This window comes from Elephas maximus, chromosome 11 (assembly GCF_024166365.1).
Source record: "Elephas maximus indicus isolate mEleMax1 chromosome 11, mEleMax1 primary haplotype, whole genome shotgun sequence".
Classification (NCBI taxonomy): Eukaryota; Metazoa; Chordata; class Mammalia; order Proboscidea; family Elephantidae; genus Elephas; species Elephas maximus.
The window spans coordinates 14935345-15007433 of NC_064829.1; the positions used below are offsets into that span (position 1 = coordinate 14935345).

The 72089-nt window shown below is 41.5% G+C and overlaps 1 protein-coding gene and 1 non-coding gene across 2 annotated transcripts; one reads left to right on the forward strand and one right to left on the reverse strand.

Moving 5' to 3' along the window:
• Nucleotides 1-15348: 15348 nt before the first annotated feature.
• Nucleotides 15349-50324, reverse strand: RAB12 (RAB12, member RAS oncogene family). Its single transcript, XM_049900172.1, has 6 exons — nt 49943-50324; nt 27864-27924; nt 20451-20589; nt 18434-18523; nt 17530-17634; nt 15349-16515 (listed from the first exon to the last, which is right to left on the reverse strand). Exons 1-6 carry the CDS (start codon nt 50307-50309, stop codon nt 16402-16404), a joined length of 876 nt encoding a protein of 291 aa, XP_049756129.1. The 5' UTR covers nt 50310-50324; the 3' UTR covers nt 15349-16401.
• Nucleotides 50325-54886: 4562 nt separating this feature from the next.
• On the forward strand, nt 54887-54993 carry LOC126086400 (U6 spliceosomal RNA). The gene has a single exon (XR_007519491.1). It is a non-coding gene; the product is annotated as a U6 spliceosomal RNA (small nuclear RNA).
• The last annotated feature ends 17096 nt before the right edge of the window (nt 54994-72089 follow it).

Sequence of the window (72089 nt, forward strand, 5' to 3'; positions counted from 1 at the left end):
GCCAGTGTAGCAGGGGTCGGGGTTTGAGGACCATGGTTTCAGGGGACATCTAAGTCAATTGGCATAATAAAATCTATTAAGAAAACATTCTGCATCCCACTTTGGAGAGTGGCTTCTGGGGTCTAAACGCTAGCAAGCGGCCATCTAAGATGCATCAATTGGTCTCAACTCACCTGGAGCAAGGAAGACTGAAGAACACCAAAGACACAAGGTAATTATGAGGCTAAGAGACAGAAAGGAGCACATAAACCAGAGACTACATCAGCCTGAGACCAGAAGAGCTAGATGGTGCCTGGCCACAACTGGTGACTGCCCTGTCAGGGAACTCAACAGAGAAACCCTGAAGGAGCAGGAGAGCAGGGGGATGCAGATCCCAAATCATCATGAAATGACCAGATTTAATGGTCAGATTGGGACTGGAGGGACCCTGGAGGCCATGGTCCCCAGACCTTCTGTTAGCCCTAGACAGGAACCATCCCCAAAGCTAACTCTTCAGACAAGGAATGGACTGGAAGAGGCGATGGAAAATGATACTGGTGAAGAACGAGCTTCTTGGATCAAGCGGACACATGAGACTATGTTGGCATCTCCTGTCTGGAGGGGAGATGAGAGGGCAGAGGGGGCCAGAAGCTACCCAAATGGACACAAGGAGAGACAATGGACGGAAGAGCTGTGCTATCTCATTAGAGGGAGAGCAATTAGGAGCATTATAAGGTAATAAGATGTATGTAAATTTTTGTATGAGAAACTGACCTGATCTGTAAACTTTCACTTAAAGTACAATAAAAATTAATTTTAAAAAGAAACGAACCAAAGACCAAAATGGATGTCAGAAGAGACCCTGAAAGTTGCTCTTGAATGTAGAGTAGCTAAAATGAATGGAAGAAATGATGCAGTGAAAGAGCTGAACAAAAGATTTCAAAGGGCGGCTCGAGAAGACAAAGTCAAATATTATAATGACATGTGCAAAGACTTAGAGTTAGAAAATCAAAAAGGATGAACACATTTGGCATTTCTCAAGCTGAAAGAACTGAATTAAAAATTCAAGCCTTGAGTTGGAATTCTGAAGGATTCTATGGGGAAAATACTGAACGATGCAGGAGGCATCAAAAGCAGACGGAAGGAATACACAGAGTCAGTGTACCAAAAAGAATTGGTCGATGTTCAACCATTTCAGGAAGCAGCACTTGATCAAGAACTGATGGCATTGAAAGAAGTCCAAGGTGCACTGAAGGCATTGGTGAAAAACAAGGCTCCAGGAACTGATGGAATACCAACTGAGTTGTTTCAACAATGGGATGCAGTGCTGGAAGTGCTCACTCATCCATGCCAGGAAATTTGGAAAACAGGTACATGGCCAACTGACTGGAAGAGATCCATATTTGTGCCCATTCCAAAGAAAGATGACCCAACAGAATGCAGAAATTATCGAACAGTATCATTAATATAACATACAAGTAAAATTTTGCTGAAGATAATTCAAAATTGGTTGCAGTAGTACATGGCCAGAAATTGAAGCCAGATTCAGAAGAGAATTTGAAATGAGGGATATCATTACCGATGTCAGATGGAGCTTGGCTGAAAGTAGACAATACCAGGAAGATGTTTACCTGTGTTTTATTGACTATGCAAAGGCATTTGACTGTGTGGATCATAACAAATTATGGATGACATTGTGAAGAATGGGAATTTCAGAACACTTAATTGTGCTCATGAGGAACCTGTACACAGACCAAGAGGTAGTTGAACAGAGCAAGGGGATACTGCATGGTTTAAAATCAAGAAAGGTTTGTGCATCATGGATGCACCCTTTTACCATACTTATTCAATGTGTATGCTGAGGCAATAATCCGAGAAGCTGGTCTGTATGAAGAAGAATGTGGCATCAGCATTGGTAGAAGACTCATTAACAACCTGTGACATGCAGATGACCCAAACTTGCTTGCTGAAAGCGAAGAGGACTTGAAACACTTACTGATGAAGATCAATGAGAAAACAAAAATCTTAGCAAGTAGACCAATAAGCAACGTCATGATAAACAGAAAAGACTGAAGTTTTTGTCAAGGGTTTAACTTTACTTGGGTCCACAGTCAATGCCCGTGGAAGCAGCAGTCAGGAAATCAAAGGATTACTGCATTGGGCAAATGTGCTGCAAAAGACTTCTTTAAAGTGTTAAAAAGCAAAGATGTCACTTTGAGGACTAAGGTGGGCCTGACCCAAGCCATGGATATTTGCAGTTACCTCATATGCATGCGAAAGGTGGGCAATGAATAAAGAAGACTGAAGAATTGATGCCTTTGAATTACGGTGCTGGTAAATGATGTTGAATATACCACAGGCTGTAAGAAGAACGAACATGCCTGTCTTGGAAGAAATACAGAGTGCACCTTGGAAGTGAGGATGCAAGACTTGTCTTATGTACTTTGGACATGTTATCAGGAGGGATCAGTCCTTGGAGGGGGACATCATGCTTGGTAGATGGTTAGTGAAAAAGAGGAAGACCTTCAATGAGATAGACTGACGCAGTGGCTGCAGCAATGGGCTCAAACATAGCAGGATTGTGAGGAGGCGCAGGACCGGGCGCTGTTTCCTCCTGTTGTACATGGGGTCGCGATGAGTTAGAAATGACTAATGGCACCTAACAACATCTTCTTTGGTGAATTGGCTGTTCATATATTTTGCCTATATATATATGTGATTTGCAAATATTTTCTTCCAGTCTGTGTGGGTTTTTTTTGTTTGTTTTTTCATTCTTTTGCCAGTGCCTTTTGAAAAATAGAAGTTCTTAATTTGATGAAGTTCAATTTATCATTTTTTTTTCTTTTATGAATCCTGCTTTTGGTGTTATTTGTAAGACATTTTTATCCAATCTGAGGTCACAGAGATTATCTCATATGTTTTCTTCTAGAAGATTTATAGTTTTAGGTATCACGTTTAGGTCTGTGATATGGCTGTATAGGGTGAGAAATATGGATTGAAGTTCATCTTTTTGTTAAATTTATTGTAATTCTCTTATTATTCTTTTACTGTCTTTAGGGTTGGTCTGTAGAGATGTCCCCTCCTTCATTCCAGATATTGGTTAATTCCTGTCTTCTATTGTTATTTTTTAATAACATTTTATTGTGTTTCCAGTGGAAGTTTACACAGCAAATTAAGTTCCCACTTAACAATTTCTAGACGAATTGTTCAGGGACATTGTTAAATTTTTCGCAATGTGTCACCATTCTCTTTAATTGCATTCTGGTTGTTCTGTTTCCAGCGCTCTAGTTTCCCTGGCCACCCCCCCCCAACTTATCTTCTAATCTTTACTGTAGAGTAATTGTTGACCTGTTGGTCTCATATAGATGGTTTTTTGATGGAGAATCATACTCATAGGTAATATCTTTTATTTTGTGTGCTTATTATCTGTTATTTTGCTAAAAGTAGACTTCAGGGGATAGTTTTGTCTCAAGGTTTTAAGAGTATCTCAGGGTGATGTGTCTTTTGTTTTTCCTGATGAATTTGGCTAGAGGTTTATCAACTATGTTGCTCTTTTCCAAGATTCAGTTTTGGTTTATTGATTTTTTTCTATTATTTTTATGTTCTTAGTTTCATTGACGTATGCTTTAATATTTTCTTCCTTTTGCTTGTACTGTGTTTACTCTGCTTTTCCTAGTGTTATAGGGTGGAAACTTAGGTCAGTTGCCCAAGACCTTCTTTCTTTTCTAATATAAGCAGTTAAAGCTATAGATTTCCCTCTGTGCACTATTTTAGCTATATTGCATAAATGTTGATATGTTGTAGATACATTTTCATTCAATTCAAAGTATTCTCTAATACTGATCGACTTCTTAAAAAAATAATATCTTATTGTGTTTTCAGGATTCACAGTAGTTTAGGTTCCCATTCAACAATTTCTACAAGCTGTTCAGTGACATTTGTTACATTCTTCACAATGTGTGAACATTCTCATATTTGTTCTGGTTGTTCCATTTCCGTTAGTTGTTTGATTTTGACTTTTTTTGTCACATGGGTTATTTAAAAATCTATTGTTTAATATCCAAATACTTGGAGATTTTCCAGGTCTTTCTTTTTTTTATAATTTAATTATTATTTTTTACTGTACTTTAGATGAAGGTGTACAGAAGAAACTAGTTTCTCATTAAACAGTTACTACACATATTGTTTTATGACATTGGTTAACAACCCCATGACATGTCAACACCCTCTCTTCTCAACCTTGGGTTCCCTATTACCAGGTTTCCTGTGCCCTGGGGCTGGTGTGCCCTTTTAATCTCGTTTTGTTTTATGAGTCTGTCCAATCTTTGGCTGAAGGGTGAACCCCAGGAGTGACTTCATTACTGAGCTGTAAGGGTGTCTGGGGTCCATACTCTCATGGTTTCTCCAGTCTCCATCAGGTCAGCAAGTCTGGTTTTTCTTTTTGAGTTAGAATTTTGCTCTACATTTTTCTCCTGCTCTTTCTGGGACCATGTACTTTGATCCCTGTCAGAGCAGTGATAGCCGGGCCCCATCTCGTTGTTCTGGACTCAGTCTGGTAGAGGCTGTGGTAGATGTGATCCACTCATCCTTTGGACTAATCTTTCCCTTATATCTTTAGTTTTCTTCATTCTTCCTTGGTCCTAAAGGGGTGAGAGCAGTAGAGTATCCTAGATGGCTGCTCACAGGCTTTTAAGACCCCAGATGCTACTCACCAAAGTAGAATGTAGATCATATTCTTTATAAACTATGTTATGCAGATTGAGCTAGATGTTCCCCGAGACCATGGTCCCCACAGCCCTCTGCCCAGCAATTCAGTCTCTCACGGAGTTTGGATGTGTCTATAGAGCTTCCATGGCCTTGCCTTGTACAAGTTGTGCTGGCTTCCCAGTATTGTGTACTGTCTTACCCTTTACCAAAGTTACCACTTATTTTTTGTCTATTTAGTGTTTTTTCATCCCCACTGCTCCCCTCCTTTGTAACCATCAAAGATTGTTTCTTTTGCTGTGCAAATCTTTTCATGAGTTTTTATGGTAGTTGTCTCATACAATATTTGTCCTTTTGATTTATTGATTGACTTATTTCACTCAGCATAATGTCCTCCAGATTCACCCACGTTATGAGACTCTTCACAGATTCATTGTTGTTCTTTATCATTGGGAAATATTCCAATTGTGTGTGTGTACCACAGTTGGTTTATCCATTCATCTGTTGATGGACTTCTAGGTTGTTTCCATCCTTCTGCTATTGTGAACACTGCCACAATGAACATAGGTGTGCATATGTCTATTTGTGTGACTACTCCTATTTCTCTAGGATATAGTCCTAGGAATGAGATTGCTGGATCATACGGCACTTCTATTTCTAGCCTTCTAAAGAAACACCATATTGTTTTCCAAAATGATTGTATCATTTTGCATTCCCACCAGTAGTGCATAAGAGTTCTGATCTCCCCGCGGCCTCTTCAACATTTGCTATATCCTGTTTTTTTTGATTTGTGCCCATAATGCCAGGGTGAGATTGTATCTCATTATGGTTTTGAGTTGCATTTGTCTAACGGCTAGTAATTGCGAGCATTTCCTCATGTGTGTGTTGGCCACTCGAATGTCCTCTTTGGTGAAGTGTTTGTTCATTTCCTTTGCCTATTTTTTAATTGGATTGTCTTTTTGTTGTAGAGGTGTTGGATTTTCTTGTAGATTTCAGAGATTAGACCTTTGTCTGATTTGTAATAGCCAAAATTTTTCCCCCAGTGTGTAGGTTCTCTTTTTATTCTTTTGAAGAAGTCTTTTGACAAGCATAAGTGTTTAATTTTTAGAAGATCCCAGTTATCTAGCTTATCTTCTGCAGTTTATGTGTTGTTGGTTGTGGTTTGTATTCTGCTAATGCCATGTATTAGGGCCTCTAACATTGATTATATTTTTTTCTTATATGAACTTAATAGTTTTTGCCTTTATATTTAGGTCTTTGATCCATTTTGAATTAGTTTTTGTGTATGGTGTGAGGTATGGGTCTTGTTTCATTTTTTTGCAGATGGACATCCAGTTTTGCCAGCACCATTCGTTCAAAAGACTGTCCTTTCCCCATTTGATGGATTTGGCCCTTGTCGAAGATCAGGTGACCATAGGTGGATGGATTTACATCTGGGTTCTCAATTCTATTCCATTGGTCAATGTATCTGTCATTACCAGGCTGTTTTGACTACCGTAGGTGTATAGTAGCTTCTGAGGTCAGGTAGTGCAAGTCCTCCTACTTACATAAAAACCAAAAAAACCAAACCCAGTGCCGTCAAGTCAATTCCGACTCACAGAGACCCTATAGCAACCCTATGTTATAACCCTATATAGATGCCCTTTATTATGTTGAGAAATTTTAGGCTATACCTATTTTATTGAGAGTTTTCTTTAGGGATGGGTGTTGGACTTTGTGGAATGCCTTTTCTGTGTCAGTTGAGATGATCATGTGGTTCTTTTCTTTCCTTTTATTTATGTGGTGGATTACGTTAATTGATTTTCTAATGTTGAACCGTCCTTGCATACCTAGTATGAATCCTACTTGGTCGTGGTGTATTATTTTTTTTTATATGATGCTGGATTCTATTGGCTAGATTTTTGTTGAGAATTCTTGCATCTATAGTCATTAGAGATATTATCTGTAATTTTCTTATTTTGTGGTGTCTTTGCCTGGTTTTGGTGTGAGGGATATGATGGTTTCATAGAATGAATTCAGAAGTATCACTTCCTTTTCAATGTTCTGAAATAATTTGAGTAGTACTGGCATAAGCTCTTCTCTGTATGTTTGGTAGAATTCTCCAGTGTAGCCACCTGGGCCAGGGCTTTTTTTTGGGGGGGGTGGCGGGAATTTTGTTTTTTAATTACCTTTTCAATCTCTTCTCTTGTTATTGGTCTGTTCAGATTTTCAACATCATTTGGTGTTAGTTTGCATAGGTAGTGTGTTTCTAGAAATTTTTCCATTTCCTCTGGGTTTTCAAATTTGTGGGAGTATAGTTTTTCATAACACTCTGTTATGGCCTTTTTTATTCCAGTTGGGACTGTTGTAATGTTCCCCATTTCATTTCTTATTTGGGTTATTTGCATCCTCTCCTGTTTTTCTTTTGTCAATTTTGCCAGTGGTTTGTCGATTTTCTTGATTGTTTCAAAGAACCAACTTTGGTTTTGTTGATTCTTTCTATTGTTTTTCTATTCTCTATTTCATTTATTTCCTCTCTGATCTTAATTATTTCCTTTCTTCTGGTGGCTGTGGGCTTCTTTTACTGTTCTCTTTCTGTTCATTCAAGATGTGTAGCTATTTTGATTTTGTCCCTTTCCTCTTTTTTGATGTGTGCCTCTCTATTGCTATGAATTGACCTCTAAGCACTGCCTTTGCTGTGTCCCAAAGGTTTTGGTATGTTTCGTTTTCATTCTCATTTGATTCTAGGAAGTTTTTGATCCCATCTCTGATTTCTTCTATTACCCAGTGGTTTTTCAGCAGGGTGTCATTCAGTTTCCAGGTAATTGATTTTTTTCTTTGTTCTCCCTGTTGTTAACTCCTACTTTGATGGCATTGTGGTCAGAGATATTACTTTGTATTATCTCAATATTTTGGATTTTGGTGAGGGTTGTTCTGTGTCTTAAGATGTGGTCTATTCTGGAGAATGAACATTCCATGTGCATTGGAAAAGAATGTGTACTTTGCAGCTGTTGGGTGGAGTGTTCTATATATGTCTATGAGCGCAAGTTGGCTGATTGTGCTCTTTAGCTCTTCTGTGTCTTTGTTAGTTTCTTTCTAAATGTTCTGTCCTTTACTGAGAGTGGTGTGTTGAAGTCTCCTACTGTTATTGTGAAACTGTCAATTTCTCTTTTCAGTGCTGTTACAGTTTGTTTTATGTATTTTGGAGCCCTATCATTGGGTGCGTAGATGTTTATTATGGTTAAGCCTTCATTATAGTGCCCTTCTTTGTTTTTTGTGGTGGATTTTGTTTTAAAGTCTATTTTATCTGAGATTAGTATTGCCATGCCTGCTCTTTTTTGGTAGTTATTTGCTTGATATATTTTTTCTATCCTTTGACTTTTAATAAATTTACATCTTTGTTTCTATGGTGTGTCTTTTGTAGACTGTGTATTCATGGATCCTGTTTTTTTTTTTTTAATCCATTCTGTCATTCTGTGTCTCTTTATGGGTGCGTGTAGGCCATTTACATTCAGTGTAATTATTGATAGGTGTGAGTTTATTACTGTCATTTTGTAGTGATTTTTTTCGTGGTGCTGACATTTTCTTTGTTCCTCTTACTCTCCTATGCTGAATTACTTTTGTTTGTGGATTACTTTTTTGTTTCTTTTGTTATTGTAGATTTTGTTTTTATTGAGACTTTGTTTTTCTTCTTTATTTTGATGAGTAGGTTTGTTAACTTTCTTTGTGGTTACCTTGAAATTTAACCTTATCTTCCTATATTACTTGGTATTGCCTTGCCTTTCTCTCCATTTGAAAGTTCTATACTTACACCATTTATTCCATTTTATTGTTCTGACTTCGTTGTCATTTACAGATTAATCTCTCTGGTTCCTGGTTGTAACTCTTTTGGTTTTGGGTAGTCCTTGAGAGTTCATTTCCTAGGCTGGTATCTGGCTGGTACAATCTTGCATCCTAGATTCAGGCTGTGGTCTGATGTTTTTTCTCAGACTTAAGGACTCCCTTTAATTATTCTTGTAGGTTTGGTTTTTACATGTTTCCTTAATTTCCATTTATCTGGAAACGTCCTAATTTCACCAACGTATGTTGGTAAGAGTTTTCCATGATACATTATCCTTGGTTGGCAATTTTTTTTCTTTCAAGATTTTATATATGACATCCCATTGCCTTCTTGCCTGCATGGTTTCTGCCAAATAATCAGAGCTTAGCCTTATTGTTTCTCCGTGGTATGTGACTTTCTGTTTTTCTTGAGATGCTCTCAGGATTTTTTCTTTGGTTTAAGCAAGTGTGATTATGTGTTATGCCTTGGTGTTTTTCTTTTGGGTTCTATACTATACGGGGTTTCGTTGAGCTTTTTGGATGGTCAGCTTTTCATCATTCATGATATTAGGGGAGTTTTCTGTCAGCAATTATTCAATGATGCTTGCTGTGTTTTCTGTTTTCACCCCTGTTCTAGAACTCTGATCACTCACAAGTTTTTGCTTTTGATTGTATCCCACATAATTCTCGGTGTTTCTTCATTTTTCTTTATTCTCTTTTTTCTGATTTTTCCAACAGAGGTGTATCTAAGTGTTTGTCTTTAGTTTCCTTGGCCCTGTCTTCCATCATTTCAATCCTGCTCCGCAACCCTTCTATGACACTGACAATTTCTGAAATCTTGTTTATCTTTTGGATTTCTAATTGTTGTTTTTGTATGATTTCTAATTGTGAATTTATTTTGGCATTTTTTTCTTATTATTTTCCCAAATTCTTCCATTTTTTGGTCTGTACTTTCCATGAATTCGTCTGCCTTTTCCATAAATTTGTCTATTTTTTCCTCATTTTTGTCTGCTTTTTGCTTCAACCCTTGGAGAGCTCTGATATTGGAGATTTGAATTTCCTGTCAGGTAGTTCTAGTGCCGTTTCTTCTACTGGAAAGAAATCTGGTGTTTATTTTGGATGCCTACTGGAACCATTCTGTCCATTTTTAAAATATGTTTTGGTATTCTCTGCTGTCTTCCAGACATTCAGTAGTTATTTTCTTCATTTATTGATTGTAGATCCCCTTGTTTCGTCCTGCTTTTTTATTTGGTTATATCTGAGCAGGTGGGCTGTGTGTTCTTTGTTGTTTACTCATCTATGGTCACTATACTTTTCACCTCCTTGTCCAATTGACAGGGCCTGTCACTCAGCTATGGTGCAGCAGGGCTGGTCCAGCTCAAGGGGAGGGGCTTGGATGGGTTATTTGTGGTATGTACTAGGGCTAACAGGGTGGGTTGGGAATCACTGCTGAGCAGGTTCTGGTTGGCCATGCCTGTACTGCTCTGGGGCATGATGTTCAGGACACAGTGCAGGTAGGCAGGAACAACAGGGGAGGTTGTGATGTGTGGAGCTATTATGGGTGTGGGAAAGAGGAGAGGGAGGAGAGAGAAACAGGAGCCACAAACAAACAATAAAGAGTGCTAAGGGAGCTTGCCTTTAGAGTGGAGAGATGAGAAATCAAGAAGTGGAGAAAGATAAAAAGGAGAAAAAAGGGAAAAAGAAAAAAAACTAGATAAAAATTTGGGAAAAAGAAAGAAAAGCCCCCAGGGGTCCCAGTGGTGCAGCTTTGAAGACTGAGAAAGTGTTCCCTGGCTGGGCAGTATAGCTTGGCTAGAGGGGGTACAGTTGTCACACAGTGCCAGGTATTTAGGAGACAACAAAAGAAGGTAAGTATAGAGAAATGAGAACTGAGACATGGAGAAAGCAGAAAGGAAAAAAGAAAGAAAAATGAAATGAGAAAAAAGAAATGCCCCCAGGGATCCCGCCAATGTGGCTGTGCAGATGCGGGGAGTGAGTCCTAAGCTGTTCAGTGCAGCCTCGTTAGAAGGGGTTCCCAAGCTGTGAAAAGAAAAACAAGCAAATGAACAACAAAAATACAACAAAGGAAAAAAAAAAAAAAAAAAAAAACGGTCCCAGGGATCCCACCAGTGTGGTGTTACAGGCCAGGCAAGTGGTTCTCCAGTCATGCGGTACTTCACAGCCTTTGAAGAGGAAGCAAAGATGGCACACAGAGCCAGGTGACTGAGAGTAAGGAGGGGGAGGTTGTGGGAGACATGGAAGAAACCAAAAGAAACGGAAAAAAGCGACATCAGCAACAGACAAGTGGCACTCAGTGAGCCAGCCAGTGTGGCAGGGTGAATCCAAGTGGCCCAGAGCCAAAGCAGTTGCCTCCTGGCCAAGAAACTGTGGCCAGCAGGAAGTAGAGGAGGCCAAGGCAGGGTGGGGAGAAGGGTGGGGGTTAGGAAAATGTATATGCTGGTTACTGGGCGCTCTCTCTCCTTCGTGAAGCTGCTTTCCTGTACTACCTGTCCACCGATCTCTGATGTGAGTGGGGGGAATCTAAGCAGCACAGAGGCTGCATTTCCTGGTCTGCAGAGCCACAGCTGCGAGTCAGGAAGCACGGAGTTAGAGCGGTAGGGAGAGGATGGGGGGTGGGAAATTGTGTATCATTGGTTAGTGGGTGCTCTGTCTCCTGCTGGGAGCACTGTGAAGCTACTTTCCCATGCTCCCTGCCTGCTGATCTCTGACAGGAGTCCAAATTGGTGAATCCGTGCTGTGTTAGCTGATGGGGGACCTTGGCAGGTATCTCTCCGCGCTCTCTGTTCTGCATCAGTTTCTTGATCCATTTGGTGCTTGGCTGAGTTCTTTATCTCTTCATTTGACACTTTGGGTTCCAGGACTGATGTTTGTTTTACTTAGTTTTTCGGGTCTTTGCTGTGGAGGGATGGTGTGGTTCTTCTGTCTATGGCACCATGTTGGCCGGAAGTCTCTCCAGGTATCTGTTATTGATTTCTAAGTTTAACTCAGTTGTGGTCTTCAAAGGTACTTTCTTTAAATTTCTTGGGGCTTGTTTTATCACCCAGAATCTAGTCTATCTTAGTTAATATTTCTTGTGTGTTTGAAAAGGATGTATATTCTGTTGTTGGATGGAATCCGATAAGGTCAAGTTCTTGTTTAAGTCTTCCATGTCCTTACTGATTTTCTACTTGTTCTATTTATTACTGAGAAAGGAGTGTTGAAATCTCTAACTGTGGATCTGTGTATTTCTTTCAGTTTTACCAGTTTTTGCTTCATGTATTTTGAATGTCTGTAGTTAGGTGCATACACATTTAAGGATGGTATGTCTTCTTGGTGAACTGACCCCTTCATTATACGACAAAAGGGTCTCCTCTTTATTCCTGGTAATATTTCAGAGGTCTACTTTGTCACAGTGAAGACTGTGAGAGCCAGAACTTGATGGGACTTCCTTGTTTTTCCAGGTCTTGCAAGTTTTCTGCCTCTGACAGGGTGCAGTCTTATCACTTTTTTATTGCTATTAATGGAAAATATTTGAGTTTTCCTTCTCTGATAGGTTTCCACCTTAACAGGTTCTGGCTTTTGCAGGTTTTACTATATAACTACTCTAGCTTTTTAATTGTGCTTTAGGTAAACATTTACAGTGCAAATTAGTCTCTCAAAAACTTATACACAAATTGTTTTGTGACATTGGTAGCAATTTCCACAATGTGTCAGCATTCTCCCTCTTTCCACTGCGGGTTCCGTGTGTCCATTTGCCCAGTTTTCCTGTCCCTTCCTGCTTTGGGGCAGTTGTTGCCCATTTGATCTGTACACTTGATTGAACTGAGAAGCACATTCCTCATGTGTGTTATTGCTTTATAAACCTGTCTAACCTCTGGCTGAAAGGTAGACTCTGGGAGTGGCTCCAGTTCTGGGTTAGCAGGGTGTCTGGGGGGCCATAGCCTTGGGCGCCTCTGTAATCTCTTACAGACCAGTAAGCCTGGTCTTTTTTTGTGAACTTGAATTTCGTTCCACATTTTTCACCTGCTGTTTGGGACCCTCTATTGTGATCCCTGTCAGAGCTGCTGATGGCAGTAGCCAGGCACCATCTAGGTCTTCTGGGCTTAGGCTGGTGAAGGCTGTGGTTCATCTGGTCCATTAGACCTTTGAACTAAAATTTTCCATGTCTTTTTTTTTTTCCTTCTCCTTTGCTCCAGATGGGATGGAAGCAATAGGTGTATCTTAGATGGCTGCTCAGAAGCTTTTAAGAACCCAGATGCTACTCACCAAAGTAGGATGTAGAACACTTTATGAACTATGGTATGCCGATTGACCTAGATGTCCCCCAAGATCATGGTCCCCAGCCCGCAGCCCCAGTAACTTGGTCCCTCAAGGTGTTTGGATGTCTAGGAAGCTCCTATGACTTTGCCTTGGTCAAGTTGTGCTGACTTCCCCTATATTGTGTGTTCTTTCCCTTCACTGAAGTTAACACTTGTCTACTTGTCTAGTTAGTGGCTTCCCCTCCCCTCCCTTGTAACCACCAGTTTTTTTGTGTGTGTGTAAACCTTGAGTTTTTATGTAAGTCACTCATGAAAAAAGCTAGTTTTAGTTTGTTTTACAGCTGGACAGCAACTGGACTCCTTTTGTTATCAGCTAATATCCACCCTTCACAGTCCAAAAACTTTAAACCATTAGTTAATAAAACTACCCTGTTGTCATTGTTGGTAGGCACCATCAAGCCAGTTCTGACTCATAGTAACCCTACGTACAAAAGACTAAACACTACTCAATTCCGTGCCACCCTCACAATCGTTGCTATGTTTGAGTCCACTGTTGCAGCCACTGTCTCAACCCAACTTGTTGAGGGTCTTTTTTGCTGACCCTCTACTTTCCCAAGCATGGTGTCTTTCTCCAGGGACCGGTCCCTCTGATAACATGTCCGAAGTAAGATGTAGTCTTGCCATCCTCACTTCTAAGGAGCATTCAGGTGTAACACCACCTGCCAACTTGAAAAAGGACTTCAAAGATCCAGAAGGGAAAAAAGAAGTGGAGATTCGTGCATGCAGAATGACCCCACTGTTTCCTACTGTGGTCGAAGCACCTTAATTCACTAATTGTGAAGAAGCCGTGACTCCAAGTTTAATAACTAGTTCACAGACTGAAGTATGATTTTGTGGCCATAACAAAATCTGAAGACTTTGTGGTCTTAGGTGATTTTTATTTGTATTTTCTTGGATTGTATTCCTCTCCATCTGCATAAATAAGTGAAAATTAATTTTATACTTGGCTCTATTTATCTTAAAAGTTTCTGTGAGCATCAAATGAGATACTAATCTGGGCCAATGAGCTATAAAAATGTAAAGTATTATTTACCATTATTTTTGAAAAGGAGCATTCCCTTTAGATATCAAGAGAGACTAGATGGAGTTTCACCTTATCACACCATGGTGGAGGCTCCCATTGGTCCAACATGTGGGCAAGAGAAGCCACTAATCAGTCATGAGAATTACTCTTGAAAGGGATACTGAATAACCAGTCTCCCCCATCCCCCCCCCCAAAAAAAACTTGTGGGGGATAATACTAAACTAAGAGTCCTAGTCCTACTGTCACAAAACCCTAGTCACTGGAGAAAAACTCCCAGAAGTATCTTGGAAAACCAAACAAAAATTTAATCAAATTCAGAGCTATAATACACACTAAGACTCCTCGCACAGTCCTACCTTTAACTCCAAACTACCCCACTAAGAAAGAATGGTACTTTTGTTAAACTACATCTAACAGACACATGTGTAGGAACTAAGAATGGTGGAAAATATAAAGCACACCACAGATTAGTGGGTTAGCCACAAATGCCCATGGCAAACAAAGTTTTTCAGAAACTCATCTTTGAAGATGTATTTTCTGAGACCACTCTTGACACCAGGTACTCGCCATCAGTCAGAAAACCAGACCAAATGAGGTATTTTTAAACAGAATGGATTTAACCCAGGGAACTAGCTGCACGGTTAAGATGCTAAACAAACAAAAGGGGTCCCTGGGTAATGCAAATGGTTAACATACTCAGCTGTTAATGAAGTCTATTCAGAGGTACCTCGGAAAAAAGGCCTTGGCAATCTACTTCTGAAAAATCAGCCACTGAAAACCCTATGGAGCATGGTTGTACTCTGACACACATGGGGTCACCATGAGTTGGGGTTAGCTGGACACGAACTGTTTTTTTTTTTTCCTTTTAAGTTAACTCAGCAATAAATTACCAAAGGAAGCAACTACTATTGCTAGGGCTGGGGGAACCAAAAGGAAGACGGTGTTGCCACACTTTGGAGCACAGAGGAAGGGTGCTTGCAAGACTGAGCTTGAATTTCTGAGGAGGGTATGGCCTGGCAGAAGGGGCAGGATCCGGTGGATGTATGGACTTGTGAGGAGGGCACAGCCTAGCAGGGGCTTGGATGGCCCAGGGGCTGTGGCCCCTTAGGCAGCAGTCCAAATGCCACTGGGGCCTCTAACTGGGTGCAGGGAGACAGGAGCTGGAGATCCCAAAGGAAGCTGGAGATTGGAGCTGACTAACAGGAATGGGAAAATGGGAAGCAAGGCCCTTCTCTCTGCCTGAGTTCAAGTTCCTCCCATCACAGATTTTAACAGGAAGAACAAGAGTTTGGCAAACATACAGTCTCAGCCCCAGCATCAAAGAGCAGAGAATAAAAGGGTGGGTTTGATGTGAGAGACAACAGGCTAATAACTGGCACAATCCATGATCAAGTGTTGATGATAAAAGTTATGTGCATATTTTTTCTACCTACGACATTCAAAAGACGTGTTTATGAAGAACAGTCAGATATATACAATCTGTAATTGCACAAATAAAGGGGCCAACTCACCTGTCATTCATAAATACAAAATTTTATTTGCACTTCATTAGTGTAGAAAGACCACAATGCTTTTCAATACCACAACATTCAAGACACGCCAAGTTATTCAAATACGTAATTGCTTATTTACTTTGACTAAACAAAACAGTGAAGTTTAAAAGATATATCAAAGATAGAGTTCACAAATTCATTATCAGACCAAAAAAAAAAAAAAAAAAAAAAAACTGAACACATCCAGGCTTAATAGGCATAAGCTCCACCATACGGAGAAAAGCTTTATCATTACAAAGGTACAGAATGTTTAGGCAAATACATGTATGTTCTTTGATATAGTAAAATGTATCTCTTTAAAATTCCTTTAAACAGGATTTGTTTAGGACAGCAGCGTTATTTTAAAATCTTCTATAGTTTCAAAAACATTTCTTTCTTTATTGAATCTTTAGAGTTCTTATAAGTACAGGGCATGTCGTTAGGAAACCAAGATGGCGGCTCTGTGGCCTGGGGACCTCTAACTATAATAGCCTACCACACAGAACACTAATAAATAACCAATGGCTGCTATACGGGAGCTTTGCTTTGTGCAGAAATACTCCAATACTTCAAAGATGCTACAGCTGTGGGGAAAATCTCTTCTAAATAAAGAAAAAGCACTTAAGATAGCTTTTTTCAAAAAGTCTTTAGTTTTACAAATTTTCTTTAAAACAGTAAGCAAAGCACCACATTTTCTCTTATCAGAATATCTTCTGTCCTCAGAATATAATCAACAAGGACAACTGTAATATTTATCTCAAGAAACATGATACCTTTCAACTTTCCCATTCTTCATATTAGAAGTACTACGTTTCCCAGGCCATGTAACTAGACACTGGGACAATGAATATAATAATTTGGAGGGAAATATGTAATTATAACCAAACTTTACCCAGGATTGCATATTTGCATATTTACAAGTTACTGTATAGCTCTGACTTGGATTACAAAGTGCGAAAGGAAACTGTCAAAATGATTGTAGTGCAGAATAGAACATTCTTCCCCTTCCCAGGAATCATTTCCACCACGTCTCCAGAGTAGCAAATCAACAGCATCGGACATGTGGTCTCGGAGGAGGCAGTTCTGGCGGAACCTCGGGTTCTGGTTGTAACGAGAGGATACTGTTGGACAATTCATTCCTTAAAATATCCAGAGGCATCTTAAGGACAAAGGAAAAAGACCAATAAACCTGGGCAGACAGACAACAGTTTACTATACAATGTACATGTAAATGCTTTGCAAATCACACAATAACACAAAAGTATCGTTACAGAAACTCCTCCAATCATCGAAGTTTAACCAGACGTCAAAATATTAAGCCAAAAATAAAAAAACCAGGTGCACAGAGCTTCCTGTCAAAACCCTAACACTGCCCAGCCTATTTAAAACCCTTTGTTAAAAAAGAGTAGACCAGCGTCATAAATACTTGCTGTCTGTGGACATTTACTTCCAGAGAGCCCAGTACAATGAAAGTTTAACACATTAATACATAAATAAATGGTTCTGCATTCTCAGGGCTTAGTTTTATCATTCCTAAAGAAAGAAATAACCTCCTCCGGCAATTATATAAACCACTATTTTAGTAAAAGCTTCTGAGTTATATTTGAACTGAGCACATTATACTTAATAATACTGTAAATAAACTTCCTACTAAAAATCTTTGAAGGTAAGCTTAAAGACGCCCAAAGAAGCTACTGCTGCTCACTGAAGTTGTCTACAAATCTCTTGCAATACTGAGGCCCCAGTACTGGCATGAGGCACCCACTGGGGAAGCAGATGCCAAGGTGGGCAGTATCAAGGGGCTCTTTCCTCAGCTCAGAGACCTGCGGACTTTGCTAGTCTCCACTGTCTGTATTTAAATTAATTCTCATGGGAAACAGGAAAAAGGAAAAGCAAATAAATGCCCAAGGAACATGGCACGCTGTCACAGGGCTCAAGTCACCCACCCACTGTATTTCCACGCTAAGCATGTGTATTATAACATCAATGCTAAGTGACACTGAAAACCCACGGGCAGAGCTTGAAGCCACGACAGCAAACTGGGTACCCTGGGCCTAGTTAACTTCACCTGGTTCTTGAGCCCCAGAGTAACTACCATACTTTCTTTTCTAAACAAAAAAATAATAAAACAACAGATTTCACGTTAAATACTTCGAGATCCTTCCCTTTTTACCTTTTTCAGAATGTCATCAACAAGTTTCAGAAATATTTCATCCACATTGAAATTATCCTTGGCACTTGCTTCACAGAACCGCATCCCAGTTATCTGCTGTGCAAACTGAAAAAAAAAAAAAAAAAATCCTGTGGGTGGGGTACAACGCAGTCTGCTGTCAGAGCATGAGGCCTGGCTCTTGACCCACCAGGAACTGTGTCTAGAGAAGCCATGGCCTTTGGGCTTCAGCCTCAAAGTGAAGGGGTGGGACCAGGAGGTCTGCAGAGCCCCACCCATGCACAGGCATACATTTCACAAAGTACAGCGACTTCTTACATGGTAAGTAAATCACACACATACACACACAACCAAAACCCCTAAGATGATACCAGGCTCTTTAAGTCAAATGACTTGTCAAAGTTTCTATAACTGCAATGCGTCTGACATTCAAATATGAGTATCACTGATTCTCCATGATTGAGTCCATAGCAAAAACCAGGGGAGGTTAAAATATGTTAGAGTAAGGGAAAACCATGAAAGCAATTTTACAGTTTAAAAGAATGTTTTCTTATATAAAATGAGGTTAGATAACAACGCAGAACGTGCTGACATTTTTTCTCTGATCCCAAAACAAATGTAAACAAATGAGAAGGGCGTGATTATAGGACAACTGTATCCATAATTCTTTCTCTTAAAAACTGTTAGTGATGGCTCTATCTAGTATAGACATAAATATGCAATATCATAATATTTTTCATACCACAGATATAAAATACGGTATGTTATTCTTTGTACTTTTTTATGCTTGAAATATTTCCTAATTTTAAAAAATAAGTAACTTGCTAAAAGAGAAGGTATTATTGACAACTAAACAGAGAGCAGGACAACAGTGATTTCTTTCTTATGCGCCACATATTTCTCTTACCTTTTCGCCTTGCTGTCTGGTGATTTCTCTGTCAGTTTCACAGTCCAGCTTATTTCCGACTAAGAGCAGTTCTGCATCTTCGGAAGCATACTGTGGAACGGTAACAGAAGCTGCATTTCCAAGATGGGCACTGTCATCTACTAACAGCGTGAACCAAGCTCGCATCGCACTCGCTAACGCATTTGTTCATTCATTCCACAAGTCTTTGAGAGTCTACACGTCCCAGGCAGGACTGACCACAATGATGTACTCACAGGCGCACCACATTTCACAATGCAATTTGGTAAAAGGCATTAAGAGCCACAATGTTTGTAGCCTTTGATCCAATAATCCCTAAGGATTTAGCCTAAAAAAAGATTCAAAATACAGGCAGAGCTCCAAACTCAAAATGGTTATCTGTCAAAAAAAAACCCCAAATGTCAAACAACACAGATGAGAATTAAGTAAGTTGAGGTAAATCCAAAATTCAGCTATAAAAAACACATGCTTTGGAAAAACATTTAATGAGACAGGAAGAACTTCATGATAGAATATCTGCAAAATAAGAAGGATTTAAAACTAAATGGAGTATGAGTCCCATTTAGTCTTTCAGGGTGGCAGAACGATAGATTTTCCATTTACGTCTTTGTGCTTTTCTTGATTTTCCAAATTTTCTTTAATGAAGTTATCATTGATTTTATAATTAAGAAAACAAAGTAACTTGAGTAACTCATTTAATTTTATGTATAACAACAAAAGCCACCTGAACTGTGTGAACTCAGCCAAGTTACTCTGCCAAGCAAGGCATCTCAGCCTCCCTCTGGGTGACATGTGGGTGGCTGCCTGCTAGGGCTGCGGTGAGGACTAAGAACAGGGCCTGGTATGCAACAAGCACCCAACAAACGGTGGACAGAACTTACTCAAGTAAAAATCAAGAGTAAGTATCAAAGTATCACATGGAGCATCAGACCTTAAGACTTCAGCATTTAACAAGTGAAACAATTACCAATTAATTGGAAACTCAACTAAAAGAGGAAAACACAGAGACTGAAGCACCTAATGGGGCCCTTAGGACTTAGGCCATTTCTTTAAATTTTAGACTGCGGTGAGGCCTGCCCCTTGCTAAGTTCCCTGGCAGCACAGCCTGCGGCTCCCGCTACAGAGCAGGAAGTGTGGCGCCCAGGTCTGACTGAAAGCAGGGAGAGCAGCGCCCCTCTGAGGGCCGATGCATCTTTGTAAAGTTAGCAGCCCTGGTCCCTGACTCACTGACAACATGCTTGGTAAAACTGGCAAACATTCTCCAACATTATTTAACAACTGGTTTAAATACAATTTTTAAACAAAATCCTATCCACATTAGGTGTGCTAATATATGCAAAGTGACTGAACATTAAATTATCCCATAAGAGGCAGAAAACTCTCAGAATTTGGTCGCCTGTGTACCACTACTTCTCCCCCAGCTGCTCCGCCTTCTCACTGTGTATTCTGAGTACACAGTCTTCAGAGGGGAACCCACGGTTTACACTGCTCATATAGATACAGGCTATCTGAATATATTTAATCATAGCCAAAGAATAGCATCTTCCTTTGTTCAAAACAGTTAACTAAGGGACGCTGGTGACCGTGAGTGTCCAGTGATGCCGGAAGCCTGTCTGCAGAGCTACAGGGATGGTGATCCCTGGAGGGCACATGTACTCTGAGGACACTGACAGGTGGGCAGGCGCTCAGCTGGACCACCCACAGTAACAAAAGTGCCCTCTGGCTAATTCCCTGGAAGCAGCAAATATAACTGAATGAGCATGTCTAGGCTTTGAAGTTAAGACGGTCCACGGTGCTAGAATAAAACTCCCGGCTGAATTTAATCCTTCCCTGCCTCATATAACACAGGAATACATATCTACTCTGAAAGGTGTAATATGGAGTAAACGATGCTTAGTATATAAAAGCACGCTCATAAAGGTTTCCACCTCCTGTCTTTTATCATGATTAACACCCATAAGCAAAAAGCTCACATCTAAGAGAAAAATCCAACACCTACCTTATCAATCATCTTCATCCATTTTGGCAAATCATCAAATGTCTCTTTCTTGGTGATGTCATAGACTAATATGATCCCCTTGGCACTTCTGTAATAAGCTGAGGTAATGCTGTTGAATCTCTCCTGACCTGCTGTGTCCCTAAGAAACAGCAGCAGAAATCAGTTTCTGAGCAATGAACAAAGGAAGGAGCACCACATTCCAATGCAAACATGTATCACACTTGTTTTTCTACTAGGAGGGAACAAGAGCACCATGTCTATGTCTTTCTTCCCCTGAAAGAGAGCAGTAAGAATTCACCTGGCTAGGACTACCTGAAACACAAGGCACAATTGTACGTGGTTAACAGTTACAGTGGGTGAATGGAGACGGGTTATGAACCAAGATTAACTAAGTATCTGGAATAACTCTTCCCTTAAAAGGCAATCAGCAGTGGGTATCACACACCGTCAAAATACACGTTTCTAAGATAAAAAAGGAAAAGAAAGTTTGAACAATACAGTCCTTAAAAAGCAGCCCACTTTTGGGGATTTACAGAACAATTACAAACAAAGCTGAGAGCGATGACGACACACAAGGAATATACATTTCACATGTATGCACACATGCATGCCCACACGTGCGCTCACACCCCCAGGCAGGAAGCGGGGGGAACCCTAAGATTACACGGAATGCATGCCCTCCACGTCCCCAGAGGGCTCACGTCTCCCCAGCCCCCAGCGCTAGTGCTGAGGTGGGGCTGGGGTGTGGGTGGCAGTTTACCCCTTACTTTCAGGTGAGGAGAGAGGAGAGCTTCTCTGCTATGCTCTGAGAAGGCAGTCTCGATCAGCAGCACGGGGCCATCCTGTGGTGACAAGCAGCAGCGCCTGACCCCCCCGCCCCCCGGAGGCAGAGCGGCACCCTCCTACAAGCGTGTCCCTCTTCCCATCAGCTAACTCCTGACTCTGCGCCACACCTGTACACAGGTTATGACTACTGGCAGCGGGGCTTTTGGAGCTCTTAAAGTGAAACTAAAACATAAAGACTTCCCAATTTCGTTCAAACCAAGGTTTTGAAATTAAAAAAAAAAAGAAAAAGGAATTTTTATGACAAAAAGACAATCATAACAAAAGGGGGAAGGGAGAAAGTAGATCCATAATAATTTAACTTTTGTTGTTAGGTGCTGTCAACTCGGTTCCAACTCACAGCGACCCTGTGTACAAGAGAACGAAACACTGCCTGGGCCTGCACCATCCTTACAACTGTTGTTTTGCTTGAGCCCACTGTTGTAGCCACTATGTCAATCCATCTCAGTGAGGGTTTTCTTCTTTTGTTGCTGACCCTCTACTTTATCAAGCATAATGTCCTTCTCCAGGGACTGGTCCCTCCTCATAACATGTCCAAAGTACGTGAGACGAAGTCTCGCCATCCTCACTTCTAATAATTTAACTAAAGATGTTAAAATCCAGCACATAGCAAAATCTTAATTTTTTCCAATGAACTGTCTTTCCAAAGCGAAAATTCACAAAGAAAAGCATAAAAGCAATATTTTATTTCTTAACTCATCTCTTAAGAGTTAATTAAGCTAACAGTATCTTTGGAAGGAGTTTTTTGATATTCTGTAATACAATTATGAGTATAAGGTAATTTAGTACTATAAATCATGTAAGTGCACCTGAACACACCTTGTCCCCCACAAAACCAGACCTTTGTTCTGGAAGGATCTAAATCCCTGATCTACTAGACTCTGAAGGAAATTGATATGGAAGGAATCAGAGGAATAACAAAGATGTACAAGGAAGTGGGCTGATATTAAACTGTTTTATTTTCTGTCATAAAGCATTATACTTAAGTTTTTCTAGGTATTTTGCTTCCCTAAATTGGTATTTTGTGCTCATGTGTGTCACTGAGAAAAAGGGAAGAGAGATACTGAATAGGTTTGCAAAAACTTGTAAAAGTCTGTATTCTCCTACCACTTAGCTGAAATATTAAGAACTATTCCCCAGGCTTAAGACGAACATTTCAACATGAAGAGTGACACAAGCAAGCATGTTAACAGTCTACCCAAGTAGAATTTTTTTCTCCATCTAATAAGCCAAAAAAAAAAAAACTGTTTGAGAACCATCATATATATCTAATTACAAATGAGACTCTTCGACAAATAAATATAATAGGCTTCTGATCTATAATTTAGCTTTTCCCAAAGCGAGTCCCAAGGAATCCTAATTCTGAGGCACATTAGCAGGAGGTGTGTGAAACCAGTCAAGTATCAAATAAGTCAAGGTCATGGTAAAGTACTTGGGTGCGGGGGAGAGTGGCAACAGATTAAACAAGAAATAAGCAAGATGCTTCGCTGCAAGGTTTTTCAAATGTATTTGATGAAAAAAGACTCCTGAGGTGCACCTGTGGGCCTGTGTCCGCAAAAACACTCTTTGAAAATGTTGCTAAGACTCATGACTTTGTTCAGGCTAGACTTCCTGCCAAATTAGTTCCATTAATGTTACATTACAGTGTTAAACAAACAAACACACAAACAAGCTCATTGGAAATTCTTTCCACATACAGCAAAGCCAGGTGCTTTGTTCAAGAGGCGGTGAGACCACACTGGTGCCCTTGGCTGGACACTACAGTGCCTGGTCCACAGCAGGCAGGCAACCAACACGCACTGAACAGGAGACACGTATGGAATGTGGAGAGCTGACACCTCCTCAAGGCAAAATAAACATTATTTTTTGACCCAGAACTGCCAAGATATTGGAAAACTAAAGAATATGATAGATGGAGGCTGAGTTCTTCAGGATTTCTAAAAACAACGTAAAAACCACACTGACAGGCAGCTTCCCAGGCTGAGAAGGAAGGGATTCAGACACCATTTCAATTACACGTGCAACCAACGGGGAACGCTGTTTCTCTGCTCCTAGGCATTGGGGGCAGACATTCTACTCCCCAAACCAGTAAGGCTCCAACCTTTCAGAGCGTGCTTCCCTGTTCTATCAAAAGTTATGGCTTATTCAGCTTAGAATCTGACAAAATATTTTCAACGTTGTAAAAAACGTTCTGTGCTGTTTGAATACTGTTACGAAACAGCATCTCCCATTTCTTTAAAAAGTCAAATAACACACATTTTTCTACTCTGAAATTTGTGCTTGGCACAATATAGGCACATCACTAACTTAAATAGCAATTAGATGTAAGATCTTCATTGAGCATTCTCAGAACTACAATTTTAATATGTCTATTCTAAGTAATTTTAAGCTGCCTTTTAGTGTAAATCAACTCACATTCATTTCTATACACAAAGTATTTATAATTCAGAAATTGGGAGATCAACAGAGAAAATAAAGATAATAGACACTTTAATAAAAATCCAACAAAAAATATGACAGTAAAAGGCATTTGTGATATAGTAAAGAAAGCTGTGTGAATAGCAGACTCAGGCATCTTAGAACCAACCAGCTGCCTTTGAGTCAACACTGACTCGGGGCAACCCCATATGTATCAGAGTAGAACCGTGCTCCCCAGGGTTCACAACGGCTGGTTTTTTGCAAGCAGGTTGCCTGGCCTTTCTTCTGAGGTGCCTGTGTGGACTTGAACCCCCAACCTTTGGTTAGCAGACCAGCACGTTAACCATCTGGACCATCCAGGACGCCTAAGAATCTTAGAAACATGAAATTAGCTCTGTCTGTCCGCTTTAAGCCAGACATACAAAAACAGGACACAGTGACTCCAAAACACAAAATCTGAGGCAATCATTCTAACAGATAAATGAGTAAGTAATTTCATTTTACAAAAAACTACTAAGAAGTTCACATTTCCCCATTTAAAGTCGCTCCTTAAATTCCATCTTTTTATGCCTGGCTCTGAATGCAAGAGGTAAAAAAGCACCTTCCTCTGAGAGAATATGCCAAATTCCCAAATATTTTGGTTGAGAAAGCTTTTATTTTCTATTCCTCCCAAAAGTCCCTCTCCTTGATCTATTCCCTACATATTAAACCCTACGCTCTCTCATGTATGATCAAAGAACAGGGTGGGTGAAAGATCGATTAATTCAACGAAGATTTACTAAATACCAACTAGGAGCCAGTACCCTAAAAACCCCACACAGGCCTCTATTTTTCAAAACTCTAGGTGATGGTAACGTACTGCACCCCAGCCACGCTTCTGCCTGTTCCTAATGATGTGCAATCCTGCTGTCTCCCATCTTCACCTCTGTCAGCCTGAATTTCCACCTCCACGACAGAAAACTGATTCCTGGAGGCTCACAGTTTACTCATGCCGGCTAACTCATCATTTATTACAGCTGGCACGTGATCTCTTCTTCTTTCTCTGCTTCTGGTACAAATTGAAAAATTCCTGCAATTCTGTTTCCCCAGCTAGGTAATAAAATGATGCTTAAGCAATTCAAAGATCCTTATTGGTTGTACTTAATATACCCATTTAAATGATGAAACTACTAATATGCAGGAAATAATTTCAAATACCTGAAACAGTCCATCTCTTCTAAGCAGAGAAGTAAAGGAAATGAGCACGATACCAACATAAAGAATAGCTGGTTAAAACTAAATTTCCCAAACAGTGAAGACCAGAATGATTTACAGAACAAGGGAATCCTAATATGTATCACTGTAATTTCATGCTTGCCTAAAAAAAAAAAAAAAAATTTTTTTTTTTCTCTAAAGGTAGGAGGCAAATTCATGGTTTCAAGTCCATTTCAAACAATGACTGTAAACTCATCTTGTATAATTTCCAGTACAGCGTTTGAAGTATATCCAAAGCACCATTAGTCCACACATTTTATTTCAGCTAGACTTACATAACATTTTTGCATACATACTTTAAGTATGGCGATGAGAGAAACGGTCCCTTTTCTGACCACAGATAATCAAGGAACCAAAAATGTGACAATGACATAAAAGGTCAGGTGGAAATGGGACGATGGCGTTGTAGCTTTTAGTACTTTAAACTTCTAAGACTCTACAGTAAATAATACCTTGTTAGCTCGGCTGTGTCCAGAAACCAACACTCTCAGGGGGTTATCGCTTAGAAAATCTGAGCTCAGCTATCACTGGCACAGCACTGTCTACTGAGTCCCAACTGACAACCACATGCTACGACAAAGCAGATACAACACCATCAGACAGCGGACTGCTCATAAGCCCAATAGAGCCACCCATTACTTCCAATAAGTAATAAGAATTAAAGAGCCCTGGTGGCAATAGTTATGTGCTAGCCAAATCGTTAAGTGCTAACCAAAACGCTGGTGGTACGAACCTACCAGCAGTTCTGCCAGAGAAAGACCTGGCTATCTGCTCCTGTAAAGATTACAGCCCACGGGGCAGTTCTACCCTGTTGAATGGGGTTTCTATGAGTCAGAATTGACTACAGGGCACACAATAGCAGCAACAACAATTAGAACCATGACTCCAAGATCTACTTTTTACCAAATGGATAGCAATAATGAAGAAAAAGTTTTTTTCATCTTTTAAAATACTTCAGAAGATAAAAATCATATCCTTAATATTATGTGATTAACAAAGTAGCTGGTATATTATAAATATATTACTCACTGCTGAAAATCCCTTCAGGAAAAGACAAATCCCACTTCCTAACTGAATCACTGTAATATTCTATGTAGAAACCCTGCTACCAACCATTGGATAAGTTAGAGGACTCTCATCCTTCGTCTCTGAGTTATATTCTTCACCAGTGCTGAGAAGAGTTTAAAACATTCAGAGGCCAAAGGCACGGAGTGAAGAGTCAAGGAAGAAGCAGAGAAGGTCTTTTTTTGAGAATGCTCTTATACCTACGAGAAATGTGTTTCAGAGTAGAATCTGATAAGGCAGGGCCCTCCTGGATCCGCATTAAAGGCACTGTAGTTAGACTCCAGAGGTACTAAATATCCCCAGCATCAGGAAGTTCTAGCAGGCAGAATGTCCAGGAGGCCCCAGAACATGTGGACATCCTTTCCCAAGCCAGGTTACCCCGGCAGAGACGAATACATTTGACTACATTACATAAGATTTTTCTCTGCAGACACGCTGAGGTCATCAGACACCAGCAAGCTTCACAAACAGCTGAATGTTAGCCATACGGCCCTTTGTGACCAATCTCATCGAAAAGTACTTCACCCACAGGTGCTAGGCACAGAGATGGACATACCCCAAATCTTTTAAAGATGCTGTCTTTATTTTAAAGAGCTTACAATTAGAAACAGCAACATCTGTGCAAGATGCTTTGTTGCCATTTCCAGACTTCAAAAATGGGCAACAAAGTACAAAGTTTGCTGCCTTTTCAATCATGGAGTAATATAAGAAATATCTATATTTAGTTATTCAAGTAGTATTTTAGGCAAGACTGTTAATGTTTCATAATTAAGCCAAAAACAACAAACAAAAATCCTTAAGGTGAGTTATGAGCGTGACATGATGAAATGAAGGTATTACCTCAGGCAAGCAGGCTGGTTCGGCTGCAGGACGCCCAGACAGGGACACAGATGAGGAATGGAGACAGGGGACTAACACTCACGGATGCCACAGATGAGCAGCCAGTGGCGCAGATGAAAGCACACACACACACGCCGGACAAACACTCAGAGCCGAGCGACCTGCGCGCGGAGTTAGTAAGCGGAGCGCATCTGTGTCACGAGAAACAAAACGGCATTCTCAGAAAACGGCAGGGTGCCAGCCTTCCACCGCCACCAGCCCCGGCTCCTTCCTTCTGGAGAGCACTGCTGGCGGCACAGTGCACGGCCTCAGGCCTGAGGAGCCGGCTGAGGGCTCTCAGTGCTGGCACAGCTGTGGTGTGGCTGGCTTACTCACTCGCTAAGGTTAGGCTCTGAGGAAGCTGACTCTGAGAAGTGGCTTTCCTTCAGAGAAGGGGCCCTGGCTTCATTTTCTAGCTGCACTAATAGAGGGATCACCTCACGGGGCCCCAGTGCCACACCGGCAGGATCAGGCTCAGCCCACAGCAAGCACACTCACACTGGGCCATGAAGGAGCCTCTGCATTCTCCTATGGGCAGCTTGCCTTTAATCGGGCAAGCCTGGGTATGAACCTACTGGACTTTCTTTGAACGCCATCATACAAAATAACTTTACAGACATGGAGACAAGCAACTGAGCAGTCTCATTTTAGTGATGACAGTTTTGATATGCATGCCAAATGACTGGAAATATAGGCATGAAGGCTCCAAATGAGTTACCACTGAAATAACACTGCTGTTTCCACAATTCCCCGTGTGCAAATGGGGTATGAAAGAAGTAAACTCTCTTATAAAGTCTCTCTTGAAGGAAGCACTGTCCATTTAATTTTAAAATTAGCAAAAGAGAAGAAAAGTGGGAGAGGCAAACCAGCTCTAAGAGTTAATTTTATTAGACAAGTGCATCGACTGAGGTGAGACATACACAGCACATTACGGGCGCACACGCTTCCACTTACCAGATCTGTAATCTAATTTTCTTCCCTCTTAGCTCTACGGTTTTGATTTTAAAGTCAACACCTATAAATAAAACAAAATAAAAGAAATGAGAAGCAATCTGCTACAAAAGTAATCCTATTTTGTAATTTTATATCAGTACCAGAAAAATGGAAAAACAAAAAACCGTTACCCCTAAATCCCAAAAGGTACAGACAGAAGTATCCCAATATCTGTGCCTACCGAGACACTCTCTCACTTCGGGACTCAGATGTGAATGTCAGTCTCTGTTAGGCTTTCTAATGAACCATCTATCTAGCATTTGCTGTTCATAATATAATTTATTACCATTATAAGTTTAGCATGGAACCCATTTTAAAAATGACATTTAAAAATTACATGGAAAAGTGAATAGCTTTAAAAGAATGTTATCTTGAGGAAAATTCTTAAATGGAACACTGGGAGAGTTTTCATCTTGATTTCAAACAGCCATAGTCTGAGTTTAGAAATTAATGTATTAATTTTTAGCATTCACAAAAAAGTAGTGATGAAAATTAAAGTATAAACGTGGCGAAAATTATCTTTACAAATTTACTTTTATAAAAATTAACTTACCCAATTTTAATTTTTATTCACTTTGATATTACTAAGCAAACCATCATGTATCATCTTCCTTTTCCAATTCAGCCCTTAAAACTTCAGATGAATACATATTTTTTTCCCCACTGTGGTAAAATATGTATCACAAAGTGTTGCTGTTTCAGTCAGTCTTAAATGTGTAATTCAGTGACATCACATTTACCGTGCTGTGCAACCATGGCCATTATCCATTTCCAAAAAAAATATTATCACCTCAAACAGAAAACCAGCACCCCTGCAGAGCCATGGGTTTCTCTCTTTATATGGTCTTTCTGGCCCTGGGTTTGTAGTTCTGCTAAGACGATTTGCCAGGCCACAATCTTGCAAAGAGACTGGACAGTTTCCTATGCAAATAAGGTACGTAAAACCCTTGCGGCAAGTGGTTGATTATCAGCAAACTGGGCGACTGTGGCCTACCAAGGAGACTGATCTGTTTTGCCATCCGGCTAGGCTTATAAGGGCTAATCCCACAGAGGCTGCGAGGGACCTCATTACCATCAAGAAGAGCCCGGAGTGGAAGAGTGTATCCTCTGGATCTGAGGTTCCTAAGCTGAAAACCTCCTAGACCCAGGAGACATAGAAGGCTGTAACACTGAACATGGCATGAGCCGCAATGGCATGAGAGCGTGAGAACCAGGAGACTGGTGTGAGACGGCTGCAGCAGGCTTGCCGACCCATGCAGCAAGAGAGAGCTGAGAGCCTTCAGGCAGGTGGCTTGCTGGTGTAGCTGGGTGCCTTTGGGCACTTGTCAGCAGAGCTAAAGAGCTGTAACACTTGCCCAGGCAGAGGCCTGGCCAAGTGGGACCCAGCAGCAGAGACCCAAGAAGCATGGCCTGCCTGTGGGCACGGCTAAGCAGCAGCTGGGAATTGTTCTGGTTAGAAGCGTCCTGACTGATGAACTGTATCCTGAGTTGTAGCCTGTTACTTCCCTAATAAACCACAAAATCCTAAGTATGGTCTGTTAGTTCTGTGTGGCTACTGCGACAAATTACTGACCCCAGCAGAGAAAGGAGAGTGCAATGGGGAGAACGGCCAGGGCCGGAAATCGTGAACAAGTTGGAAAGCGGCGGTACACCTGACCTCCACTTCACAGTGATCAGTTTTGGGCTGATGGTGATTCTCTCCTCCTGAAGTCAGATGAGGTCTGACATCAACACATTACAGCTCCTCCGGTAACAACAGACAAAATTGTACCTCTATGCGTTTCTTGTTCGAGATAGTTCATCTAAGCGGAATCATTCAGTATTTGTCCTTCAGAGTCTGACTTACTTCATTCAGCATCATGTTTTCAAGGTTCATACATTTCATAGATGTATCAGAACTTCATGGCTGAGTAATATTCCATTTATGGAATGACCACATTTTGTTTATCCATTCGTCTGTTTATGGACATTCAGGTTGTTTCTACTTTTTGGCTATTGTAAATAATGCAGCAATGGGCACTGGTATACAAGTCTACCGTCCTTGCTTTCAGGTCTTCTAGGAGCGGAATTGCTGGGTCATAAGGTAGTTCTGTTTAACTGTTTGAGGAAACACCAAAACTGTTTTCCACAGCAGCTGCATCATATTATGCTCCCAGCAGCAGATGAAGGTTCCAATTTCTCCATATATCCAAGCCAACACTTGCTGTTTTCTTTCAGCTATAATTTTTAATACCAAATTTTCATTTGTATATGTTACCTTGTATGCATCTCAGTTATAGAAAACTTAAATATTTCAACAATGTTTTTTACACAATTTTCACAGCTAAGAAAAAGAAACGAAGGGGAAGCTAGCTAGCTGTGAGAATCGTGGAAGAGCTGCTTCCTGCCTGCTCCCAGAGCCCGTCAGCCACTGGGTGCTTGGTGCAGCATGGCTGTGGGGCACGGTACACTGCGCCCTCGGTTCTCAACTCTGGGAATAGATGTGACACTTCCACATCAGGTGACGGGTCTGAGGTGAAGTGAAAGACATGCGACTGACCTTTATACTTAGTCACATCCCGCAGATGCCAAGGCAATACCAAAAGGCATGTTTACAATCTTGGTGGGCTGTGTGCAGCAGCAAGCCAGCCCTCCTTCTGCACAATAAAGAGAAGCTGCATGAACAGAAAAGCCACAAGACAATAAAGCTAATCTCTCACACCAGATATATTTTCAAAGGTCACTGAAGGAGAGCCGGTTAATTCAATTTCACTTTCAGTTCTGGAATGGACTTGCTTTTCAAAGTCAAATGACACCCTGGCGGGGGCCTTAAAACATCAGGCATGTCTATCTATGTACAGCCAGTATCAGTGGACACAGCGCCTTCATAACTTGCAAGTAACAGTGTAACTCCAAGTGACAGTATAGAAAACAAAAACTGCCCAGATCTATTTGCTACGTCCTATTAAAAAGGCACAGCTTAATGACAAATCATTGTCTTCGTGACAGTAAATAGTCAGAATTTCACTGTCACATCAGCACTCTATGGTGGCAATTAGGAACCAAATTCGTATTTTGTCATGTGACCACTGTTCTAGTTAACTTTTGTTTCCAATTACTTTAAATGAGGTTCTTTCTTTTTTAATTTTTAGCTAAGGGAGCTGTAACTTTTAAAACCTTGTCACAGCGGCTGCCACTTTACTGAGAAGAACTAGCAGGTGAGGCCTCTTCTGGAGCTCTGCTTCAAATCAAAAGAATCCCTCAGAACAGCCAACGCGAATAATCTTTGTTGACATCAATCCCTCTGCTAAGAGTTGCTCAGGGTCTGAACGTGTCAGATGCTTCTTTTCAACCAACTTTAGCAGTCCTACACTGGGACTGTTTTGTAATCATGAAGTTTAATAAAAATGAAACAAAAGGGCATTCATATTCACAATCAGGAAACTGGTAATAATATCACCTTGTGATTATAAATAATTTACTAATTTTAATATGAAAACAAAACAAAGATTAACTGACAGTGATTAGGATGAAGAATCTGTTCAGCCAGAATGAAGATCATCTCATTAGCAGATTAACTACGATAACATCACAAACAGAAAAAGCACCCAGTGGCTATTTCTAAAACTTCATAAAGAAAAACGGTCCTCTCTCGTAAATGAAATACCTTTACCATATCAAACAGCCACTACCTAAATAGCTTAATGACTGGATACTTAATCCAATTTATGGCTTGGAAACATATATTGTACTTGTATCAAAGCATACAACTAACTAAACATTTCTAAAAACCTTCTTAATGTTAGGAGTTAGAAGACTTTCCTAATGTTGTCTATCTTTAACATCTGGAGCAGATGGGCTACTGCATGTCAGAGAAATCACAACGGTCCTCAGTAAAAGGTAAGGGGTCATGGCTGGGCCTCAAATATTCAGCAGCACAGAGATGCCTCCTCACCGAGGAGGGACTCTCAGAACCGATGTTTGAGAACAATTAAGGGTAAGGAAGGCTGGAGACTTCATTCCATCACTGCTGAAAACCCACTTTCCTATAAGCATCTGGAGTAAAGGGGAAGGACCAGCCCTTAACACTATCGGTTATAGAGACAGTCCTCCTTCAGAGCTCAGTCACACTGACCTAGGTCAGCCTACCATGTGCTGGGCAACAGGGAGACTTTCTTGGCTGTTCTCTCTTCTTGGAGACAGGGAACGTCCTTGTCTCCCCAGAAAGCTCCCCTAAGTGCTAAGTGATTTCCCGTGTGAAGCGCTCTGGGGCTGCATCCCCTCACCCTCAGAACTCATCTGTGTTCACTACCCTTCTTGGACCTGGCCTTTCCCACAGCCTTATCACACTGTTTCTCATTTATCTGTCGGTCTCCCCAAGACGCCATGTGCCCCCAGGGCTTAGTTATCTTTGGTTCCGCCCTTCCTCCCATCCAACACTGCACATGCAGGAGGAGATGCTGACCATTTTGGGAAAAGTAGGGAAATACAGGACTGATGAGTGAGGAGGAAAAGCACATGTAAGCAGCAGAAAGGAGGCCGGATATCTTCGAGCCCTGCCAGGGCAGAGCAGGGAAGGTGGGCCTCAGCACCCACAGCACCCTAGAAACCCAGCACTGTTTCTCCCCTAGTTCACTGTATTGATTATAAATCCCTAAGGATGCGGCAGTCTTCAACACGTCCAGCACAAGCGCAGCACATCCTAACCACCCTGCAACGCTGAGTGGGTGCAAGATGAGATTTCCTTTACTGGTTAGGTTTATGGTGCATGGCAGTCTTCCATTTACAGACTGACAGCTGGTTTTGTCACTATTTACCTCTGTAATAAAAACTTACAATGCAAATTACATGCCAGTTACCATACCTTGAGGAAGTCCCTGAGTAGCGCCAACAGTCTGCACTCGCCTTCTAACCTAGACTGGCGGTTTGAACCTACCCAGCAGTGCCACAGAAGAAAGGTCTGGCGATCTCCTTCTGTAAAGACTACAGCCCAGAAAACCCTGTGGGGCACTTCTACTCTGTAACACATGGGTTGCTGTAAGTCAAAACTGACTTGATGGCCATGGGTCTTTTTTAGGTTCCCACACCTTTATAAAAACAGCGAAATAGGGGCAAGATTACAAAAAACGAGGAAAAACATTTAATAGGCACACTGAACGTAAATTATTATTTGCATAAAGACTGTATTTTTATAGCTCATAGGGTAAGAATTTGTACATAATATATATGACAGCTTCTCAAAATGATTTTATACTTTATCAATCTACAATATATGCCAAAAAGAAAAAAACAAAAGTCACTAGAATTCAGTACTGTTTTAAAATGGCAAGGTCATAGTACAAATACTAGATGCTAGTTCCTATTCCAATATACCAAATGTCCTATAAGAACCAGTTGTGGTCATTAAAGAATCCACAACAATCACCATTACACCGAGGTTCTAGCCTCACAGAACAAGTGAAATGCCCAACTCCCCAAGACAGTACAGTCTCTTTCCACGTGACTTCCTGTCCCTGGAGGGTAGGCTTCCGCTGTTTGCCTTCGTTTGCTGGCCAAGCCAGGAACCTCCTCGTGCCACAGTGTCTACATCTGAAAAGCCCATCCTGTGCTTCCTGCTGTACCTATGACAGAATGTAATGCAGCAACATTTTAAAAATGGAAAATAGGCCACATCTACCCTCTGGAAGATTACATGAATAGAAAGCAGCTCCAGCTACCAGGTCATGTCAGAGCATGATTTCCACTACTGCAGGGTTGCTTGCCGTCTTTCCTTGTCTTGGAGTCATGTGTGATGAAGGTCCTATGATAATTCCCACTCTTAAAGTTCCAGAGTCGAGCTGCACCCAGGATGTCACCTCTACACTGTTGACACCACTAGGTCCCACAAGGAGTTTGAGAAACTCTACATTTAACCAGGAAAACAAAATAGGAGAGATATGGGCGTGGGTTAAATGATCCACCAGGAACTCCTGACTCCTGGCTTTTTAGTCAATAAAAGATGCAAACTCTCCTCACCTCTCTCCTCGATTCACCTGGAAAATACAGAGATCTTTCAGCCTGCAGCTGCTCGGCAGACACAGAGGAACTGGTGGGGCCAGGGCAGGGGCTGAGGCCAGCGCTTTCCCTCCACCAGTGTCCACACACACGCCCATGTCCACAAAGCTTTTACTGGCTACTAGAACTGACCAAGCGAATACAAGTCTGGATGCTAAAAGACAAACAACTAGAAAAGCGTTCCTACTGGTGACTGACTGGGCAATAGCATCTGCTTTATGTATCAACGTGGATTTATTTAATTCCCGTCATTTCTTCCTGAGAGGCTATTACCTAGGCAAAGGTAATTGGAAAGGATATTTGCCTTCCTTTTCTTTCTCAGTACCTCAAATACTCCTTACAGAATTTTATGAGGGTTATTTTTCCTCCCAAAACATCATTTTGTATTTCAGAGACAAATCATCTATGTTTAAGTGACATCCCTATATATATATACTCATCACAATGAATTACGACTGTCATAGTTTATTCAGTGAGATGATGATTATTCTGATAACAGGAGTTTACCTCTCTTTAAGCAGAATTTTTTCACCAATTTGATAGAAGTCTTCCTAAATATATTTTAAGAGTGCTTTTAGCGAGGGCACAGTTACAGGGCTACAATCCTACACCACTGGTCTTAGACTGCTCTATTTGAGTCATGGCATCTTCTGTGATCTTAATTTCCTTTGATAATGATAAAGATGACCGACATGTATCAAATGCTCTGAAGCCTCACAACAGCCCTATGAGGTGACCCTGTTGTCCCCACCTTACAGAGAGCAAGGTGCCAGGGTGGAGAGGGCAAGGTCAATTGCTAAGGTCACATCACGTCCTAGCTAGGTGGCAGAACCTAGACTCAAACATACACACTGCCCAGGATGAAAACTTGTTATAAGTCAGATGGGTGGGAAAAAACAGTGCAATAAACTAGAATCACCAGAATCAAGCTGCTAATGAACAAAGCAACAACTGTGCATTTTATCGTCTTAGTATTTGTCCTTCGTAAATCTTAGCGACAAAGTAAGGAATTAGTACAGTTCGTGCTGATAAGATGTCTGAGTCCCCCTGTAGGCAAGCTACTTCTAGAACACTGAATCTCTTTCCATAAGAAGTTATAAAAATAACAAACACAAACAGAAGCTTCTTTCTTCACATTCCTCTCTAGCAGAAAGCTACATAAAAGCACAACAAACACTATGGTCCACGTACCCTTTTTCTTCTATGCCCATTCCCCTCCACCACCACCGAAGATCTGGAGTTTGAGCGAGACTATAGACTTTATTCATTCTCAAGAAGTTAAAGGATTTTCATAGACTTTGAAATGTCTCAGTTCAAAGAGTGGCTGTGATGTTGCTGTCAATTTATAACTATCCTAATTTTGAGTTTTGAGTAGTGGCTTTTCTTCCAAGGATACAGCTATAGGATGTCATTCAATCTGGGGCATAATATTCCTGCAAAGGGAGGACTTCAAGTACTTTCAGTGAACTGAGAATAACAAACGTGTCAAGGTCACACAGATGGGGCAAAAGTAACCTGAGTGTGAGAGGCCATCTTCTGCCTACACTACAGCCACCTAGGAGGGAGCATACAGCAGATCCCCACAGCACAGCACCTTATGATGGGAAAACATGGCAAACTGCCCGTTAGCAGACTGACATTCAATTCCCATTAAGTCCAGGAAGTACCCTAATCAGTGACATGAGGATTCGGTGAAATAGAGACTAAGTACTGTAACTGTAAAATATTTTGATAGTCTAAGAAATAGGTACTATTGAAACAGTAAAATTATCATCATTTAAAAATGCTCACCAGGCCTATGGGCATCAAACATCTAAGTTTAACAAGACTGGCTCCTCTCTCTCACTTCATGAGTAACACGCTTTCCCGTCAGCAAATGCAGACCACCCTGTGTCCTGTCTCTGCCCCTGACCTGTGTAGGGGCATGAGGGGACAGCCTCACACTGATGGGAACACACACACCACCACCGCCACCTGCGTGAGGTTAGGGAGACAGGGAGACAGACTGTGCGAGGCCACCACCAAAGGAGAGACGTGGGCGAGCCCGGAGTGCATATACCACCTCCGGCTCCTTCAGCACAGGCTACAGCTCCATTTCACGGAAGGATACACGTATGAAGGGATTTCACAGAAAGAGGTTATCCCCTTTATAAATAAGAACAGGAAGAACTGACTCTTTTATGGGGCCTACTAGGTTTCAGGTACTATTTTAATATGGCTTTTTGTACATTATTTCCTTTGATCCTCTTAAAAATCTTATGAGGTGGATACTGTCATTGTCCCCATTTTACAGATGAAGAAAACTGAGGTCCAGAGAGATCAGCAACTTGCCCAATGTCACCTACTGGTATTAAAGCATAGACTTGAACCTGGGCAGTCTGGCTCCAGGCTATGTCCTCCCCACTCACTGTGCTACCTCTCAAACAAATCAGAAAAGGAGGGGATGGACAGAAGGAAGGTATAAACATATATTTAATGTTAAAAAAGAATTTTGCATGCCTAGGGAAATCTTATAATTCCTCAAAATAAAAGTGAGGTATTCTGGCTGGGACAGAAGCTGTTCCTGAGCCAGTGTGCCCAGCAGGCCTGCCCAGCAGACACACCCCTAGCCGAAAAGCACACCGTCAGTTCAAGCTCCTGGTCACAAGAGGAGGAGAATATAGATGGGGGGTGGGGGGTGGGAGTGGGGCAGGAGTATAGGGGAAAAAAACCCCAGGTCAAAGAGTAGGTCAGTAACATTGTCTTCATATGCAAAGAATATTAACTTTACTACTATTCAGATCGATCCATCAAAATGCAGTGACTTTTCTGACAAAACAGACTTTAAAGTTAAATCCACCACAAAGGATAAGGAAGGGACAATATATCAGGAGGATATAACCATATTAAATATTTATGCACCCAATGACAGGGCTGCAAGATACATAAAAAAACTCTATAAGCACTGAAAAGTGAGATAGACAGGGCCACAATTACAGTCGGAGACTTCAACACACCACTTTCGGTGAAGGACAGGTCATCCAGAAAGAAGCTAAATGGAAGAGCTAAATGTCACTATCAACCAATACAGGACACTCCACCCAACAGCTGCCAGGTATACTTTCTTTTCTAGCGCACATGGAACATTCTCTAGAATAGACCACATATTAGGTCATAAAGCATGCCTTAGCAGGATCTAAAACACCGGAATATTACAAAGCATCTTCTCTGACCATTGGCCATACAAGTAGAAATCAATTACAAAAAAAGGCAGGGAAAAGAAATCAAACACTTGGAAACTGAACAATACCCTGCTCAAAAAAGACTGGATTATAGAAGACATTAAGGATGGAATAAAGAAATCCATAGAACCCAATGAGAATGGAAACACTTCTTATCAGAACCTTTGGGAGAGAGCAAAAGCAGTGCTCAGAGGTCAATTTATATCAGGAAATGCACACATCCAAAAAGAAGACAGGGCCAAAATCAAAGAACTATCCCTACAACTTGAACAAATAGAAAGAGAACAACAAAAGAAACCCTCAGGTACCAGAAGAAAGCAAGTAATAAAAATCAGAGCAGAATTAAATGAAACAGAAAAACAACGGAAAGAATTACCAAGGCCAAAAGCTGGTTTTTTCAAAAAAATCAACAAAATTGATAAAACATTGCCCAAACTGACCCCCCCCCAAAAAAAAAAAAAACAGGAGAGGAAGGAAATAACCTGAATAAGATATGAGATGGGCGATATTACAACAGACTCAACCAAAATTAAAAGAATCATATCGGATTACTACGAAAAACTGTACTCTTAACAAATTTGAAAACCTAGAAGAAATTCCTAGAAACACACTACCTACCTAAACTAACACAGAGGTAGGACAACTAAATAGACCCATAACAAAAAAAGAGATTGAAAAGGTAATTAAAAAAATTTCCAACAAAAAAAGCCCTGGCCCAGATGGCGTCACTGCAGAGCTCTACCAAACTTACGGAGCAGAGTTAACACTACTGCTACTAAAGGTATTTCAGAGCACAGAAAAGGATGGAACACTCCCAAACTCATTCTATGAAGCCAGTACATCCCTGATACCAAAACCGGGTAAAGACACCACAAAAAAAGAAAATTACAGACCTATATCCCTCATGAACTTAAATGCAAAAATCCTCAACAAAATTCTAGCCAATAGAACTCAAAAAAATAACTCACCACAACCAAGTGGGATTCATACCAGGTATGATGGATGGTTCAGCATAAGAACAATTAATGTAATCCATCATATAAATAAAACAAAAGACATGAATCACATGATTTTATCAATTGATGCAGAAAAGGCATTTGCAAAGTTCAACGCCCATTCATGATAAAAACTCTTAGCAAAATAGGAAATAAAAAAATAGAAGAAAAATTCCTCAACATAATAAAGGGCATTTATACAAAGCCAACATCATCCTAAATGTAAAGAGTCTGAAAACATTCCCCTTGAGATTGGGAACCAGACAAGCACGCCCTTTATCACTGCTCTTATTCAACATTGTGCTGGAGGTCCTAGCCAGAGCAATTAGGCTAGATAAAGAAATAAAGGGCATCCAGATTGGCAAGGAAGAAGTAAATGTATCTCTATTTGCAGATGACATGAACGTATACACAGAAAACTCTAAAGAACCCTCAAAAAAGCTACTGAAACTAATAGAAGAGTTCGGCAGAGTATCAGGATACAAGACAAACATACAAAAATCAGTTGGATTCCTCTACACCAACAAAAAGAACCTCCAAAAGGAAATCACCAAATCAATACCATTTACAGTAGCCCCCAAGGAGATAAAATACTTACGAATAAATCCTACCAGAGATATAAAAGACCTATACAAAGAAAACTACAAGACATTACTGCAAGAAACCAAAAGAGACCTACATGAGTGGAAAAACGTACCTTGCTCACGGATAGGAAAACTTAACATTGTAAAAATGTCTGTTCTACCAAAAGCCATCTATAGATACAATGCAATTCTGATCCAAATTCCAATGACATTTTTTAATGAGATGGAGAAACAAATCACCAACTTCATATGGAAGGAAAGAGGCCCCGGATAAGTAAAACATTACTGAAAAAGAAGAACAAAGTGGGAGGCCTCACTCTACCTGATTTTAGAACCTATTATACAGCCACAGTAGTCCAAACAGCCTGGTACTGGTACAACAACAGACACACAGACCAATGGTACAGAATTGAGAACCCAGATATAAATCCATCCACATATGAGCAGCTGATATTTGACAAAGGCCCAAAGTCCCTTCGAGTGGGGGAAAAGACAGTCTCTTTAACAAACAGTGCCGGCGTAACTAGATACCCAACTGCAAAAAAATGAAACAAGACCCACACCTCACTCCATGCACCAAAACGAGCTCAAAAATGGATCAAACACCGAAATATAAAATCTAAAATGATAAAGATCAGGGAAGAAAAACAGGAACGTTAGGACCACTATTATAAGAACTATTATAAGACCACTATTATAAGAACTTGAGAAACAGTTTAAACAGAGAAGAAAATATTCTTTGATGGTTACGAGGGTGGGGAGGGAGGGAGTGAGGGAGACGGGTTTTCACTAATTAGATAGTAGACAAGAACTATTTTAGATGAAGGGAAAGACAATACACAATACAGGAGAGGTCAGCACAACTGGACTAAATCAAAAGCAAAGAAGTCTCCTGAATAAACTGAACACTTTGAAGGTCCGCATAGCAGGGGTGGGGGTTTGGGGACCACAGTTTCAGGGGACATCTAAGTCATCTGGCATAATAAAATCTATTAAGATAACATCATGCATCCCACTTTGGAGAGTGGCGTCTGGGGTCTTGAACGCTAGCAAGCAGCCATCTAAGATGTATCAATTGGTCTCAACTCACCTGGAGCAAAGGAGAATGAAGAACACCAGAGACACAAGGTAATTATATGCCCAAGAGACAGAAACAACCACATAAAGCAGAGGCTACATCAACCTGAGACCAGAAGAACTAGATGGTGCCTGGCTACAACCGATAACTGCCCTGACAGGGAACACAACAGAGAACACCTGATGGAGCAGGAGAGCAGTGGGATGGAGGAAAAAAAAAAAAAAAATGCAGTGAATGTCAATGATATCTTATCTAGGTAATGGGTCTACATTTTCATATTTCATGCTCATCTGTATGTTATTTCCCAAGGATAAGGGTTTTGTTTGTCTTCAGAGTTTCTGCCTCTATAAGTTAGGAAGGAAGGGAACATAGGTGATATTGACATTGCCTTTTTCTGGGCCAGGTACCTAAGATAATTTATCCCTTAACCATGAGATAGGAAAATAGTGTAATGTCCACTTTTTTCTTCTTTTTATGAACGAGGAAACTTGAGGTCAGGTTGCTTCCTTAAAGACACACTGACACCTTGCGGAAGAGCTGGGATTTAAATCCAGGACCGTTTGCCCAACTCCAAAATTCACACTTTCCATGTGCCACACCACCTGCGGGAGCTTCTAGAATGACGGTGTGGCCAAGGAGAAGGATGAGTGGTTTTTGTGCATGTGTGAAAAATTAAAAGTAAAATTTTGATTGTAGCTATTTTTTTATTTTATTTTTTAGCCAGTCAGTAAGTGTGTCATTCTACCACGTACCAGGCACGGAAAGGGAGAGAGAGAAGGGAGGGAAGACCCAGTACTACGCCCAGGAGAGATGTACTCATTTACAGGAGACGGTTCCTTCACCTGGGAGTTGGGTGGTGCTAACAGTTAACGTGCTCGGCTGCTAACTGGAAGGCTGGAGGTTCAAGTCACCCAGAGGTGCCTAGTGAGCTACTTCTGGAAAAAAAAACCAGTCACTGAAAACCCTATGGGGTGCAGTTCTACTGTGACACACATGGAGTCGCCATGAGTCAGAATCAACTTGACAGCAACGGGTTTGTGTTTTTTCTGCTTCCTTCACCTGTGTCCTGGCTTAGAGAATCCTGAAGCTCCTACATTAAATTAAGGGCCGGGAAAACAAAGTCTCATCTATTAGCTACTTCCATTTAGCCTTGCCTGGATGGAACTGCAGTTGTTTTTTGTTGTTTTGCTTTTTAAACTAAGAAGATATTATGTAAGCATCAGACACCAAACGGTGGATCTGCTGGGCATGGGGGAAAGCTTTCTGTGGAATAGCGGTCTCTTAAGCCTGTGTTATGTTTCTTGGTTCTAAGGGATAACGGTTTTTTAAAAAAACAGATCCACACTCAAACAAGGGCAGTATTTTATGTTTGTTGTTTCGGTTTTCCAAATGCCAAAGACTTGAGATAAAAGGACAAAAGGGGAATAATAATTTCTTCCCTGCCGAAGTACAACAGCAGCTAACCTCTTTTACAGCATTTTATTACGGCTATCTTCATGACCCACTTCCCCTTCCGAAAAGGACAAGAGCCAGGTAAGCAGGCATCAGCTTTGTGCCCTATAAAATGGCTACAAGAATGGTTCTTACATAAATACAGGCTCTCAAAAAATATCTGCTGAGTGGTTACTGTACACAGAGCTATGTTTTCTTTACACGTCCAAACAAATGCTTACTTAATTTATCTGGTACCCAAGGTTACAGAATTATTTTGACCTATCAGTTCTCAAAGGAACCTACCCTGCCTTCTACACCCAGTTTGCAAATCTGTTAAGAGACTGTTTCTGGCGTATTTCACAGGCTGGAGGGAAAAAGCCAATCTCTAAGAATCTGGATCGCTTTCATGTATAACGAAGCCTTTCTTCTTCAAGACCAGCCAGTAGTGTGAGTGAAGAGCAGAGAGAAAGCTGAATGCTCTTAAGCCTAGATCTTTAAACCGATTTTCAATCAACCTAAAACAACACATTCCGAACTGAAGCTGCATACATACTTCTTTGAAAGATAGCTACTTTATTCCACAAAATTGCCATGTACAAATACAGCAGTCTGCATTAAATAAACCTAATCACACAATGCACAACATAACACAAGCTGGTATAAAAACTAAGTGCTACCCGAGACACATGGTCTCCTCACTCACATCTCCCTGAGTCATCATGTTACATCATCCTGGCAGTGGGATCTTTTCGTGCGAGTTACTCTCCAGATACAGCAGAACTGCACTGGAGGTCTGCAGTGTCTGGCTGTGGGAGCAAAAATCCTGGGCGATTTCCCCTGACTCTCTTACAAGTGAAACACTAGAGCTGATCGTCATGGCTTGGAAGACTGCATATGAAAACAAAAGATCGAAATAAAATACAGTTTAGAATTTTAATCCAATTATTAGCTCTTCATTCTGGATTTCCTAACAAAAATTCCAACGAGTTTCTGGAATAATGTACAGGTGGCCAATTTTTCCTTGACAGTCGGTACACAGCTTCTAGGTAAAGCTGGCCAGACACGCAGGGACTGCAGTGCACAAATCACACCATCTAACATTTGAAGCCAGACCCACCACTAGCGAATCCTGTGGGTGCTGAGATCCACCTATTTCATGGACCTCACACTGTTTCCACCTCAACTGCTGAGAAAATGCAGTCCGCTGCCCCACCAAGCTGCTCCAGCACGTACTGCCTGTCTACGCCCCACCCTCATCCAAACACCTGGCGCAAAAGGGGTGAGTCAGGCAACAGGAACACAGGGACCAGGCCAGTAATTAAGTTTCTGCATAGCACTATCATCTTCTAAGACCAGTCATTCTCGGGGCCAGTCTATGCAGCGTCTAACTCACTGCTGCAAAAGGAGAAAAATGAAAGGATGGCAGTGAGGTTCTCAGAACTAAATTTAAAAACTTAAAAAAAAAAATTTTTTTTGAAATTGTGTTTTTGGTGAAGGTTTACACAGCAGCTTAGGTTCCCATTCAACAGTTTCTACACATACTGTTCACTGATACTGGTTACATTCAACACGTGTGAGCATTCTCAATATTTCCGTTCTGGCTGTTCAGTGCCCATTAATTCAGCTTCCCTGCCCCTTATATTCTCATCTTTGTCTTAAATTGTTGGCTGTTTGGTAAACATAAAGAACTTTTAAATTCTGAGATTGTGTGTTTCCTGATCTTCTCTCTGCCCTTTTTTTTGGGGGGGGGGGGGTGTCTTCTTTTTTGAAATGTTGGTGATAGTGGTTTTTAAAAAAAAATGTCCTTACTTGGCAAAATAATTGGTAATCCTATCTTGTCTGCCAGCACTTTTAGAGAAATTTTACTGTCCATGAAAATCACAATTCGGGTCTAAACCACTTCTCCTACTTCTGCATTTGAATACATCCATTTTAATGGAATTTGGAAAAATTTTATAAATATGTAAAAACACTTAAAATATCTGAATGACTGAATATTTGGGTAAGTGATACAACTCACAGAGCATTAGTTTAATACCCCGAAGTGACATCATTACCTGATATCATTATCTTCACAGGGTTGTTGCAAGGACCAAGTCAGACAACTAGGAAGGGCTTCAAGGTATATTGTCAGTGTTTTCAACAAAGTATACTTAAATTTAAAAGCAAGCTAAAATATAGAGCCAAAAAGGTTAGAAATGACCCACTTCCATCTGTGGCCCAGCTGTGCAACTGTGAATCAGGTGTCTAGCCTCTCTGAGACTTAGTTTCCTCATCTGTAAAATGGGGATAACTTTCAGGACTGTTGTGAACACTGGGAAGAGTGTACTTGCTAGCACCTAATAAACGGCCAAGGAACAGTGGCTACTACTAATAGGATGTCACACCTCACACGAACAGAACAACTGAATCACTTATCCTAAGTCACAAGTGAGGTAGTGGCAGAGCCTAGATCATAAACCCAGCCTGTCATTTTGTTCTGTTTTTTTTTATCTATTGGGAATCGACTCGATGGTACTGGGTTTTATTGTGTTTTAGGTGAAAGTTCACCAGTCAAGTCAATCTCTCATACAAAAAGCCATACACACCCCGCCGTGCACTCCCAGCTGCTCTCCTCTGTAAAGAGACAGCGCACTCCTCCTCTCTCCCCTGTATCCCCATGTCCATTCAACCAGCTCCTGTTACCCTCTTCTCATCTAGCCACCAGCCAGGAGTCGCCCACATAGCCTCACGTGTCTACCTGAGCCACGAAGTTCACTCCTTACCAGCATCATCGTCTATCTTATAGTCCAGGCCAATCCCTGTCTGGAGAGTTGGTTTGGGCAACGGTTCCAAACACGCCAGCCCGTCATTCTTAATCTACTGTGTTTTCTAGAGTGCAATGCTGCTGAAGTGGGGTTGGATGGGGTTCTACATGGTAAAGTAATTTCAACCCAAACAAAATTGACAGCATTCTTACAGCTGTTAATGGATATAACTTACTTAATTTTGCAGGCCAACAGACTAGTTTCCAACAGTTATACAGAAATAAAATAAAGGTTGACAATGTATAAATGTACTGGGTTACTTTCTGAAAATATATTTTTTTATTGTTGTAAAATATATATAACACAACATTTGTCAATTCAACATTTTTTACATGTATAATTTGGTGATATTAATTACATTAATCATGCTGTGAACCACCACAAATGATCACTGCCAAATTTCCCACCACCACCAATAGAAGCTCACTGCTTCCTAAACGTCTCCTTTCCTCCTCCCTCCCACCCCTGGTAACCACTAATAAAACTGTGGTCTCTACTTATGTGCCTATTTTAGATATTCCATGTAAGTGAGATCATACAATAGGTGTCTCTTTATGATTGACTTAATTCACTCAGCATAATGTTTTCAAGATGCACCTGTGTTACAGCATTTATCAGGACTTTAACTTCTCTTTGTGGCTGAGGAGTACTCTATTGTATGTATGCACCACATTTTGTTTACCCATTCACATCTGTTGATGGACATTCAGGTTATTTTCACCTTTTGGCTATTGTGACTACTGTTGCAACGAACACTGGTGTGTCTGTTTGCACTGCTGCTTTCAAGTCTCTTGAGTACACCCACTCCTCACCTATCAACATGGTTAGGTTCCAAAGACCAGGTTGTTATGCAAAAATTGGCGTTATGCGAAAATGAAGGATGACCACATCAGACCACAAAATGGAGGATGACCACATCATTACATAGCTGCAAAACTACTGAGAATCATGGCCCACCCACGTTGACACATAATCTTAACCATCACAGCCCGCCTTACTCTTGCCTCACAACTTGGTATTCGCTACTGTCAGATGTACATCGTTAATGTACAAAACAGTTGGATAGCAGATTTTTTTACTATTGTTGTAAATGTGAAATGTTAGGTAACGAGATAGTTGATAAGTAAGCAGTAGGTGTATATACCTAGGAGTGGAATTTCTGGGCCATATGTTTAATTTTTTAAAGAACCATCAAACTGTTTTCCACAGTGGCTGTACCGTTTTACATTCCCATCAGCAGTTTGCACGTCTCCACATCCTCACCATATTTGTTGTTTTCCTGAAAAATGTTTTAAAAAGTCTCACTTACCTGTTTATGTTGATTCCAGAGGGACTCACACAGGAGGAGGCGAGACCAAGCAGCAGAGTTGCCAGATACAAATGCCGCCTGTAGTTTCCACCCAAAGTAATTATAAGAAGCATGCCAATAAACATGTGCGTGCACACACACACACACAGTCATGGCAGCTAAGTATACTTGTGATACAGACATCAGTTAGTTGTAAACTTCTGCATCAACTATTTTCCTGCCCTTGTGCTTTTTAAAGAAGTTGTCAAATTATGTTAGGTGTATCACACCAAGTAACTCAATTCTGTCAATATAAAATCCAACCTGAAAATACCATCTCACCTAGACAATCTCCACATTTAATGACCTAGTTAAGGTCAATTATTAAAAACAATTATTTTAGCTTTTCATTCCCTTGTGAATTTTGTCTTTTAAAAACCAAATCAGCTTCTGATTTGAATAACAATATAAAAACCGAACATTTTACTCACTAGTAACTTTACATAGTAGGTCCATCATCACAAATTCCTAAGGATTTCTACCCAGGTATTTTATAGAAAGTTCAAGTGAGTCTAATTCACTTTAAAAAGGCAGCTAAGAGTGACACCCTCGTCTGGCCTATGAATTATGCGACGCCATCACTCGAGTGACCCAACTAGGTCTGGACATGCTCAGAGAATCCCCCAGGCCCTCTGTAGTCAGGGCAGCATATCCTAGCAAGCCGGGACAGGGCAGGGGAAAACCACCACAACGGAAGAGACTCTTTCTCTACGTGAACTAATTATACTACACAGAGACGCAACTTGAAAAACTGGCCTTAGAAGGATCCTATGAGCTAACTACTCAAACTGCAGGCATTTAGGTGAGGTTACCACAATTCTAGACCACACCCAACACCATGCTTAAATGACATTTTTCTAAAGGCACATGAGAAAAGAATTTACCTTCACAACATTTTAATGATGAGGAAGCCTCCTCTGACCAGCCCTCGTGTCTACCCCCAGATTGGAAGCATTCCCGCTGTGTCCCCAAACCGTCCACACACATCTCTTCCAGTGCCTTTAGCAACTTGACATCTAGTCCCCACAAGCTCTGACCCACTTGCCAACAGAGACTATGCCCTTATCGAGTCAGTCCCCAGTGGGTGGCAGAGCACCCAATACACAGCAGGGACACGATAAATGGTCTGGTGCCTGAAAGGAAAAGGAAAAGGCAACGGCAATGGCAACTTGGAGACAGAGGTTAAAGGGGTGTGGGGGGAAGGGACCAGTCTTCAGAGGCTTGCTTAAAGTGTCTTAAACATATCATCTGGTCTCCTTCTTCCCAGTTTCTTCCCCATTCCCAAACATCCTATGCAATCCTGCTGAATTAACTTTCTTCATGTCACTGCTTTACCAAGAAGCCTTTAAGGTTCCAGTTGCCTACAGGATAGAGTCCACGTAGTCATGGTCCTGACAAGCCCATTCCCAAAGTCCCCTAATGAACCCTTCTCAGAATGTGGGCTGTGCTGCTCCCAGCGGCCCCACTTTAGAAACCCTTCTTCATCTCTCTTCTCCATTGCTCAAAGTATACCTCTGCCCATCTCAGATCACACCCTCCATCCACCCAAGCTCTCACAGTAATTCACTTACTTCTGTACTGCCTTCTCTTCGTTACATAGTACAACTACATTATCCCTCATTTTTATATGCTCTAGTTTAGATCCATTAAAGATTAATAATTCTGAATTGTTTTTAACTCTACTTAGATTGGGAGCCCTGGTGGCGCAATGGTTAAAAGCTATGGCTGCTAACCAAGAGGTCGGTTGTTTGAATCTACCTGCCCCTCCTTGGAAACCCTATGGGGCAGCTCTACTCTGTCCTACAGGGTTGCTGTGAGTTGGAATATACTCAATGGTGATGGGTTTTTGGTTTTTACTTGGAACAGATACTAAAAATACAGTATAAACCTCATTTGGTGGTGTAATAACTCTCTGTATTCTGTATGATCCAAGACTGGATATCTGAAATAGAGGTATAGTTGTGCAACCTAATTTAATATCACAGCCCCACGGCTATCATTTTAAAAACAAACAGTACAGAGAGCACACATATTTTAAAAACGATCTATTCTAAAAAAGCACATAGGGTCACTGTGAGTTGGAACTGACTCAACAGCACCTAACGACAATAACAAAAACAAAAAAGCACTAAGGGAAACAAGTTCTCAAAAACAAATCAAAAATGACAATACACACACTTGGGGTTTAATTTTCCAGTAGCGCATCTTAAATACAGAAATTTTAAATGCACTGCTGTGTTTTTACATCACAAAACCAATTCATCTCCAAACTGTATTGTACTCCTTAAATTTCACATATACATGCCCTTGAAACTACCATTGCTTACAGTACTGAACGCTACTCTAGGGCCAAGCAAGAGTTCTAGGTAACAAGTGAAATGTTGTCTGGATGCCTTCAGAGCACAAGAACGAGATAAGAATTTCTAATTAAACCAATCAGGGCTCTCTGACCCTTACATAAGCACAGGAATGCTACTTTTAATTCCATATTTAAAATCTAAGTAACTATTACAGAAAATGAAACTAGTCAGTGTTTCTCATAGCTTACCTGGGGAAATCCCTAACTGCTTGTCACTGAAGGTGATCGCCGCCCTTTATTTTGAAGAACCATCTTGTTTGTGGAGTTCCCTAGTTTTCAAGAGATTTTTCCATATGAATAGTGGTTACCCATACCCACCTGACAAACCTTAATGTCAAGTCCTGCACATCTGACTTCATTAAAAAATCTCCCCTGCAATTTCAACTTCAGATCTTGAGGATCCACTACTTCCTGACCTACAGGGCTACGGTGTTTTCTCCAGTGTCCTGCTTCACTGACCTGGTGCTAACAGATGAACTGTCCACACTTCAAGAAGCACTGGGTTATTTCTGGTCACGGTAAATACAGGAGTCCCACTGCCTGCATTACAGCTAAAGCAAGACCTTTTAGTGTAATTTTAGTGTTAATATTCTCCACAGGGAATTTTAAACTTCATTACTTCGTGTATCATAAAAACGGGTTCGAAATTGGAAAATAAGTCCTGATTTACAGTGCAAGTACTCCTTCTGAGGCAAAGCTGATAAAAATTTGCTTCGGATGCCCCCACCCCCTTGGCCATCCGGGGCCAGGATCCTTCCTTTAATTTCGCCGCAGGGCCTACTTCCCACGGGTGAGTAATGTCAAGGGTCGGAGTTTCCGTGAGAAGTGCCTCGCCCTGACCTCAGGACCAGCCTGAGACCACGGTGCTCAAGGACCGGCTCCCACCCGGAAAGGACGGCGCGGGTGCACCGGGAGGACAGGGGCTGAAAGGCCCGAGGGCAAGTCTGCGAGGAGACTACAGGAAAATCCCCGCCTAGCTTTAGGAATGGGATCCGAGGGGCTTCCGCGGAGACGCCCCCCGTCATCCTTCCCCTCCTGATTTCACCGAGAGGCCCACCTACCCAAATGCGAGGCGGCCCCGGGGTCGCAGCTGGGGGATTCGGGCAGAGGGCGCCCGGAACCAGGCATGCGGGGCCGAGGCATCCTACGGGGAGAAATGGGCCGTCCTGGAGGGGAAGGGGGGCTGTCCTCGCGGCGGGGAGAGGGGGCAGTCCTGGGGGGAGGAAGGGGGCCGTCCTGGAGGGGAAATGGGGCTGTCCGGGGGGGGAGGGGAGAAAGGGGGCTGTGCTGGGGGAGGAAGGGGGGCTGTCCTCGCGGTGGGGAGAGCGGGCCGTCCTCGCGGGGAGGGGGCAGAGGGGCCGTCCTCGCGGGCGGGGGGGAGAGGGGGCCGTCCTGGAGGGGAAAGGGGGCTGTCCTGGGGGGAGAAAGGGGGCTGTGCTGGGAGGAGAAAGGGGAGCTGTCCTGGGGGGGAGAAACGGGGCTGTGCTGGGGGGAGAAAGGGGGGCCGTCCTGGGGGGGAGAAAGGGGGGCCGTCCTGGAGGGGAGAAAGGGGGCCGTCCTGGGGGGGAGAAAGGGGGCTGTGCTGGGAGGAGAAAGGGGAGCTGTCCTGGGGGGGAGAAACGGGGCTGTGCTGGGGGGAGAAAGGGGGGCCGTCCTGGGGGGGAGAAAGGGGGGCCGTCCTGGAGGGGAGAAAGGGGGCCGTCCTGGGGGGGAGAAAGGGGGCTGTGCTGGGAGGAGAAAGGGGAGTTGTCCTGGGGGGGAGAAACGGGGCTGTGCTGGGGGGAGAAAGGGGGGCCGTCCTGGGGGGGAGAAAGGGGGCTGTGCTGGGGGGAGAAAGGGGGGCCGTCCTGGAGGGGAGAGAGGGGGCTGTGCTGGGGGGGAGAAAGGGGGCCGTTCGGTGGGGGGGGGAGAAAGGGGAGCTGTCCTGGGGGAGAAAGGGGGCTGTGCTGGGGGGAGAAAGGAGGGCCGTCCTGGGGGGGAGAAAGGGGGGCTGTTCCGGGGGGGGGAGAAAGGGGGCTGTGCTGGGGGGAGAAAGGGGGGCCGTTCTAGGGGGGAGAAAAGGGGGCAGTCCTGGGGGAGAAAGGGGCTGTCCTGGGGGAGGTGGGGACAGCCCGGAGGAAAGGAAGGGACCCCGCCGGGAGGACCGGGGCCGTCCTGGGTCTGGCGGTCGGGCGCCCTTACCCACGGTGGACTTGCAGGCCTCACAGAAGGTGTCGTCGGTGAAGCGCTCCATCAGGCTGGTCTTGCCCACGCCGCGGGAGCCGATGATGATGACCTGCAGCTTGAAGTCGGCCGGCCTGGGGGGCTGCTTCCTCCGCCGGGCCTGGCCGCCCGACAGCGCCGGGGAGCCCGTGCCCAGGCCGCCGCCACCCCCGGCCCGCCTGTGCAGCGCGGCCCCCGGATCCATACACACATGCGGCGCCCGCTCGGCCCCGCGCTGCAGCTGCGCCGCCGACCGGGCCCCGGCGCCCCCGTCCCCGCCGCCGCCGCCGCCGCCGTTGGGAGAGGAGGGAGGGAAGCAGCTTCCCCGCAGCAGCGGCAACAGCATCCCGGCGAGGAGGGGCAGGAAGCGGCTCGCGGGCGGGGTGGGGCGCGCGGGCGCCCCCTGCCGCGCGGAGGCCCGAACTCTGCTGCCGCCTCCCGCTTCTCATCTGCTTTCTCGTTGGTTCTACGCCCCGCCTGCTAGTTTTACGCTTTCACGCGCTTCCGCCTGTGTTCCTTCTGTTGGCTTTAGTATCTTTTCTGTCTCCCCAGCCCCGCTTCCCCACCTCCTTTCGTACTTTTGCTGGGCAGAGTCCCCAAACATTGTGCACATCGTATGAGCCTCTCGGAATGCTCCGGCCGAATCACTGCTACGCACTCAGCGTGCCTGTGGCTGGGCTCCTGAGCCCCCTAAGCCGGGGCTGCGGGGCACACGCCGGCGACCGCGGCTTGTGGTGTACACTGGCCCTCGCGCACCAACACCACTCACTGCTGTGCTGGAGCCCCGCGCCTCCCGGATGGGTGGTGACACTTCTTTGTCTTTCCTTATCGCGTTTGCCTTCCATGTTTCACAGGAAACAAGCTAGATCGGTTATTTTTAACCCTGGTGGCTGCTTCACTCAAGGGAGTCCAGAAGTTTTTATTTCTTTTGATTTTAAAAGCAAATAAATGTCATGCTCTTTTGGGGAAGCGTGCAAGTTAAACGGTGGTAAAACATTGAAATTCCAAAAGTTTAGGAGTATGGACTTTTTAAAAGTTTAGGAGTATGGACGTATTAGTATGGTTTGCCATTTCTGTTTGAAAGGATTTAGGGGTACAGAAACCACTGCGCTGATTTCTTCCTCAAAGAATTGTTTAGCAACTTCCTGAGCGTGAACTTTGAGCTCTTCAGTACACGGGGTTCTAAATGTGATATGGGCTGGCACAATTGTGAGAATGATCACGTTACCCACCAAACTTCAGTTCTTCCCCTGAGCTTTATTTAGAGCTATGTTTACAAATGCGTAGTACTGGAGAACGTTACTCTACAAAACTGGTTTCTAAAAATCTACAAACAAGTGGAAGTTTATTTTTATGAGAGAATTCTTAGTTTTCCAAAAGAAATCGCAATAGGAGTTTTTTCAATAGTTCTTAGGATATCTGAAATATGATTTGATCTCTATTATTTTAAACACAGCTCCATCACTTGCAATCTTCTCTGTGAGCCAGTCACAGACCCTTGCTGAGCTGTGGGTTTTTCTTCCGTTCAGCAAGAATGAGCGCTGTTGCTGCTGGGTGCCTGGAGTGGATTCCCACTCACAGCAACCCTGTAGGCCCCTCAGTTGCAGTGCAGTGGATTACAACTCACAGTGGCCCTATAGGACAGAGTAGAACTGCTCCATAGGTTTTTCTGGGTGGATATGAACTGCTGACCTTGTTGGCAGCTGAGCTCTTAACCACTGTGCCACCAGGCCTTAGCGATGTCAAAAAAAGTCAAGTCTGTGCAAAGTCTGTGTAAAGCACTAAGTAAATGTAAGGAACTAAAGAAACGAAGTTCCATATAACTTTTCAGGAATATTTCACAGAGCAAGACCCATCTACAAAGGCAAACTTTTTGATTAAGTCCATTATGATTTATAGCACTGCCTGTCCCCATAGGCAGATGAATGTGGCCAGGCTTGTGGGGCTGAAGACCCTCTTGCCCAAAATAAACTACCTTCCCCTAGAGCAGTTCTGTCACTTCTGCTTACATCAATGGGTTAAATCATTAGGGGGTTAAACCACAGATGTTTAAGTGGTACACTGGGAAAGCTAAGTTAAAATGCTTTTAACCTGTTATCTGTGCCACCCAATAGTGCGCTTAGTACCTGAGAAATAGCACGTATTCAGTAAATATTTGTTTAATGAATGAATGAATGAAATTTTCATAGGTATCCATATTAATAAATGTGGCTCCTTTGGCTCTGCCCTAAACCCAAGTTGTGAAATAAAGGAGATACCTTCCAGATTTTGTGTGTGTGTGCATTTTAATAATTCCTTTCTACCACTTGGTAAGGACCCCTTTCTTCATTATGACCTAACACCATCATCACCATTTAATACAGAGAAGTTGCGACCTTTACAACAGACCAGAACCACAAGAGCATGTAGAGTAAGAAACAGTCAAAGACAGATCTCGGAATCACCAGTACTCAAAAAGATGGTCAAAGGGAAAGACGCTGAAGAGGAAATCCGGAAAGGGAGGGAGGGAGAATCTGGAGTGAGTGGGTTCGTGGAAAAACAGGAGAGGAATGTGTTTTACAAATGTGGAGGATCAAAAGTGTGAAATGTTACAGGATGGTCAAATACATACGGGCTGTCCTCACTCTGCAAGGTAGTGTGGCGCTATGAAAATGATCTTGTAAGCTCAAATTGATGCAAAGTAATCTTAATAAATCAATGACAAAAATGATTGTTTTATAGCGTTTAAGAATTTTTGTCAAGACATCAAAAATTCTCTGCCTATGGGTTATAAATGCATAAGGAAATAAAAAAAAAAGAGTACAACTAATGTTGTTAGGTGCCATTGAGTTGGTTTTGATTCATAGCAACCCTTTGTACAACAGAACCATCTCATCAATAGATGTGACACATTGAACACTAATGACCGAAGACCAGACAAGTTGTGGGGTGATATCAATGACATCATGCATGAGGGTAGCAAAAGATCATTAAAAAGACAAGAAAGAACTAATAATAGGACCCTGTACTTTAAAACAGGAATCCCTGGGAGATTCCAACAGTTAAGCTGCTAACTGAAAGTCTATCCAGAGGCATGTAGAAAGAAAGGCAGGGTGATCTACTTCCAAAAAAGCAGGCATCGAAAACCCTATGGAACACAGTTCTACTCTGACATACATGGGGTTGCCATGAGTCAGAGTCCATTCCAAGTCCATTTTGTTGTTGTTGCTTAATTTAAAACACCAGAAACACTGAAAATCAAAGTGTTTTATTTCTTTTGTAAAAAAAACTTACCGCGACTGGTTTGAACAGCGCTTGCCTACTTTCAGTCATATAACTTATGATAAGGAATGAACATCTCCTCCGTATCTTGGCAAATTGTCGTATTCCTTTCTAAGTTTGGATCAGCTTCCTGCATTTTATTCTTCGTGCTTTTAGTATTATGGACTATCTCCAAGATTTCAGTTAATGTTAAGTTTTTGCTGGCATCATTTCCCTGGGACACCTACATCCTTTTCGTCACAACCACTTTCCTCGTTTATATTGATGAGCTCACTTTCACAAGTACCTCCGGCTACATATCTACAGTCCCTGAAGTGGAAGCGTCAGCATTCCCAGCTAGCTATTTCTTCTATAACTCCATTTATGCTCGATTCAGATTTCACCTCAGGCATTATCACTTTTTGTTTCTTTGCTACACCTTCATCTTGGCCAATTTCCTCTTTTGATTATCCACTTTTGTGTGTGAGCTAAATAACATGCACAGTAACCAATCACCAACAGAGATGCAAAGGAGTGAGGTAGTGATAAAGAATCTGACTCCATGTTTTGATGTTTGACTGCCGACAGCTTTAAGCTTACCCCTCCTTCTGCCCCACATCTAGGCAAGCTGATAAGAAAGCCTGGGTGCGTCCTCCTTCGGCGCATGCAGAAAATTCAAACCATGCGAGCTCCTGGTCATGTTTAGGAATTCTTGCCCAGCCTCATCCATAATCAAAATGAAAACCTCAAGCCAGTCTCTGTTCTCCCACTGTCTCAAGCCATTTTCAAACCTGCTTCCCCAGAAAGCCTCAATTATTAAGTCACAAAGCTATCAACCCTCTTTTTGGTGCGTGTGTGGTGTCATCAGTCTTGATATTCGAACCAAGTTTTGGGCGGAGGGGTGTACATCCATTTCTGCAGGATGGGCACCACAGCCATGACTGGTCACTGAACATGATGCCCACTGGTTATCTGAGTCTTATTCGTGGACTGAAGAGCTAGCAGTGAAGTTTGTACTTCACACGATTACTCACAGTTGATATGCCACGGCAACTGAAATTTGAACCCTGTTGTTTGGGGATCAGCGTGGTACTGATATTTCTGCCTATCAGAATCATGCAATTAGAGGATTGCCTGTATTGAAAAGTTTCCATTACAATTCTGGTGGAATCAGAGTGCACTAGACTGAGTAATACATGCAAAGTGAAGACCGTAGACATAGAGAAGTAAGCAGGTCTCAGTCTTGCGCTGGCCAAGATGCACTTTAGCCATTCTCATCACTGCACATTCCTACAAAGATATGCAGTGTTATGTGTGATTCCTATTGCTCTAGTTATATCTTAACCCCTTTTTCTCTCCCTCAGGAGAGCATTTAAGAATACAACTGAGCAACTATGGCGATCACTCCATACTCTCTTCTGCTAATAGACTCTCATTTTTGTCCAGATAGCCACACTGATCTGTGAAATCTTGTCTTTCAGGTAAAGCTTGCCCAAGCATCAGGCCCAGGGGATGAATGTTGGTTTGTCTAAGCTAATCATTCTGATTCTATTCTCCTTGCCAGTGAGTGGCCCAGGAAATGGCATACGACCAAAACCTGGTCAGTGAGAAATGAAGGGGAATCTTTGGGAGGATGGAAGTTTCTGGCGAAAGGTTCTTAGCTCTTAAAAAGAGACCCAAGGAGTGCTCAGTTCGGCAGCATGTACACTAAAATTGGAACGATACAGAGAAGATTAACATGGACGCCTCGCAAGGATGACACGCAAATTCGTGAAGCATTCCATATTAAAAAAAAAAGACTCCCCAGGAAGAGAGTTTGTTTTCTGCCTCTGGACTTTTTTGTGAAAATGTAATGTATGGCGTTGCTATTGGCTGTCTTGCCACCTTGAGGAGAGCTGGTTGACATGTCGAAGTGACACAGTATAAAGATGTAGAACAGGAAGATGGCAGAGTAGAAAGGCGAAAAAAAAAAAAACAAAAAACCCTGAGACTTTGATGTGGTTGTGAAATCACTGAATAGACCAACCATGGAAACCCCTGTCATGGATTGAATTGTGTCCCCCAAAAATATCTGTCAACCTGGCTAGGTCATGATTCTTAGTATTATATGATTGTCTACCATTTTATCATCTGATGAGATTTCCCTATGTGTTGTAAATCCTATCACCATGATGTAATAAAACGGATTGGCAGCAGTTATACTGATGAAAGATTAGGTAGTGTCTTAAGCCAATCTCTTTTGAGGTATAAAAGAGAGAAGCAAATGGAGAGACATGGGGACTGTAGACCTCCAAGAAAGCAGTGCATGGAGCAGAGCTTGTCCTTCGGACCAGGGGTCCCTGCGCAGAGAAGCTCCTAGTCCAAGGGAGGATTGATGAGAGGGCTGACAGAGTGAGAAAGGTTTCTGCTGGAGCTGATGCCCTGAATTTAGACTTTTAGCCTACTTTACTGTGAAGACATAAATTTCTCTTTGTTAAAGTCATCCACTTGTGGTATTTCTGTTATAGCAGCACTAGATTACTAAGACAAATGCCTACCTAGGGAAATCTTACCATGCAAGATAATAAAATTCCCTTGTTTAAACGTTCTGAGTTGGGCTTTTTCGTTCCTTGAAGCTAAAAAAATTCTAAAAAATATAGGAATGCATTCTAACAAATATGCTGATATAGTAGGGGTAAACGTGAATCAGCTCTAATCTTTATTTTTTTTTAATATTGCATTTTTTCCACTTTTTTAAAACTGTTCTAATATATGTATAGGACATGACATTTGCTAATTCAACATTTTTTCAGGTGTACATCTTAGTGATATCAATTACATTAATCATGTTGTGAAGCCATTACCCTTAATAGATGCCGAATTTCCCATCACGATAAACAGAAACTCACTGCTTCCCAAGCAGTGGCTCCCCGTCTCCGTCTTCCTCCCACAGCTGGTAACCACTAATGAACTTTGGTCTCTATACATTTGCCTATTCTTGTCATTTCATAATAAGTGAGATCATACAATGTTTGTTCTTCTGTGATTGACTTATTTCACTCAGCATAATGTTTTCAAGCTCCGTTCATATCGTAGCATGCATCAAGACTTCATTTCTCCTACTGGCTGAGTAGTATTCCATTGCATGTGTGTACCACACTTTGTTTATCCATTCATCTATTGGCGGACACTTAGTTTGTTTCCAAATTTGGGTATTTTGAATAGTGCTGCAATGAACATTGGTATACATGCGTTTGTTTACATGACGCTTTCAAATCTCTTGGGTATATACCCACGAGTGGAATTTTTGGGTCATATAGAAACCTTGGTGGCATAGTGGTTAAGAGCTATGGCTGCTAACCCAAAGGTCAGCAGTTCAGATTCACCAGGCACTCCTTGGAAACTCGATGGGGCAGTTCTACTCTGTCCTACAGGGTCGCTATGAGTTGGAATTGACTTGATGGCAGTGTTTTTTTTTTTTTTTTTAATGGTAGCTCTATGTTTAATTTTTTGAAGAATCATCAAACTGTTTTTCACAATGTCTGTACCATTTTCTATTACTATCAGCAATGAATACGTGTTCTAATTTCCCCATATCTTCACCAGCATTTGTTATTTCCCACTTTTTTTTTTTTTTTTTTTAAATCTTAGCAGTCCTGGTGGGAGCGAAGTGATATTCATTGTGGTTTTGATTTGCGTCTCTCTGATGGCTAAAGACTTTGAACATTTTTCATGTGTTTGTTGGCCATTTGAACATCCTCCCTGGTGAAACATTTATTCAAGTTCTTTGCCCTCTTTTTTTATTATTGGGTTATTTGTCTTTTTTCATTAAGTTGTAGAAGTTTTACATATATATTCAATATTAGACCCATATCAGATATATGGTTCCTGAATATTTTCTCTCAATCTGTAATTTGTCTTTTCACTTTTTGATAAAGTCCTTTGTGAACAAGAGTAATTTTTATGAGGTCCCGTTTATCTATTTTATATTTTGCTGTTCATACTTTTTTATTATACTGGATAATTCATTTAAAAATTAGACCCAACAGCAATGGCCACATATTTTCTTCTAAGAATTTTATAGTTTTAGCTTTCATATTTAGGTCCTCGACCCATTTTGAATTGGTTTTTGTGTATGGCGTGGGGCATGAGTCCTGCTTCATTCTTGTGCATGTGGAAATTTCATTTTCTTGCACTATTTACTGAAGAGACTCTTCTTTGGCATTGAATATTCTTAGCATCCTTGTCAAAAACCAGTTGGCCGTAGATGGATGTATTTATTTCTGGACTCTCAATTCTATCTCATTGGTCTACATGTCTGTTATTATACCAATACCAGGCTGTTTTAATTACGATAGCTGTATAGTACGTTTTGAAATCCAGAATTATGAGTCCTGCTGCCTTGTTCTTTTTCTTCAAAACTGCTTTAGCTATTCAGAGCCTCTTGCCATTCCACATAAAATTGAGGATTGGTTTTTCCATTTCTGTAAATAAGGCTGTTGGAATTTTGACTAGGATTGTGTTGAATCTGTAGATCACTTTGAGTAGTATTGACATCTTAACAATATTAAATCTTCCAATCCATGAACATGGAATATCTTTCTGTTTATTTAGGTTTTTATTAACCTTTTTCAGCAGTGTTTTATAATTTTCATTGTATAAGTCTTTCACATTCCTGGTTAAATTTATTCCTAGGTATTTTATACTCTACAATGCTATTGTAAATTAAATTGTTTTCTTAATTTCTTTGTTAGATTTCTCATCTCTGGTGTATAGAAACCCAACTGATTTTTTTGTATTGATCTTGCATCATGCACCTTTGCTAAAATCCTCTATTAGTGCTAGAAGGTTTTTTTGCAGATGATTTGAAATTTTCTATATATAAAATCATGTCATGTATGAATAGAGATAATTTTACTTCTTATTTTCTGATATGGATACCTTTTCTTTCTTTCTTTTTGCCTTCTTGCTCTGGCTGAGGCTTCAGATACACTATTGAGTAGGAGTGGGGAGGGTGAACATCCTTTTCTTGTTCTCAATTTCAAGGGGAAAGCTCTCAGTCTTTCTCCATTGAGTGTAATGTTGCTGTTTGTTTTTCATTAATACCCTTAATCATGTTGAGGAGCTCTCCTTCTTTTCCTATCTTGTCAAGAATTTTTATCAAGAAACAGTGCTGGGTTTTATCAAATGCCTTTTCTGCATTGAGATGATCATGTTGTTCCTTTGTTCTATTAATGTGGTGGATTATATCGATTGATTTTCTAATGTTGAACCATCCTTGCATTCCTGGAATAAATCTCACTTGGCCGTGGTTTATAAAACTCTAATTTTTTAAAAAAAGAATATAATTAGTAAACCTTGTTATTTTATCAGTGACAAATTACTCATGATATACCCTACAATTGATAATACTGTATGTGTCTCTCATGGTACTCCAGTTGACGAGTATACTTTGTATTGCGATGAAGGGAAGGTAATCAATAGGAGTAGAGAAGAATACTGATTTTAGTGTATTTCCCAATATTGGAAATAAAAGTAAGATTCTGCAAGATATTGAGACTGATAAAATAAAACATCATCTGAAACGGCAGAGTGGATTCAGGTTTTGTGGGGCTTGAAGCTTTTACAATTTTGGGGTCTGTAATGGTTAAGGTTATGCGTCACCTTGGCTAGGTCATGATTCTCAGTGGTTTGGCAGATATTATGCAATCATCCTCCATTTTGTGATCTGATGTGAACAGTCAATCAGTTGAAAGGGGAGTTTTCTTGGGGGGTGTGGCTTGCCTCCAATATATATGGATGTTCTAGCAAAACTCACTCTCTCTCAATCTTGCATCCAATTCATCATCCTCTGTTCTCTGGTTCTTGGAATGTGAGCCAGCAGCTTGCTGTCTGACCTGCAGATATTGGGTTTCATCAGCTCCCAAAGCCCCTGAGCCAGTAGTCTGCCGTCTGACCTGCCAATTTTGGGTTCGTCAGCCCCTGCAACCATGTGAATCAGGAGAAACATTCAGCCTAACCCACGGATTTGGGACTTGCCAGCCTCCACATCTGTATGACCCATTTCCTTGAAATAAGTCTCTCTCTAAATATATTTATGGAGCCCTGGTGGGACAGTGGTTAAGAACTTGGCTGCTAACCAAATGGTTGGCAGTTCAAATCTACCAGCTGCTCCTCGGAAACCCTATGAGGCAGTTACACTCCATCTTATAGGGTTGCTATGAGACAGAATCAACTGGATGGCAACAGGTTTGGTTTTTTAACGTATATTTATATATATACACTTCACCGGTTTAGTTCCTCTAGAGAACTCAGCTTAAGACAGGGTCCCTCTTTAAGAAAAGAAATTGCAAAATTACAAATACGAAATTGTCAAGAACTGTGAAGGGTCTAGAAATCTTACGCAAACTGCAAACTGGCATGTTAACCTGCCACAGTTTCATGGATGCTGGCAGAAGACACGAGACTCCTAGATCAGAGATACAGAGACATAGAGAGGCAAGTAGGTCTCAATCTTGTTCCTGCCAAGATGCATTTTATTATTTTATTCTAAGGCTTTATTACAGCCCAGCAAGTGACATGAGCCTCATATTTGCCTCTGTTTCCCTCTTCCCCAAGTCTCACAAGGGTGCTGTGGGACTGGACCCAGATGGCTGCCACACTCACAGTGGGTTTGCATCACAGATGAAGAACCTGTAGCTAAGAAATCCCAGTCTTTTAAAGGGGGCTGCAAGCAAGCCTGCCCAACCTTTGCCCAGGAGGAGACATTGTCTTTATTATACTGGTCGGCAAACAAAGCTACCTCTGCTCTGAAGGGAGATATTTTCTCTGTCTCCTGAGGTTGTTCAGAATACAGCATCCTTCGAAAGATCATTCACAATGAAAGCTGTCCATGCCTCTGTGTGTAGAAACGTGAGACACTCACGGAGAATGGTCTCCCAACAAAAATTAGGTATGAGGTGGCCATTTATTTGGAATAATAAAATAAAGGACAACAATTTATCAGTTTAAAAGAGTTGATAAATGCACTAAACATAATATTAAAACTTGTGTTTTTGTTAATTAATTGCCAGGTACACTTCTATGATTTTTTTTTACATTTATTGACAGCATACATTTGATAGTACGCCAACAACTTTCGACTATTTTAATAGAATAATTGAAATGCACTGTGTTTATAGTTCTGCTACAGGCTTATGTTCTTTAAACACAGGAATTATGATTGATTCTTTTTCACACAACTTCCATCCAAAAGTAAACTAAATGTGTCACGTGCTTATAATTCTTTATGTTCCATTATTAACTATAGCCGGTACAGGAGAGTATGCCACTTTGCTTAGGCATTGATGAGAACTGAATTCTCCACTTACAGTTTTATAATTCTGATGATAGGAAGAACTTTCCCCAGGTGAGCTTCCGGCCCTGTCTGGCGCCTCCTCACCACTGCCCACGTGTTTGTCATGCCAACCTGTAGGACACATTCTCAATGCGCTGGCCTCTGAACACAAGCCTTTGTGCCACAACTCTGGGCTGGTAGGCACAGTGGGCAGTAAACTTATTCCGACCTAGAATTATTAGCAGTAATTTAACTACAAAGAGAGGTGATTGTAGATATACGGTCTCATTAAACCTAAACTAAATGTATCCCCAATTCCCTTTCCCCTTAGCTGTGGCGTTCAAATACAGCCTGACATAAGAGGAAGTATGATGGAAGGAAAGAGGAAATCAGAAGAGGCATTGCCTTAGCAAATTGAAATAAATTAGTCTCTTGCAAATTTTACAAAAACACGTTGTTGGGGCCCCTCCATGGACTTGCAAGAGCCTCGGCAAATGAGGGATCCTGAAGCTTAAGTTTCATCATTTATGATAAATTGGCAGCTGCATAAATGCCAATTCACAATTTTTAAAAAATAATTTTTATTGCGCTTTAAGTGAAAGTTTACAAATCAAGTCAGTCTGTCACATATAAGCTTATATACATCTTACTCCATACTCCCACTTACTCTCCCCCTAATGAGTCAGCCCGATCCCTCCTTCCAGTCTCTCCTTTCGTGACAATTTTGCCAGTTTCTAACCCTCTCTACCCTCCTATCTCCCCTCCAGATAGGAGATGTCAACACAGTCTCAAGTGTCCACCTGACACAAGTAGCTCACTCTTTGTCGGCATCTCTCTCCAACCCATTGTCCAGGCCCTCCCATGTCTGATGAGTTATCTTCAGGAATGGTTCCTGTCCTGGGCCAACAGAAGGTTTGGGGACCATGACCACCGGGATTGTTCTAGTCTCAGTCAGACCATTAAGTCTGGTCTTTTTATGAGAATTTGGGGTCTGCATCCCACTGCTCTCCTGCTCCCTCAGGGGTCTTCTGCTGTGCTCCCTGTCAGGGCAGTCATCAGTTGTGGCCGGGCACCATCTAGTTCTTCTGGTCTCAGGATGATGGAAGTCTCCGGTTCATGTGGGCCTTTCTGTCTCTTGGGCTCATAGTTATCTTGTGACCTTGGTGTTCTTCATTTTCCTTTGATCCAGGTGGGTCGAGACCAATTGATGCATCTTAGATGGCTGCTTGTTGGCATTTAAGACCCCAGACGCCACATTTCAAAGTGGGATGCAGAATGTTTTCATAATAGAATTATTTTGCCAATTGACTTAGAAGTCCCCTTAAGCCATAGTCCCCAAACCCCTGCCCTTGCTCCGCTGACCTTTGAAGCATTCAGTTTTTCCCGGAAACTTCTTTGCTTTTGGTCCAGTCCAGTTGAGCTGACCTTCCGTGTATTGAGTATTGTCCTTCCCTTCACCTAAAGTAGTTCTTATCTACTAACTAATCCGTAAATAACCCTCTCCCCCTCCCTCCCTCCCTCCCCCCTCATAACCACAGAAGTATGTGTTCTTCTCAGTTTATACTATTTCTCAAGATCTTATAATAGTGGTCTTGTACAATATTTGTCCATTTGCCTCTGACTGATTTCACTCAGCATAATGTCTTCCAGGTTCCTCCATGTTATGAAATGTTTCACAGATTCCTCACTGTTCTTTATCGATGCATAGTATTCCATTGTGTGAATATACCACAATTTATTTACCCATTCATCCGTTGATGGACACCTTGGTTGCTTCCAGCTTTTTGCTATTGTAAACAGAGCTGCAATAAACATGGGTGTGCATATATCTGTTCGTGTAAAGGCTCTTATTTCCTTAGGGTATATTCTGAGGAGTGGGATTTCTTTTTTTTATGGTAGTTCTATTTCTAACTTTTTAAGAAAACGCCAGATAGATTTCCAAAGTGGTTGTACCATTCTACATTCCCACCAGCAGTGTGTAAGAGTTCCAATCTCTCCACAGCCTCTCCAACATTTATTATTTTGTGTTTTTTGGATTAATGCCAGCCTTGTTGGAGGGAGATGGAATCTCATCGTAGTTTTAATTTGCATTTCTCTAACGGCTAATGATCGAGAGCATTTTCTCATGTATCTGTTGGCTGCCTGAATATCTTCTTTAGTGAAATGTGTGTTCATATCCTTTGCCCACTTTTTGATTGGGTTGTTTGTCTTTTTGTGGTTGAGTTTTGACAGAATCATGTAGATTTTAGAGATCAGGCGCTGATCGGAGATGTCATAGCTGAAAATTCTTTCCCAGTCTGTAGGTGGTCTTTTTACTCTTTTGGTGAAGTCTTTAGATGAGCATAGGTGTTTGATTTTTAGGAGCTCCCAGTTATCGGGTTTCTCTTCGTCATTTTTGGTAATGTTTTGTATTCTGTTTATGCCTTGTATTAGGGCTCCTAGGGTTGTCCCTATTTTTTCTTCCATGATCTTTATCGTTTTAGTCTTTATGTTTAGGTCTTTGATCCACTTGGAGTTAGTTTTTGTGCATGGTGTGAGGTATGGGTCCTGTTTCATTTTTTTGCAAATGGATATCCAGTTATGCCAGCACCATTTGTTAAAAAGGCTATCTTTTCCCCAATTGACTGACTCTGGTCCTTTGTCAAATATCAGCTGCTCATATGTGGATGGATCTATATCTGGGTTCTCAATTCTGTTCCATTGGTCTATGTGCCTGTTGTTGTACCAGTACTAGGCTGTTTTGACTACTGTGGCTGTATAATAGGTTCTGAAATCAGGTAGAGTGAGACCTCCCACTTTCTTCTTCTTTTTCAGTAAAGCTTTACTTATCCGAGGCTTCTTTCCCTTCCATATGAAGTTGGTGATTTGTTTCTCCAACACTTTAAAAAATGACATTGGAATTTTGATCGGAAGTGCGTTATATGTATAGATGGCTTTTGGTAGAACAGACATTTTTACTATGTTAAGTCTTCCTATCCATGAGCAGGGTATGTTTTTCCACTTAAGTATGTCCTTTTGAATTTCTTGTAGTAGAGCTTTGTAGTTTTCTTTGTATAGGTCTTTTACATCCTTGGTAAGATTTATTCCTAAGTATCTTTATCTTCTTGGGGGCTACTGTGAATGGTATTGATTTGGTTATTTCCTCTTCGATGTTCTTTTTGTTGATGTAGAGGAATCCAAGTGATTTTTGTATGTTTATTTTATAACCTGAGACTCTGCCAAACTCTTCTATTAGTTCCAGTAGTTTTCTGGAGGATTCCTTAGGGTTTTCTGTGTATAAAATCATGTCATCTGCAAATAGTGATAACTTTACTTCCTCCTCGCCAATCCGGATGCCCTTTATTTCTTTGTCTAGCCTAATTGCCCTGTCTAGGACTTCCAGCACGATGTTGAATAAGAGCGGTGATAAAGGGCATCCTTGTCTGGTTCCCGTTCTCAAGGGAAATGCTTTCAGGTTCTCTCCATTTAGAGTGATATTGGCTGGTATGCCCTTTATTATGTTGAGGAATTTTCCTTCAATTCCTATTTTGGTAAGAGTTTTTATCATAGATGGGTGTTGGACTTTGTCAAATGCCTTTTCTGCATCAATTGATAAGATCATGTGGTTTTTGTCTTTTGTTTTATTTATTTGATGGATTACATTAATGGTTTTTCTGATATTAAACCAGCCTTGCATACCTGGTATAAATCCCACTTGATCAGGGTGAATTATTTTTTTGATGTGTTGTTGAATTCTATTGGCTAGAATTTTGTTGAGGATTTTTGCATCTATGTTCATGAGGGATATAAGTCAATAATTTTCTTTTTTTGTAATGTCTTTACCTGGTTTTGGTATCAGGGAGATGGTGGCTTCATAGAATGAGTTGGGTAGTATTCCGTCATTTTCTATGCTTTGGAATACCTTCAGAAGTAGTGGTGTTAACTCTTCTCTGAAAGTTTGGTAGAACTCTGCAGTGAAGCCGTCCGGGCCAGGGCTTTTTTTTTGTTGGGAGTTTTTTGATTATCGTTTCAATCTCTCTTTTTGTTATGGGTCTATTTAGTTGTTCTACTTCTGAATGTGTTAGTTCAGGTAGGTAGTGTTTTTCCAGGAATTCATCCATTTCTTCTAGGTTTGCAAATTTGTTAGAGTACAATTTTTCATAATAATCTGAAATGATTCTTTTAATTTCATTTGGTTCTGTTGTGATGTGGTCCTTCTCGTTTCTTATTTGGGTTATTTGTTTCCTTTCCTGTATTTCTTTAGTCAGTCTAGCCAATGGTTTATCAATTTTGTGAATTTTTTCAAAGAACCAGCTTTTGGCTTTGTTAATTCTTTCCATTGTTTTTCTGTTCTCTATTCATTTAGTTCAGCTCTGATTTTTATTATTTGTTTTCTTCTGGTGCCTGATGGATTCTTTTGTTGCTCACTTTCTATTTGTTCAAGTTGTAGGGACAGTTCTCTGATTTTGGCTCTTTCTTCTTTTTGTATGTGAGCATTTATCGATATAAATTGGCCTCTGAGCACTGCTTTTGCTGTGTCCCAGAGGTTTTGATAGGAAGTATTTTCATTCTCGTTGCTTTCTATGAATTTCCTTATTCCCTCCTTGATGTCTTCTATAACCCAGTCTTTTTTCAGGAGGGTATTGTTCATTTTCCAAGTATTTGATTTCTTTTCCCTACTTTTTCTGTTATTGATTTCTAGCTTCATTGCCTTGTGGTCTGAGAAGATGCTTTGTAATATTTCGATGTTTTGGACTCTGCAAAGGTTTGTTTTATGACCTAATATGTGGTCTATTCTAGAGAATGTTCCATGTGTGCTAGAAAAAAAAAGTATACTTTGCAGCAGTTAGGTGGAGAGTTCTGTATAAGTCAATGAGGTCAAGTTGGTTGATTGTTGTAAGAAGATCTTCCGTGTCTCTATTGAGCTTCTTACTGGATGTCCTGTCCTTCTCCGAAAGTGGTGTGTTGAAGTCTCCTACTATAATTGTGGAGGTATCTATCTCACTTTTCAATTCTGTTAAAATTTGATTTATGTATCTTGCAGCCCTGTCATTGGGTGCATAAATATTTAATATGGTTATGTCTTCCTGATCAATTGTCCCTTTTATCATTACATAGTGTCCTTCTTTATCCTTTGTGGTGGATTTAAGTCTAAAGTCTATTTTGTCAGAAATTAATATTGCTACTCCTCTTCTTTTTTGCTTATTGTTTGCTTGATATATTTTTTCCATCCTTTGAGTTTTAGTTTGTTTGTGTCTCTATGTCTAAGGTGTGTCTCTTGTAGGCAGCATATAGATGGATCGTGTTTCTTTATCCAGTCTGTGACTCTCTGTCTCTTTATTGGTGCATTTAGTCCATTTACATTCAGCGTAATTATAGATAAATAAGTTTTTAGTGCTGTCATTTTGATGCCTTTTTATGTGTGTTGTTGACAATTTCATTTTTCCACACACTTTTTTGTGCTGAGACGTTTTTCTTAGTAAATTGTGAGATCCTCATTTTCATAGTGTTTGACTTTATTTTAGTTGAGTCGTTATATTTTTCTTGGCTTTTATCTTGAGTTATAGAGTTGTTATACCTTTTTGTGGTTACCTTATTATTTACCCCTACTTTTCTAAGTAAAAACCTAACTTGTATTGTTCTGTATCGCTTTGTATCACTGTCCATATGGCAGTTCAATGCCTCCTGTATTTAGTCCCTCTTTTTGATTATTGTGATCTTTTACCCATTGACTTCCATGATTCCCTGTTAGGTGTATTTTTTTTTTAATTAATCTTAATTTATTTGTTTTTGTGATTTCCCTATTTGAGTTGATATCAGGATGTTCTGTTTTGTGTCCTTGTGTTGTGCTGATATCTGATATTATTGGTTTTCTGACCAAACAATATCCTTTAGTATTTCTTGTAGCTTTGGTTTGGTTTTTGCAAATTCTCTAAACTTGTGTTTATCTGTAAATATCTTAATTTCGCCTTCATATTTCAGAGAGAGTTTTGCTGGATATATGATCCTTGGCTGGCAGTTTTTCTCCTTCAGTGTTCTGTATATGTCATCCCATTCCCTTCTTGCCTGCATGGTTTCTGCTGAGTAGTCTGAACTTATTCTTATTGATTCTCCCTTGAAGGAAACCTTTCTTTTCTCCCTGGCTGCTTTTAAAATTTTCTGTTTATCTTTGGTTTTGGCGAGTTTGATGATAATATGTCTTGGTGTTTTTCTTTTTGGATCAATCTTAAATGGGGTTCGATGAGCATCTTGGATAGATATCCTTTCGTCTTTCATGATGTCAGGGAAGTTTTGTGTCAGGAGTTCTTCAACTATTTTCTCTGTGTTTTCTGTCCCCCCTCCCTGTTCTGGGACTCCAATCACCTGCAGGTTATCCTTCTTGATAGAGTCCCACATGATTCTTAGGGTTTCTTCATTTTTTTAAATTCTTTTATCTGATTTTTTTTCAGCTATGTTGGTGTTGATTCCCTGGTCCTCCAGATGTCCCAGTCTGCATTCTAATTGCTCGAGTCTGCTCCTCTGACTTCCTATTGCGTTGTCTAATTCTGTAATTTTATTGTTAATCTTTTGGATTTCTACATGCTGTCTCTCTATGGATTCTTGCAACTTATTAATTTTTCCACTATGTTCTTGAATAATCTTTTTGAGTTCTTCAACAGTTTTATCAGTGTGTTCCTTGGCTTTTTCTGCAGTTTGCCTTATTTCATTTGTGATGTCTTGAAGCATTCTGTAAATTAGTTTTTTATATTCTGTATCTGATAATTCCAGGATTGTATCTTCACTTGGGAAAGATTTTGATTCTTTTGTTTGGGGGGTTGGGGAAGCTGTCATGGTCTGCTTCTTTAAGTGGTTTGATATGGATTGCTGTCTCCGAGCCATCACTGGGAAACTAGTTTTTCCAGAAAATCCGCTAAAAAAAAAATGCAGTCAGACCCCTATCAGAGTTCTCCCTCTGGCTTAGGCTATTCGGATGTTAATGAAGCCGCCTGGGGAGGGTGGGGGAGGGAACAGAGAGATAGGAGAGTAGCACCTCAGAATATAGGCAGAGTTGCTTGTCTTGCTTGGAATGGCTATTATATCTGCGATTCCCGCAGGGCACGTCGCCTATGTATGCTGGCTGTGTGGAGATTGCCCCGGGGGGGTCTGGCCCACTGGAGTCACGGTCAGATCCTCCGCTTCCAGCCCCACGCCCAGGGTCAAGGCTCCCCTGCTGGGACGGTGCACTCTCGACTCCAAAATCAGTCGCTGCCTCCCAGGGACTTCTCGTCCAGCCAGCCGCGTCGCCGTGCCGCCTCCGCGAACCAGCTGGGCCCCCTCCCGGGGTTAGTTCAGGTGAGTGGAGCAGCTCCCCGTGCTTGTGCCGTGACCGAGTGTCCCGGCTGGGACGCTGCTCTCCCCGCTCCAAGACCAGTCACTGCCTCCCGGGGACTTCTCCTACCGGCTGCGTCCCACGCCGCCCGAGCGAACCGGCTGGGCCCCCTCCTGGAGTTAGTTCAGGGGGGTGGAGCAGCTCTCCGTGTTTATGCCGTACCTGCATCCAGTCCAAATCCCGGCGGGACGGTTCCCCGGCTGGGACGCTGCTCTCCCCGCTCCAAGACCAGTCACTGCCTCCCGGGGACTTCTCCCACTGGCTGCGTCGCCAGCCGCCCGCGCGAACCGGCTGGGCCCCCTCCCAGTGTTAGTTCAGGGGGGTGGAGCAGCTCTCAGTGCTTGTGCCGTACCTGACTGGTACGCTGGCTCCAGGCTCTGAAAACAATTGCTGCTTCCCCGTATTAGTTCGTTCTCCGTCTCTAAATCTGTGTTTGTTGTTCAGGGTTCGTAGATTGTTATGTATGTGATTGATTCATTTGTTTTTCCGTGTCTTTGTTGCAAGAGGGATCCGAGGTAGCGTCTGCCTAGTCCGCCATCTTGGCCCCGCCTCCATATTTGTCCTTTTAGATTGACTTATTTCACTCAGCATCATATCCTCCAGTTACACCTGTGTTATATTTTGAGAACTCATCATTATTCATGATAGCTAAGTAGTATTCCATTGTATATTTGTACCATTCATCCATTGTTCGGCACTGTTTGTTTTCATCTTTTTGATATTGTGAATAATGCTGCAATGAAAATGAATTTACATACACATATACACACAGACATTATCTTCCTCCTGAAATCCTATCAAGATAATAGTTTTTGTTGTTGTCTTTATGGAATAATCCTAAAAGAATGGAATAAGAGCAACAACAAAATTTTGGATGCTAGAAGCCAGTGGGAGAGTGATAAATAACTCAGTAAACACATAGAGACTGAATCTCAGGCCCGCAGTAGAGAAAGCTGAGAAGCAAATTCATCTATCTTGCAGGGTCCTCCAAAGAGCTCTGGAATTGAAGCATAGGTACCTCTGGAAGGGATGGATGAATAAAGAGAACTGGTTATATGTTTATATGTGTGTGTGTATATATATATATATATATCCCAGTATATATGAGGAATCTGTATGTAGATTAAGAGGCAGTAGTTCAGACAGAACGAGGGGGTACTGAGTGGTTTAAGGTCAGGAAAGGTGTGTGTCAGGGTTGTATCCTTTCACCATACCCATTCAATCTGTATGTGAGGATGGCGCAGGACCAGGCAGTGTTTTGTTCTGTGATACATAGGGTCGCCATTAGTCGGAACTGACTGCACGGTACCTAACAACAACAACATTACATACATGAGGAGTCCTCAGGTGGCACCAGTGGTTAAGTACTAGACTGCTAGCTGAAAGGTTGGCAGTTCCAATCCATCAAGAGGTGCCTCAGAAGACAGGCCTGGCAATCTGCTTCCAAAAGGTCACAGCCTTGAAAACACTATGGAGCTGTGCTACTCTGCACACATGGGATCAGCATGAGTCAGAATCGACTTGATGGCAACTAACCACCAATGCAACAGCACACACTACATAACCTATTGCCATCAAGTTGATTTTGACTCATAACAACCCCATAAGGCAGAGCAGAACTGCCCTGTTGGGTTTCCAAGGCTATAATCTTTACAGAAGCAGACTGCCACATCTTCCTCCCATGGAGTACGCTGGTGGGTTCGAACTGCCAAACTTTTGGTTAGCAGTAGTCTCCTACACACTACATAATGCCCTCTTTTAGTCTTTGCTTATTTTTAAAGAAATAAATATTGCTTCATCCTTGAAAGCTGTTTTTGTTTGGAAAATTAAAAAGCAAGCATGCTTTGTTTTCAGTCCATCCAGTCTCAAACATTAGACATTTGAGGGTTTGTATCCTCCTCTGCTTTACAGTTAAAATGGAAAAGATAACACCTTCCATTTATATAGCACCTAAGAGTTTTAGAAGGAGTACTTTCAAATTGCTTATTACTGCATTCAATTGTACAAAATTAGGAGATATAAAAGAATTGTTAAGAAAAAGATGGAGCTATGAATAAAACACCATTTGCGTCTGCCTCAAGCAAGTAAGCAGATAAAAGAGCAAATAATGGATTTTAAAACTATGGATGAAGATTTATTCCTAAATCAGGATGGCAGTTTTTTTTTTTATCTTAAACATTCTTACCTCCTCATTAACAGCCACACTGTTGAAAAAAGAAATCAATTTCAGGTTTTTCTTGTTTTTCCCTGAAAGGAGCTTTCAGACTTGAATGTTAAGCCCAATGACCCTGCATTTTAATACTGAAATGCTCCTGGTGTTGATGGTGTGTAATGATTGCTCTCCAGGCAACCTTATCTATGAAGGAGAGTTTCACACAAGTGAGACTGCTCTGAGCAGGCTGTTTGTACAAGATGATGGTGGCCCCAGCTACTCCATTACCCACATAATACACAGTTCTTTTACTTGCTTCCTTAATTTCATCTCCACCATTTGAAGCTGCTGTTCTCCCCTGGACAAGTCATTTCATCTGGAATAATGGCTCATTAATGATGAACTTGTAGCTTTCTGCTACCAAAAAAAAAAAAAAAAAGCACAATTTTTACCTCTTTCTTTCATTCTCTATTAAACCATCCATTCCAACTTCAGACTAGCCTAGCAGACACTTTAGCATTGGACCTGGTGACAGAACCTCCGTTTTTCCCCACTTGGGAAAAATGAGGCTAATAGAATTGGCAGTCAGAAACTAAGATCTGCCTCATCTTACCAACTGTCCCTCCTTATGCCTGGGCACGCTTCACCAGAAATTCCCCTGAAGCCCCACCCTGAGCACCCCAGCCATTGGTTTCTCACAACAGGAAGTCATCAGCATTTGTAAGGAAGTGGGCTAACCTTAGTCTCTACCTCCTCAGTACTTCTTCAATTTCTTAGATTTGGCTACATATTTAAAACTTTAATGAGAAAAAATGGGCTTCTCTATCAGTAATATAAAAACTTATCAATAAACCCTTAGTTCTGGTAGTCCATCAACTGGAATGTTAGTTGGATTTCTAAGTGTGGGTCAGGTCAGAGCCCCACTGTCATCCATCACCCCCTCCAACGAATGTTCAGGTACACTCAAGCAAACTGAATTCAAAAGCACTTTTTCTTTTAGGGTCCTTTGGTATGGTGAATATCCATATTTGCCATGCCTTTTAATGTAATCTGGGCCTTTCAATGCAATGCTGATGTATTCATTCAATTAATTAATTAGTTTGTGCACTCAACAGATATTTATTGAGTACTTCTACCTGACAACTCCTGTTAAAGGAAGTCTACAAAAAGATTCCCACCTTTTAAGAATTTAAAATTCAGTAGGAAATATGTATCTATATCTGTATCTGCCTAGCATAGGAGGTATTCAGTGTATTAAATACCTCTGGGTGCCACTTCAAATCTATCCAGCCCCACATTATCCTCCAACCGCGTTGCAGCAGCCCACACCAAGCAGGCTTTGAATAGCTTAGGGAAGGATCAACCTGACAGCACCTGGCGTACCCCAGGGCTTCTCTGAGCTGTGGCAATACCACATCCTGAGGTATTGCAGTGATTAGCATCACCATCAAAGACTTATAGGAGCCAAAAAAAAAAAAAAAAACCCCAAACCCAGTGCCGTTGAGTCAATTCCGACTCATAGCAACCCTATAGGACAGAGTAGAACTGCCCCATAGAGTTTCCAAGAAGCACCTGGTGGATTCGAACTGCTGGCCCTTTGGTTAGGCACTGTAGCACTTAACGACTACGCCAAGGAGCAGGGGATATGATTCTCATTATTTCTTTGTTCAATTCTCTGTCTGGCCCTTGCACAGCCCAGATGGATCATGGCAGATGACAGTGCATTACTGCAAATTTAAACAAATGGTAGCCAATTGCAACAGCTGTGTTGTATGGGATGTCTTTATTGGAGTAGACCAGCTCTTCTTTTGGTACTTGGTATGCAGCTCTTGATCTGGTGCATTTTTCTCAATCATCATCAATAAGAGGGAGCAAAAGCAGTTTGCTCTCACAGGGAAGTACACCAGTGCTTTCTTGAGATGGGCTATGTTTACTTTCCTACTCTCAGTCACAATAAAATTTGCAGGAACACTGATCTGATTACCTTTCAAAAACCACCATGCTGGTCCTCTACATTGATATCATATTAATTGGACCTGATGAATATGACCTGGCAAGAATTCTAGATGCC

Coding starts and splice junctions, on each gene's coding strand:
- RAB12 (XM_049900172.1), bottom strand. CDS start 50,309: ATGCTGTTGCCGCTGCTGCGGGGAAGCTGCTTCCCTCCCTCCTCTCCC. Junction 27,925..49,942: donor GGCCTGCAAGTCCACCGTGG/GTAAGGGCGCCC, acceptor TTTTATTTATAG/GTGTTGACTTTAAAATCAAA. Junction 17,635..18,433: donor CCAGACAGCAAGGCGAAAAG/GTAAGAGAAATA, acceptor TTTTTTTTTCAG/TTTGCACAGCAGATAACTGG.